Below are 72,089 nucleotides of genomic sequence, written 5' to 3' on the forward strand. Positions count from 1 at the left end.
ACTTTTTTAAAGAATAAATATAACACAAATATATAAATTTTTGTAGAGCTTATTATAAATGGATTGTAGGTAAGATTAAAAAATTTATATAAGTCAGATTGAATCAAAATTTTGATTTTTTCAAATTTGATTTGAGTATTAAATCTTTTCATCCTTTAATATGAGTTTAAAAAATAATTTACTTAACCTGGAATTTGATATGATTTTTAATATGAAAATCTTCATTTTAATTGATTTAATTGGACACGTATATATAATTTTCATTTTAATTAAGTAAAATATGATTTATTTTATAATTATTAAGAAGAGCTAAGGGTAAAACTGTCAATTGAAACCAAAGAAATTTAGGCAAGTTCCGAAATCCGAAAGAAGCCAGAAGGATAAAAGAAAATGACTAAAAAACAGAGAAGGAAAAACCCTTTCCAAAACAAGGGTTTGTTTATCATCTCTACCGTCCTCACACATAGTTTCTCTTCTCTTCGTGGCGCTCCCGCAGAAGAGAGAGAAGAAAAGAAACTTACTTCCATTTCACTTACTCTCTAAATATCAAACCTCCCTTTTGCTTTTCTTTCAGATTCAGCGTTTTACGTGTCGCTGAGTTGTTTGTTATTTGTTTTTTTTATTGAGCGGCCGGAAATTGAATCTAACGTGAGAAAATATTTAGTTATGCAGCAGGGTGATCAGACGGTGTTGAGCTTAAGACCTGGTGGTGGTCGAGGTGGCAGACTCCTCGGTTCTTCATCATCATCCTCTTCCTCTTTATCCTTTGGTTCCCTTTCTTCTGATCTTCCCCTTTTTCGTCCCCATGGCGGTGGTACTCCTTCGTTTTCCATTAAGGTTATATATTTTTATTATTCTTTAAAACTAACGTCTCAGTATTTTTGGATCTAGACTTCTTATTGATTTGGATTTATTATAGATGCTTTATCGTTGAATTTGGATCAGTTTTCTTTCAAATTGTTAGTGTAGCGGCTGTTCCTTGTTCTCTGATATTTGCTAATTTGGTGGGAGATTTGATTTTTTTCAATGTTATTGTTGATTTCATTATTTTTTTTAAGATATATTTTATTGTTGAGAGGCCGTAACTTCATAATTTGTGTTCTTTAGTGGCATACTTGTTATTTTCTCAATTCCCGTTGTTATTTACGAATGAGCGAATACACATTTTTTTGTTAGTTATATAATTTTAACATCCTCCTAATTGGTATAGAATAACTTATATAAGTGTATGTTGTTTTTTTTTTCGGGTAATAAGTAACTAAGTTGTTAATTGCTATACTGTTGTAGGCTGGAGACTCACGATTTGAGGGTCGTGATCGTGTACGGTACACTAGGGACCAGCTTCTACAGCTTAGGGAGGTAAGTGCACGACCTTATTCACTTTACTTCTAAAAACCAAATTGAAAAGAACAATTAGGCCTTTTATTTGCATGCAAGGAAGTTTTTCAATGTTAGCATTCTGTTTCAATCATATTGTGTTGGCCTTGCGAATACTTTGTTCAGCATTTTCCTATTTACTTTCAGTTCTACTGGGTTGAAATTAATGACACTTTGGCTTTTCTTGATGGAATATCTGATTATGTTGTTTGCCGTAATGCCATCTCTTTAGGCTATAGAAGTTTCTGATGAGATTCTTAAAATCAAACGAGAAATTGAAGTGGAACTCTTTGGTGAAGATCAGAACTGGAGTCGTGGAGAAAGCAATGTAAGCTCTAAGTGTACTTTTGCTTTTATATAGTCTTATTTTTGGTAGCAAATAACCGCCTTGATAAAATTCCTGTATTTCCAAATCTTACTGCCAAGGAATTGTTCTTTGATAACACTTGTTTATTTTCTGAACTTTTGCTAGCCACCGAACCAGATTCAGACTTGTTACTCTGAGCCAGACAATCGTGATTGGCGTAATCGTTCAGCTCAGTTTCCTTCAACTGATAGAGAATCGGGGAACCAATATGAATCTAATCGTCAAGATCAACTCAACTCTCAGTTCTCAAGGGCTCAAGTCTCTTCTAACCAAGGGGTAATTCTCTTTAAATGAGGGACTCTTTTTGTCTATATAAGATTTCCTTTGTTTTCATCTTCTTATTGTTTGCCTTGGCTGCTACCAGAATTATTAGCATGCTACTTTCGTGGAGTTGTTGGGTGGGTATTCACGGCATGTTGTGATATGTTCACAGCCAATAACATTCTATAGGTGAATTTACATTTGACGTTAGTGCTGGCTTTGGCAGTTCTGCCCTTTTAACATCTTGACCTCTATGTAATTTTAAAAATGGTTTATGTATAATAATTAGATGGGTCAACAATCTTAGTAACAATGCATTTAGGATTTTCTTTTATTTTGTTTATTAACTCATCTGCTCATTTTCATTGCATATTTTCAATTTTTCCATAGTGATAGCAATCTAGGAACTCTGCCACTTATGTATCTTCATGTTAGCTTCTTTTATTCATTCTGTTATTGTAAGAACCATGTTTACCCCTCTAGCAATCTATGTCTGCAATTCAAAGTTGGCATTAAGATTCTGTTTCCTTTGTTGAACCAGGGAGGACCAGCTCCAGCTTTGGTTAAGGCTGAGGTGCCATGGTCAGTGAGAAGGGGGGCACTTTCCGAGAAAGAGCGTGTTCTAAAGACTGTTAAAGGGTAAATATATTAAAAATATATTTCTTGCTTCTTGCAATTCTTTGATTTCTGTTACCGTGACCAAGATAAAACATAAAAGTAGGTTTCTTGCATCACATATTTATCTCTGATTCCTATTGATAAACCATAAAGTAGACCTTATTTTCAATAATCTTATTATTCACTGATCTGGTTTTAAGTTTAACATAATGGCAGCCTAATAATATTTGTAGCTAACACACATTGTAGGAACTAGTCTTATGTGTTCTATTTACTGAAACAAGGCGTTTCCATGAATGTCTTTGGAATCTGTTATGGTCTATCGAGATCTTGAATTCCAAGTTAAATAGTGTTTAGAGTGGCTGGTGTTAGAACTTTTAATTTTTGTTGCTGCTGAATATTAGATGCTTTCATTATGACAAAATTTGACAATAGTGTGAAATGCAAATATATCTTATGAATTACGATTACTCCAGTCCATGCTGCCATGGCTTCCATTAAAAAAAACTTAAGAGCTTGCTTAAGTGGTTTTGATTTTGTTGAGTGTAGTCCTTTGTCTGCAACAAATTCATGATTTTAGCAATTAATTACTGTTATTTCTGAATGGTTGTGTTATATGTGCAGAATACTGAACAAGTTGACTCCTGAGAAGTATGATCTTCTGAAGGGTCAACTTATTGATTCTGGTATCACGTCTGCTGATATCTTGAAGGTTATTGTTTTTTGCATCTCTTTTTTTTTATTACTTGTGTTTGTATACTTATATTTGTATAAATGTATTACTGATGATATCTCCCTCTCTTTATAGGGTGTTATTTCTCTGATTTTTGATAAGGCTGTTCTGGAGCCCACTTTTTGTCCTATGTATGCACTTTTGTGTTCTGATCTTAACGATAAGCTCCCTTCATTTCCATCCGACGAACCTGGTGGAAAAGAAATCACATTTAAGCGAGTCCTCTTGAATAACTGTCAGGAGGCATTTGAGGGGGCTGACAGGCTTAGGCAAGAAGTGGGGCAGTTGATTACCCCTGAACAAGAGATGGAACGTAGAGATAAAGAAAGGATAGTCAAGCTTCGAACCCTTGGTAACATTCGTTTAATTGGTGAGCTTCTGAAGCAGAAAATGGTACCTGAGAAGATTGTGCATCACATTGTACAGGTTGTTGATGATACTTCTTTTCTCATGGCCTTATGAATCAAACTTGGTTTTTAGTAATTTACTAATATACATGTGTGTGTATTTTGCTTATTATGGTGAACAGGAGCTCTTGGGTCCTGATACTAAAGTTTGTCCTGCTGAGGAGAATGTTGAAGCGATTTGTCAGTTTTTCAACATTATTGGTAAACAGCTTGACGAGAGACCAAAATCACGGCGCATAAATGATGTCTACTTCAACAGACTGAAGGAATTGACTACAAATCCTCAGCTTGCACCTAGATTGAGATTTATGGTTCGTGCTGTCCTTGATCTACGTGCAAACAACTGGGTCCCCAGACGTGAGGAGGTAATTTATGAAGACCATCAATATTTTTGTCTTAGATTTGATAGACGGTTGACATGCCCATTTTAATGGGTTTTGACATCTCTTTTTTGTATTGATTTTTGTAGGTGAAAGCAAAAACTATTACAGAAATCCATTCGGAGGCTGAAAAAAATCTTGGGCTGCGCCCAGGTGCCACTGCAAGTATTAGGAATAGTCGTGTTGTTTCTGTTGGTCCAGTGAGTCCTGGTCCCGGGGGTTTTCCTATCAATCGTCCTGGTACTGGGGGTATGATGCCTGGAATGCCGGGAACTAGGAGGATGCCTGGTATGCCTGGAATGGACGATGGTAATTGGGAGGTTCCCAAACCCGGTCAACACCAAGGGGTGAAGGATTTGGTTCACAGCCTGGAGGGCGTGTCCCCTCGCCATCAACCAATAAGTCGACATCTATGAATCCAAGGCTTTTACCTCAAGGTAGCAGTGGTCTGATGAGTGGTAGGACAAGTGCCCTGTTGCAGGGTAGTTCTACCCCTCCTGGTAGGCCATCCAACTCGATTTTAGGAGCTGAACCTGTTGCACAACCTTCTCTTTCTACCAAACCTGCTATAGTGACTGCTGTGTCTCCACTACCAACTCAGGCTGCCAGACTTAATCCAGATGATCTTCTGAGAAAAACACGTGCATTGTTGGAGGAATATTTCAGCATTAGGTTGCTGGATGAAGCATTGCAGTGCGTGGAGGAATTGAAATCTCCAGCATACCACCCCGAGGTCGTTAAAGAAGCAATCTCCATTGCCTTGGAGAAAAGCCCGCCTTGTGTAGAACCAGTTTCAAAGCTTCTGGAGTAATTATTTACAAAGAAAGTTCTCACAGCTAGAGACATTGGGACTGGATGTCTGCTCTATGGTGCTTTGTTAGATGATGTTGGCATCGACTTACCAAAAGCACCAAATAATTTTGGAGAAATAATCGGGAAACTTGTTTTGTCTGGGGGTTTAGATTTCAAGGTAGTGAAGGAAGTCCTCAAGAAAATGGAAGATGATTTCTACCAGAAAGCTGTGTTTGATGCAACCATGAGAATCGTTAGCTCAGATCCTTCTGGGAAAGCGCTGTTGGATGCACAGGCGACCGAGGTTGAGGCCTGTAAGAGTCTATTCTAGATTTTGCATTCTACTTTTAGTTACTACATCCATCCATCCGTGCACAAGGTCTATTACTTTCTATCACCACTTAAATATATCGTCCCCCACTAAAATTTCCCCGTTTTTGAGGCGAGCAACTTGGGAGTAATTTGATTGATAAAGTGCAGCTTCCTGTCAATGACAGGTAAATTTTTATTGAGTCATATTTTTCTCCGGGTTCATAGAGATGTGTTTTATTGAGGGAAAGAAAAAACAAAACGCAAATGCCATGTATTTTGCCCTTTGGCTAGTTACATGAAGCTCCCGGAAGGAAATGGTCACATTTCCTAAAAGGGGATCCAGTTGTTTTCCATTTATATGTTTTTGACTGAGCTATTATTTTATTTATTGTTGAACTTGGTCCCATAAATCTCAAGTTTTTATGTTTTTTTTTTCAGAATCAAAGTGAAAACCCATTATAAATTTGGTAGTGGCAGGCAATTAAAACGATCCGCATTATATTTTATATATGCATGGAAGTTGGATTTATAACAATTTCTTATATTTTATTTTATGTATATAGTGTGTGCCAGTTTTAGTTATCGGTTTGCACTTTACATTTACAAGGGAACTGAGATTGGAGGTCGGTTACTTAGCAAATGCTCCGTTTCTGAATTCAATATTAATATTTGAGATCTATGTTAAGAAAAAAAGAAGATATGCCATTTATCTCTTAATTTCATCAATAACAGCCAGGGGCGTAACTGGGATTCATCCTACGTCTTAGAAGGGATAAATTATTTATTTAGTTATCTGCTTATTATTTAGTTTTATCTTGATCAACCAATTAATGTTTATTTTAAATCGTATATGATGTTATGTTTGAATTTTTTTTGATTATTCGTTTCTAGAAAGTTAACAATGATGTTAACGTGTCGTCATAAGAAAATATTATATTATGATTACAAATATAATGTTAACATTATTGTTAATTTTTAATGGTAGATGATTAAAACAAAATTAAAATGTAAAGTTAAATATTATTATAAAAAATAATAGTTGAATGATCAAAATATAAATTAAGTAATAAGTGTGCGACTAAATAGACAGTTTAATATAAATTAAATAAAAATATATGTTTGAATTATTAAAAAAATTATGTTGGTCTAATTAATATTTTCTTCTAGATTTAATCTAAATATATATATATATATATATATATATATAATTATTATATTTTAAATTAAAAATATATATGAATTATTTAGATAATTTTTTTATTACACTTATATTAATTCAATTTATAAAATTTGTCTAGATTCGTCGTTGATAAGAGTGATATTAATTGTTGTAAGTATTAGGCTTAAATATACAGAAGGTGTCCATCCGCTTTTTTAGTTTAGTGTTTAACATTTATTTCGTTCTAGTTTGGTGTCTAATGTTTTATTTCGTTACTCAAAATAGGTCAAGCCATGATAGACCGTTAGTTTTTTTTTGTTAAGTGACATATGTTACAATCTAATAATTTTAAAAAAATTTATATAAAATTAAAAAAGAAAATTATATATTTTTTAAAAAAGAAACACATAAATTTTGAAATAACCACAAAATTTTGCAAACCTTCATTTCAACCCATAAAACCTCGTCGACCGCCGCTCTTTGCTATCGTCGAAGCTCCACCCGACCTCACATCCCCCGGTGATCAAAACCCTTATGAAATTGTGATTGATTAGCGGTCCATCGATGATGAATCGACGTTTTATACACCGCGAACCCTAGTATGAAAATCGCAATCTCAAGTGATTTCAACGACCAATCGACGACAACTACGGCTACTTATAACTAGGATGATGACAAATACTATATCGGTGGCGGTGGTCGTGCCCGGAAAGGATAGCGGCGGGTTAGTGTTAGGATTTAGAGGTTTTAGGGATTTTGAGTCTTTTTTGCAATTTAAAAGAAATAAAGGTTTTTTATATATATATAAATATAAATATAATAATATTTTTAATATTTAAAAATAAATAAATTTCAAAATTATGAGATTACGACACGTGTCACTTAACGGAGAAAACTACCGATCTGTCACGATTTGACCCATTTTAAATAACAGAATAAAACATTATACACCAAATTAGAACAAAATAAACGTTAGACATTAAACTAAAAAAATTAACATAGATTAAACAACTTTTGTATGTTTAAGCCTAAATATTACTTATCCACATTACTTTTGTAAACTTTGGAATCAGTTCCAACCTTTTTGAAATATGAGAAAAATCTACAGGGGAACTGTAAAAGAGATGGAGTGTGATAGTTAAAAAAAAGGAACAAGAATGAAATTAGAGAAGCAAAAGAGATAAAAGGAATGTCTTAATCTCAACCTCACATCAAACACATAGTTTTACATTGAAATGTAAGTCCCCTACTTGGGTAATAAATGTATATGCGCATGATTTGAGGATCCAATGGCTTAGAGCGTCGCTATGCTCTATAATAATAGCACTAAATCGGCGCTACTATCACTGCAAGAAAAATATACAAGGTGCAAATCTAACAATGGAGATGGAGCCAAAATAGAGTTATAAAATTCTAACAATAATGGATTCCTTTGCCATGTTTCCCGTACAAATCAATATTAAAAAAACACAGCAAATCACTGAAATCTCCATCAGAGCAGCTTCGGAATCGCTGAGCGGAATTTGGAAGTACAGCAAAAACCTAAATCATCATCTTCCCTTCCACTCTACCTTACCTACAAATCAAAGCAACCCTACTATTTTAATATTTAATATACTTTCCTTTTCTGAGTGTTGATTTTTCTAATATTAAGAGAAGGGAAAGAGGAAAAAGGAAACCCTTGCCTGCGAGAATCGAATTCATTCACCTACCGTCCCTGTTTTTTTTTCTATTATTTCCCCCTTCCATGTTAAGGGTTCTAAAATTTTCATTAATCTGTTGTTTTTATCGCTTATTTTCTTTGGATTCTTTAAAAGTTTTGGTTTTCTCTTACTCCCTCTTCTTGAAAATGGATTTTTTACGCGCCTGTTTGTTCAAAGTCGATTCTTTACTTCACAATCATTCTCAGTTTTCTTGAAACAAATGGAAAAACGGATTGAATAACCTTAGAACAAAGGCGTTTTATTTTTCTAGCAATTTTCTCTGTTTTTATTTTTTATTTTGTTATTTTTCAATTACGAGCAAGAAAGGAATGGCGTTGTTTGATGATAAGAGAGATGGGTTTTTCTCTATATGTGATTTGGGGTCTCAATGGTGTCCCGAGCCAAATAACACTTATCCAGGTGGCTTATTTGCAAGCGTTGGTCAAATGGGAATGGGATTTGGCGTTTCGGCAAACTCCCCAACTCCCCTTGACAATGGTGGGACCAAACCTCCATTTTCAGATTTGTTTGCGAAGTATTTACCAATTCGGGTTGTAGGATTGCTGGAAGGTGAAGCAGCGTCGAAAAAGAAGAAGAAAGGTGGCCTAAAACTGAAAATCAAGATTTCTGATCCTTCATTAAGAAGGTTAATAAGCGGTGGCATTGCTGGTGCGGTTTCAAGGACTTGCGTTGCGCCACTAGAGACAATAAGGACGCATTTGATGGTTGGGAGCAGTGGGAATTCTACAACTGAGGTGTTCCACAATATATTGCAGACTGATGGGTGGAAAGGTTTATTTAGGGGCAATCTTGTTAATGTGATTCGAGTTGCACCTAGCAAGGCCATAGAGGTAATAAATCCCTGAATTGCAAATGGTATTTTTATTAATGTTATCCAGTTTGTTTTCTAATTTTGTGGTACTGGATATTGCTATATGCTGGTTGCTTGATTTTGAGCTTTCTAATGTTCTTTATGCAGTATAAAGTAACATTGGTTCATTTATACGATAGTGTTTTCGTGTTTTAGCTTATGTTTCTTGATGTCAACCATTCCCATGTTTGTCCTTGAATTGGTTGCTAGTTTATATTTTACTTGAATTGGTTTCTTTATGATTTCATGTTTACAATACTAAATGTTCAAGCCAAAGTGTAGATTGTTAACTATATCAAACTGAGTGATCGGTTGGATAATTACTTTGGATAAACAATTTGATGCAAGTAATGGTAAATATACAGGTGTTGGTCGCCATGGTATTTCGTTAATCCCTTAAAATGGCTTAGAAAGTTTTTACTTTCTGTTCTATTTTCTGGACATGTAATCAATATGGTGGTTGGATATCATCAATTGAATATGTAATTGACTTAAGGATAGTCTTCTTTATGATTCTATTCTTCCTATAAGAACTTCCATCATAATGAACATTCTATGCATATACTGCTTCACCTTCTGCTCCATACAAAGCCAATTAATTCTCACTGAATGATGTTTCCATGTCTTAGTTAATTCCTTGGCCAACAATGTCTGTTGCTGTTGTTATATTTTGGCATCTTCTCATTCTTTTCCTCACAAGATTAAGTATACATATAAGATCTCGATAAACATCTACATGCTGCCACTTACTTCTATCTGGTTAAATATCATCAATCGAACACGATGCAATTGGTTTTGGTTTAAAATATAATAATATGTAATTGGCTAAGGAGATATGTGAAACCATTGAAGATGTAATTATTTTAGTACGTAGATCAATCGTGTTGGGCTGTTGCCATAAATTCCACTCTCAGATATCTATTATATTGTTATTGTTGATTATTAAATCTTCTTTTCGTATGACTAGATTGTAAACAAGACTTTCGATGCATTTCTCTTATTCTGCAACAGTGTTCTTTTTGGTTCTTATCTTCTCAATGATTAAACTTTGAAATGAAAGAAGTGGACAAAACAAGTACAGGCATTGTTTTTCATAGATCTCTTGTTGGCGAACATTGCTGCCATGAATTATATGCTTTTTTACTACTTTGTCATCTTTGCTTGTGCTTGTATAGTTCAATTCCTCGACTAAACATGGTAGAACGCATGAATCATAGGTTTAAGTAAGTTTTTCCAAGAGTGAACCTATGCTTGAGTTTCTCTTCATATTACCATCCACAGGGGTGTTTGGTTGTTGGCTTGTTGCAAAGAATAGTTTTGCAAGTTTTATCCCTGTAGGTATCACATGAATGCTAGTATCTCGTATTCTTCGCTAAAATTAAAGCAATAAATTGTCGCACTAATTGCTAATGAATTTTTTCTCTCATTTTAAACTGATAGGCCGAGCTGCATCTTTCTGATGTTATGATTATTGCACTACTTATATTGAAACATATTAGAACTGTTTAGTCAAAAGAGAGTTGCAGTTATTCCCGACATGTTCTTATACTATTTCCCATGTACTGCAGCTATTTGCTTTTGATACCGTGAATAAGCTATTGTCATCCAAACCTGGGGAAGAATCAAAGATTCCAATTCCTGCCTCGTTAGTTGCCGGGGCCTGTGCTGGAATCAGCTCAACTTTGGTGACCTATCCGCTTGAGTTAGTCAAGACTCGAATAACCATCGAGGTAATCTCTGTCTAGACCTTGCAATTCACAGAGTAAAAGTGTGTGTTCGCTTAAATACTTGTTAATTTTGCAGACGGACATGTATGATGGTATACTTGATGCTTTCTTAAAATACTGCGAAAGGAGGGCCCTTCTGAACTTTACAGAGGCCTTGCTCCTAGTCTCATTGGAGTAATTCCGTATGCCGCCACTAATTATTTTGCATATGTTACTTTACGGAGATTATACCGTAAAATTTCTAAAGAGGAGAAAATTGGGAACATCGAAACTCTTTTAATTGGATCACTAGCTGGGGCCATTTCGAGTAGTTCTACTTTCCCGCTGGAGGTTGCTCGTAAGCACATGCAGGTTGGAGCTCTAAGTGGAAGACGGGTCTACAAGAATGTGGTGCATGCACTCTCAAGCATTCTCGAACAAGAAGGGATTCATGGTCTGTATAAAGGTTTGGGTCCGAGTTGCATGAAGTTGGTTCCTGCTGCTGGGATTTCTTTCATGTGTTATGAAGCATGCAAAAGGATACTGGTTGACAAAAGAAGATGATGAATCAAAGAGTTTCTAGTCAAGATAGAATAACAATAACTCATCTTTTGGAACACAAGAATGAGATGACATATTGTTTTAGGTTCACTTTTTTTTAAGATTTTTCTCCTGCTGAATTATTTTTGTTGAGGGATTAGTTCAGGTTGCGGCATTTGCAAGGGAAGAAATAATGATGCAAGTCAAATTAGTTGGCAGACGGTTTTCTTTGGCCTTGAAATGATGAGACGGATAAGTTTATGTTTTATGAGCGGAGAAGAGTTGTTAACTTTTAGCAACTTGTTTAAGTGGGGTTGCTCTTTTTGATCCATTTTATTATTTCTGCGAGTGATTTAACCCGTTTCCAGTGTATTTCAGTGTTATGCAAGAAAAAAAATAGAAGCATCTTGAAAGCAGGACGTTAGAATCAACAAGGTGCTCACGGAGTCGTCTTTGAAAAATTTTAAATTCTCATATAATTTAAATATTTTTTTTATATTATCTATTAATATATTTGTCTCTTAAAATTTTATAAGACTCTCTTACCATAAAATCAAGTGTTCGTCTTGAAGTTGCTTGTTATAACTTGCATCCGAAAACTAGATGCCCAAGTCATGTAGGACTATAGAAGAAAGGAATTAACAACAAATTTGAATATTGAATAACAAACGGCCATAGTATTTTTACAAGAATTCCTAAAATCTCATAACAATGACTAAGCTTCACTCACGGACAAAACAAAGAAAAGAACTGTTAAAAATGCTCACTCATTATCTAAGGCTTCCTCAGCAGTAGCCGCCATCAACTTATCAAACTTCTCCGACTTTCCCCAGCAGTATTTCAATCTACAATATAATAAATTGCAATAAGAAGTTCAACCATGTTCATGAGAATTCACATTAAGTGTTAAAAAGTAGTACAGATGAATTTTACTATAAATTAATCCCTTCTAACTGACCAATTAATAGAAATTATGTCCCATAACTACACAATAACAAGAGGGCTCCCTATATATCTAATTGGTCTAACAGTCTTGCAAACAAAAGAACAGAGCTATTCCCAAAAGTAGTCAGTCTAATGTGAGCCATGTAATGTGATAAAGTAACTTTAAGAAAATTAATATGAATGTATTTTCAACTTACTTTTGCTTTTTGTACTGGTCGTCCGCCTGATTCCTCTCTCATGACAATGGTAGAAGTCATGATTTCTGACATATAATTCATATATCGCGATACTAAGTTTTTGAGTTCTCAACATGAAATGAAAGCTAAAAAGGTATCTTGCTAAGGGTAAGACTCACTTTTCTCAACGGCCAGCCCATTGTTCTTTAATATCTCAGCAATGGTGACAACAGTAGCAATAGCTGTGAGGAAGCATTTAAAGCGAGTTATGAAGAAAAGCAAATGGTCACACAATATATTATCACAACATTCAAAACCAAGAGAGAACCACATTGCAACACAATCATAAATCACATGCCATAAATGTACACAGCATGTTTGTATGGCTAGAAAATGTGTTGTAAAACAATTCGTTCACGTTGTTCCTTCAATTACATTGCAGCCATGGAAGGTAAAGAGAATAAAACATTTTGTGAGCTCCATGATATATTAGCCACACAGGTCGAAGCTATCAATTTATATGACAATTCTATCCCTCGAAAGCTAAACAGGTAATATGTAACAAGAAATCCAGAGAGCACCAAAGCAAACTGCCACTTCTCTACTGACAAGAACATACGAATAAAAGAGTTCTAAGAATGAGTAAACCTAGCGACATAGAATGAAAGTGCAAAGAAGAGCAATGAAAGAATACCCATTCCAAGAGCAGAGAGTTCCACCTCATTGTATTGCTGCATGTACCTCTGCCAAAAGGGAGCAAAATAACTGTTTAAACAACTAAGAAGATTTTCCTATTTTTTTGTCCATATATTCCCATTTGTCCAGTAATTTTTCACATCATGATCATAAACATCCCACAAGCCTAACGACATACAAATTCCGAAAAGAAAAACAAATGAAACCGAAACTCATAAATGAAGATTAACATCAATCATTAATCACCAAGAGAGAAATTGAGAAACAAAAAACTAAGTGAAGGAACCTTGGCGAGATTAACGTAGAAGAAGAGGGGTTTCTGGGTATTGGAGACTTGGATACGGTTCTTCTTGTTGTTGGAGGCTGATGAATCCACTGCCTCTGTTGTTCCCACCATTCTCGTCGTTCAGAGAGAAAACAAAACCCTAACTATTATATCACATCAATTCTCACCAACAAACCAGAGGGGAGAAGAGGGGCTCCAAAACCCTTGATTTCAATCCCCTCTCACCACTTCCCTTCCTCTTTTATCGGCGTTTTCCAGGCTTTTCGCTGGAATCGATTATTTGCATTTTCTTTTTGGAGTACAATCCAATGATTAGATAATATAATTCCCTTGGTTGCATTTGATGTTAAGTGTAACGGCCAAGATTAGAGAATTAAAAATAATCTTCAAAAAACTATCTCGAAACTTTAAAATTAATGATATAATAAAAATATGTTCTATTAAAAAAGTTATTCATGAAAATATTTTATATTGTTTATATCTTTTCAACTACCTATCTATATATCATAATAGGTATTCTTCTCTGATATTTTTTTAAGTATTATGTGATAAATTTAAAATATTAAATATTTAGTATTGAATTATAAAAATAGTTGATATAAATCAAAATTAATACTAATATAACTTTTAAATTTCATAAAATTAAATAAATATAATTCTTAAAATAAATTATTTTATAATTTTAATCTTATTAATATAATATTTTTAAACTATTTCAAATACTTTTAGATGAAAATCAATATAATGTTGAATTTTTAAAAAAAATAATAAAACAAATTTATTTTGATCAGATTTTATTAGTTAGAAGTATGAATAACTTCGTAAAAAATTATGAAATAATTGTTCTAAATACACATTATTAGAACTAATCCAAGGTAATTACTAATTAGGATGTAAGACTAACAATCCAAGGCAATTAGGTTCTCTTCTTCCCGATGTACACGTAATGATCAAAATTTAATTTTCTAAAAGAATATAGTTCTAGATTTACTACACGTATAGATTATACTGTTCAAACTCGAATTATTCAAGGAGAATAATTTTTTCTAAAAGAGGAAAATCAGGAATTCACAAGGATCAAACTAAAAAGAGCATCAGAAATTAGATTTCAGAACATCAAGAAATACCTTTGGAGTCGGTCTTTACTCTCGAATGAAGAAAAAAGAAGTCTCTTTCATAGCATTGGATGAATAAATATCTCTACATAATCGAAAACAAACTTTAAAATTACACAACATCACCAATAATACTTTGTAGAAGAATGGTAGTGAACAAAAAGATAAAGGGTTCTTGGTCTTAGGTCTCTCCATCTGGCATTTATGGTTTGTAACATCTCTCTTTTTGGTAGCCAACTTGAAGGAGAGAACACTTGCAGGAATAAAATTATCCCAAAACGAAACTAACAGTTGATGCCACACTGACCGTTTGCAGCAGCCTTTGTAGCATCCGATGTGAAGGGGTCGATACGCACCCACAGCAACGAGAAGATAGAAGCGAGAAGAATAGACCACACGATGACGATTGTAGGGGTGCGATTCTGACGGCCCAACAGACCTTTCAAGAAAGGATACAAATGGGCAATCACCCAGATGGCGAAGAAAAGCTTCCCGAAAAGTGGTCCCCAGGATTGATAACCACTGTTTATAGCATACGATACACCAGCAACGATGCCCACCAGGTTGATAATAAGTACCGTGGTTGGAGGAATGAGAAGTGATGTCCATTTGAAAACATAAAGCTCTGCAAACTCGCCATCTTCGTCAGATGCCTTTGAAGTGACAGTAAAGTTGGTATCTATTCCAGCAAGAACTTTCAGAAGACCCTGGAAAACAGCAAAGAGATGAGCCGATGTCCCACCAATGACCCAGAATTGTTCATTTCTCCACCAATCTTCAATACTGACACCACTCCACCTAAGCTCAAGTATTCCGGTGGCAAAAATGGAGACGAAAAGGAGAATGAACCACATGCTAGCATAGTTGCTTATCTGCATAAAAGTTGGAGGGAGAACATTAGTGTCAAAGGTCTTAGAGGACTGCATGCAGGGGTAAAAATCCACCTTAAAGCAAAAATTGAAGCCATAATAATCACTTACCTCGGGAATGATAAATTTTCCGGTCAGAAGGCAAAAGGCTGGAAGCATACAATAAGCAAGCAAAGGAATAGAGGTAAGGGGGTAAACAATAGTGTTAATGTACGCCAGTCTCTCCAGAAGCTTCAATCTTCCTTTGTAACCATACCAAATGGGGCAATGCCTGCTCAGCAAAATCTCAATAGAACCCAAGGCCCATCGAAGAACTTGGTTCAAACGATCAGAAAGATTGATAGGAGCAGATCCCTTAAATGCTGGACGAGGAGGCATGCAGTAGATTGATATCCACCCACGGGCATGCATCTTAAAACCAGTCAAAATATCTTCTGTAACAGAACCATAAATCCACCCAATCTGGTCACAGGAGAAAAAACAGAAGTGTTGGTGCATATAAAAAGGGAAACTGGGTTAGGCACTACTAAAAGGCCATGATACTTCACAAACTGACCTCCTTGCCCCATTCAGTCTTATCCTCGTATCCACAACTAATTACATGGATTGCTTCTTTTAAAAGAGTTGCAGGATTGGTTGATGGTGGAATGCCTCCTTGCTCCATGAAGGTAGCTGCAATAAATACTGGGGACTGACCAAACCGCTTCTCTAAGCTCTTCTGAGACATAAGAAGAGACCTTTCATCGTCATATCCTGCAGAAAACAATAAATGAAATTAAAACGACGTTGTAGATGAGCATTCCAAAACTACCATCGTCTTCATGCTCACTTAATCAAACGGAACCCGCTAATATACTTTTATACATACTGGGTGATCTTGAAACTATTGATGCTGAAAAAATACGATATAACGAAAAGAGTATGGCAGCCATGCAGAAGTGGGAGTCACCACACTTTCATGCGCAAAATAAAGCAATAGGATTTGAGCACCAGTGCAGAGAAAATCAAATCAATTGGAGATAAAATCACAAAGTAACAGAGTAGTTTTGACAAAAAGCCCACCTTCAACACCCTCCTCAATGTCTTCCATATTGAAAATGGGGATGGTCGATTCAGTTCTCTTAGCTGCCCTTTTCTTGTCAATGTACTTTTTATTCCCACTCTTTCCCTTCTTCCTTGAACCACAACAACTCTTGACGATAATATTTGGCTCCAAATCAGCTTCTGTTAGAACTGGATCATAACCATATAGAGCTTGCCTGTTGAAACAACAACCAGTTCCCACATAGACTGGACCTTGGATGCCATCTAATCCTTTCAAGTTAATCTGCAAAATACAAGTACAATTTGAGATACCATTCCACATTAACTAGAAACTGGAAATAAACACTATCTTGAAGACAAATTAAGTGGGTCTTACATCAAAGAACACAATATTTCTGTTGGCATATCGATCGTGCAAGTCAATACCATCAAAACGTTGAGGGAACTGTACATAGCATGTTTTTCTTCCGTATGCAGGATCCATCATGAAACACATTGCTTCTTTAAGAGCTTTGCTGTTATTGAAGTAGTGATCACAATCGACATTCAACAAATATGCCCCATTAGTAAGAACGGCTGAAACTCGAATCTGCGAAGCATAAGGCCAAATTAGAAAACGAAACTGATTGGTTGCAAGTGTTGAAGATCTCAAAGGACATATATTCCTAATGAAAAACTGCCTAAAACTCATTGCAAATGTATGTAACATAAATATAATGCTCCAAGACACTTTGGTTGCATGATGAATTTTTCTCATAGAGTGCTCCAAAAGAGCAAAGGACATATGTGATTGCTTAAGGGAAACATGCTGAAATAGGAAAAAAAGGGCTGAGAATGGCATACCAAAGCATTCATGGCACCAGCTTTCTTGTGGTGCTGGAAGCCAGGTCGCTTCTCACGAGAAACATAGATAAGGCGAGGTAGTTCATTTCCATCAGTATCAAGCCCTCCACTGTGACCCAAAAACACCTGTTGATCCACAGAAAATACATTAGAAAATGAAAAGAACCATGATAGTTGTACTCACAGAACCAACTTTACTGCCATACAACTCGGTTGAAGAGCGATACCTGTATCATTCCTGGATGATCTCTTGGGTTGTTTCCAGGCCATGGCGTACCATCCTGCATTGTCCAACCTTCTTCAGGCATTTTCTGAGCTTTGGCAACAAGGGCATTGATCCGAACCTTGAATTCTTCATATTCTCTCTGTTGAAAGAAGAATATACCTTTACCAATGTTAAAATATTGTGACACATCTTTTTTTATTGTTTAGTAGGAAGTGATGAGTAGAATAAAAATCTCTTTAGATATTATGGGTCTCATATTCTAAAAATCTGCCTTGTACTTGGTAGGAACCCCCTATTAAAACCTTCTGCAGATTTCTTTGGTTATTTATTTATATATGCAGTGTCTAAATGCAAACAAAATATATGAAAGTGTTGACTGTTTCAAGCAAAGCTTACAAGAAGGCACAAAACTATGTTTGAAAAGGCATATGCTTTACCAATCTATTTTCTTTCCTATATTATTACCTATTCATATAAACTACCATTTTACCTCTATTTCATGAATCTCAAGATATAACAACATTTTCATCATGTTAAAGAAAATTTAATTCTAGGCTAACACTCAAATCTAACCTCAATGTTTTGGTGATATCCAAACAAAATCATGAAAGTAAAGCAGCTTATTATAATTAGAGAACTGCTCTGAAATTCATTTAATGTATAAGCGAACAACATAACATGCACTAAACATAATTATGTACCCATACACTGACCTTCATTGCACGGCGCTCCTTGACAAAGGAAGGCTGTATCTTGTCCTTTAGATAATCAATCTTTTGAGCAAAGTAAAACTCAGGAGCTCTAGGCTCTATGTTGTGCTTCTTGCAGAAAGGCACCCACTTCCTTGCAAACTCTGCAGTTTCAGAGAGGGCTTCAAAAGTCAACATAGCTGAACCATCATCTGATACGTAGCAGGCTACTTTGTCCACAGGATAATCCACTGCAAGGATTGACAAGACGGTGTTCGCTGTGACAAGCGGAGGCTCTTTGAGTGGATCCACTGTACTGACAAAAACATCTACGGGGCTAGCTGTGATGGTTCCCCATCTCGGTCATATCTAGAAAATAGAGCCAACCACTATTAATTGTGTGATAACAGGCAACACACACACAGGCAGATAGAAAGCAAGGTACTCTGTCAGCCACATAAGAAATAACCCATCAATGAAGTAACAGGACTGACCTCAAAGCTAGCCTGTCAAGGTAGGTCTCACGATTTATGGGATACCATTTTGGAAACTGATCTAGAAGCCACGATAAGGCAAACCAAATCTCACAGATAACAGATGTTAGCCACAACGGATATGCATCTTTCACTGGATGTGTTGCACGGTATTGCAAGAAAATCCCAAAATGATGAGACGGAGAATGATGACAACACGATAAGGGGTCAGGTGAGACGAAGAAATAGGCACCACACGACTCAAAGGTTGACGAGTATCATCAGCCCTGCAGAACAAGAACTGTTAAACTTGAAAAAGAAATGCAAATGTGAAATGCAAAGATTACATCAACTGAGCAAAAATAACATATTAATTCTGTCTGTGAAGACATTAGGAATGTACACAATTTGCATCTAGAGATATAAATATGGCAAAATGACAATACTCCAAAATCAAATTTAACCAAAACAATTGAGAAGGGGAAAAAACAAAATTAAAGATGAAAAACATAAACTTAATGTAATTTATAAGGCCCTGAAGATATATAAATGCACTCAAGGTAACATAGTAAACTGATTTAAGTTTTATTCTAGACAAGATAAACTCACATTTGCAGTTCCTCCCCATTTGAACCAGGATCTCATATCTATTGTTCATATTTCAATGTTTCCTTTCAACATTCCCAAGGCCATAAGAATTCAAGTCCTTTGTTGGGTCCACAATTCTCACAGGGACTACAGGAACAGATGACATTAGCAATTCAGTTAATAAACCCTTCAAGGGGGGGGGGATCTTGTAAACAAACACAATAACGTAACTACCTGGTTGCCTTGGGTCAACATAAGGTGATGAACTAACATTCTTTTCAGAAGGACCCAAAGGACCTGAAGTTGTTCTCACAGATTGATTGTCTGGAGTAGCAATTTCTCCAGAAACCTGAAAATGTTGACCTATCAGTTAGAGAAAAAAATGACCATTTAACAAAAACATGTCGGGCTATAACATAAGATTTAAATAGCTAATGAGCAAACGAAATAGCAAGATTGCAATGCATATAACTGCTGGGAACATGTGAAAAGTTTTAAACGAAATATAGCAAGAGGAAAATAAAACCTACAAATCCAAGCAAACAGGAAATGGTTTTGTCAGTTAAATCTGATTAGGATAAAAAAAACGATGGATGAATTGATTTTTCCAACTTTGATACTAAACTCGGGAATTGAGCAGCACTGTTGGACCACCTAGTAGATAGATTAAAGGGTATTAATAGAAGAAACAAACAATCACATCATGGTGAGGTTCATTCAAACTTCCTAGCATGAATAGGGACAGAAGCACATAAAACGCCTACCGTACGGCCATTGGTTAGAAGGGGGATTGGTTGTTGAGATTCATGTCTTGAGGATGAAGAAAGATCCACATCTTCACCCTGCCACTGCGGCCTTGCCTTACCGTGCCCTTGAGGATAATCAAACTCATTTTCCAGATCATCAACATCTTCCTCATCATCATCTCCCTCCACCCGAGGGCTCCCTGAAATATTCAGATATTACTTACTTCGCACATGATATAAAATATTAGAGGCCAAATAATAAAATGGAATATAACGGCAAACAAACAAAGAAATGGACAGACCTTTATGCCTCTTGTATCTAGTCTTGCACTGGGGACAACACTGAGTCCCGTCTTTACGTTCATACTCATAACAAGGCCGGCAAACAGGGAAGGCACTCATTGCAAGCAACAAACACATCACCGGTAGCACCAACTCCAACATTATCACCACAGATCTGACATGTCTGTCCATTCAAGTTCTTCAACGGTTTTGGCTGCATTTAGAAATGAGAATTATCGCTGTTAGAAATCTTCTAAATTTTGCAGTTGAACCAATCGTCTTAATTATAAAATCAAGTAGCCGCAGAAAATTATTGATCTTGAATAGAACAAAGTATTAAATGAGGAACTTCAAAAGATCAGATTCTAGAGATGAGCTTCTAGGATAAAAACCAGACCCGAATCTCAAAGATCCGATTGTGCTCAGTACCCAGTCATTCAGTTCCCGAGTCAACAAATCCCCTACTAACATTAGATCCTAACAAGACTACTCGATATCAAGATCAACGATAATGGTCTAAGCTGAAAAGTCATTTTCCATGATAACAAACTCAAATCTTAACGCTACAATGCAAATCAAATATATCCACAAAAGAATAATAATAAAATGAGAAATGGGCAAGCTTAAAAGACAAACCTCGCTGTCAGAATCATGGCGAATCCGAACCAATTCGTTCCTCCGGTGAGAACCAGCCACCATTCCTGCACTTGCTTCCATGGTTATCTTTCTCTTTTACGGATCGAGAGAGAAGAGTTAGAGATGAAAAATGTAAATATTGGGAAGGCTGAGAAAAGACTGTCGGTAATCTTCTCCAGTTCAACACGCCATCTCCATTTTCTCTTTACTCATTCCAGCTATAATCTTTGTGAATTGTTCACTCGATCTTGGGCTCAAATGCATCGTCTTTTTTAACACTTATTGTTCCATTTTTAATTCATTTATCGTCTTTATTCTTTTTCTGTGATGCAACGATTTTCACCGGCTGAACCAGTTGCTATCTATTGCCCAATTGTTCTCGACTTTGATCATTACACGTACTGAGCTAACCGTTAGTCAGTATCTTTCATACAAAATAGACAATCAACACATGATACAATTTTTTTCTTTGCTGGTAACAGCCTGTTCTTAAATTTACCGGCTATTGCCAGTCACTATGCATCTGCCGCTCTTGTCGGTGGACTCAATTTCTCTCAACAACTCATTATACTAAACTAATTAGAAATTTACGATTATATCCTCATTATGGTGTCATAGTTGTCATTTGATTCGATGTGCGGGAAGGGTTTATTGACTATTACATTATACTTTTTATTTATTTGATTGATTAAATTAAATACTAAAAAAAATTCTTAATTGACGAAAGCATTTGAGTAGTTTAATAGATTAAACAAATTGATTATATTTTAAATAATTTTATCAATAAACTAATATTATATCTTATTTTTTTATAAATAAATATAATTATTTAACAAATATTTAAATAGCAAATTGAGAAATTATAAGAAGATATCAACATAAATAAAAAATGAACTATGTCTTAAATTGCATTTTAATCCCTCTAATTAAGAAATTGACAAGTACCATTCCTATGTATTTCAAATAAAATCAAAATGGCACCCTCTAAATTTCACATCCACTTCTACCATTAACAAATTATTTAGTATTAAACTATTTAGTATTATTTAAAAATGAAATACATAATAATTACTTACCGATAGTACAAATACCTAAACAAGGTTGTGACTACAAGGGAATTCGTTGTTGTTGCCGACAGTGCGACACCGTAACTAATTCAATAAAAAAAAAGTCCAACCACAACCCTTTTAAAAATCGTAGATACTGTAGTGTAAAGCCATGGACCGAAATGTGGGCAGTTAAATTACGATTTTTCAGCCTCAATGGACCCATTTTGGTGTTTTCATTCAATCTTCCTATTTTTTTTTAAAAAAATGTACATTTAAAAAGAATAATGAAAAAAATCTCAAAATGCTATGGTGGGTGAGGTTGGTTTCTTGAACCTTGCAAATTATTATATTGTCTAATGTCATAATTAGATACACTAGTACCGATGATATCATAATTATATTAGTCGATAATAGTATTGGGTATAAAAAGAAAAGGTATTATGGTGTTCAATGATCATTCAGTTCAGTTGGTAGAACACAAGGTTATTAGCTTTAGAGTCGTAGGATCGAGTCTCACGAAAGGTATTTCATAATTCGGAGGTCTCCTACGTAAGTTACTCTCAACCTGGCGTTGAAGGCAACCTATTATCTTACCTCCCCTTATATATGGGAATAAGGGTCGGTTAATTTTAATTTTTATGGTGTTAGTTTGAGGGGATAGTGCAGGATTTGAAGGGCCATTTATGGTGTGTAAAGACCAAGACCAATGAAAGGTCAGTCACCTACCCAGAGAAAACCTGGGCTCGGCCTTGGACCAAACACATCTCATATGTTGTGAAGGAAAAATTTAGCATACTAAAATTAGCCCTCAATGTTTATTGAAATGATCATTTTGCCCTCTATTCTGTTTTTTTTAATATTTTTTGCTCCAACATTTCATTTTAAGGGGAAAATGCCCTTAAAATTTGATAGAATAATCACTTTATCCCTTATTCTTTTTTCTAGGGTATTTTAGTCCTTAACTTTTCATTTTTAGGTTAAAAAGTCTCATATTTTGGAGCGTTAATTATGTATTAACTAATGGGTTTCACTATAGAGGGAGATTTTTGCCCCAAAATGAAACGTTGTAGGCCAAAATGTTCCCCAAAAAATAGGGGCAAAAATGACAATTTTAATAAATATTGGGGGTTATTTTTGGCATTATGCCTAAAAATACTTTTAATATTTTGATTATTATTTTTCAAATATTTTGACCCGAAACGTTTCAGTTTAGTCCTTATATTTGAAACATTTTGGCCCCTCTCAATATTTTATTTTAGAAAAAAAATTATTTTTTAGAGCATTAACTAATTATTAACTAATGGTTTCATTCATAGATAACACTTTTTATCATGAAATAAAACGTTTAAGAACAAAAATATTAAAAGAATAAAAAAAAGAATAATGAACTAAAATAACTATTTAATCAAATATAAGAATATTTTGTCATTAAAATTCAGAGGCATCATTTAAAGCAATCCCACTGAAATTTGCATGAGAAAAACGCACCACTCATCAAGCTTTTGCAAAACAGTGCAGTTGCCAACTGTAAAAATGGTTTTTTTAAAAGGATTAAAAAGTCATAAACTTTAACCAGATTCAACATGCTTGGTTTCCAAAAGCTATTACTTTAAATAAATAAAAGAAAACAAAAAAACAAAACTTTAAAAAGTTCTTCATATTTCCATGCTTTGAATTCGGATTTATTTTTAAGGCTTTGATTTTTCGTATTTGTTTTTAATATTGACCATCACAGTGTTGAATTTTTTAAATCATTTATCAGCTCAAAGTGAACCAAATTTCTTCAGTTTTGAAGGGGCCCTAAAGGACGTTTTAAAATCATGATTGTGCTCTTCTTTCATCTACCAATTTACCCCATCAATTGCCTTTTTCTTTTCTTTGTTGCTTTTTGGCTATTCGATATCCTTAATCTTATTAGGTTTAACACTAACTGAAGAGAATGTAATTTCAGCTTAATATTGTAGATTGATAGATGATCGATATTTTTAAACAAGGTGTTGATTTTATTTTGTTAATGGCCCCATCTTGGGATGATTGGTACACCAATCATGGATGCCTCCACCACTGAATAGACCCAACAAACATCTCTCGTATTCCCTTCATTGTTGAACAATGATTGCAACAAGTGTACTGAAAATGTGGGCAAACCCACCATGTAGCTCCACAGGATTTTAATTGTAATTTGGTTGGATTTCAATCTAATTGATATACTAATCATATATATCATTCGATAATCAACGGATGAGAATACAATGATTTATATAATAAGAGGATAATTTGTTATTTCTCCTTATTTAAATGTAAAGTCATCCGTAGTTAAGAGATTCTAACTCAAGTGTTGGTCCAATATTTATTTTTGTTTCTTTTATTAATAATTATAATTAAATGGCTTCTGATGTTAACGAGTGAAGAAAATATGATAAGATTGTGAGATGGGAAGTACTTTCACTTCACTGACATCAACAAAAGCAAATGGGGATTGAGAAGTGAAGTAACGTACAGCTATGCTTTAAGTGAAACAAAGAAACTTGCTAAAAGCTAAATCATGGATTGTAGTAGCATACACACACTAATGAATTGCAGGCTTACTTTTTGACCACTACATTTCTTTAACTTAATTAATGGGTGGGTGTACACATACATTCAAGGTTTTTTTTTTAATGGTAATAGAGGACAGCCTAACTAATGTTTAGACTTTAAATATGGAGGTCCAAGGACATCTATTTCCAATAAAGGAAGCACGGCAGTGGGGATATCATGAAAAACAATAGTGACAATTGGAGAATGATCAGTAAGCTTAGCAAGCATATCAGCTGGTTTGTTGGCTTCCGGCGGCACCCATTTGAAGCTTATTGGCCAAACATTCTTCTGCATATTATCAATATAACGAACTAGGGGGATCGTGCGCAAATACACCAAAGGAGTTTGAGTGAGTTTCAGAGCCTCCATACTATCGGATTGGATTTGTAAATTGGTCATACCGTTCTCCCAAGCAAGTCGTAAACCAATTAACAGTTTTGTTAAACCCCATAATCTAGTTGCCTTGCTTGTCGCGAAGAAGACCGCCTATTGTAGCAATTCCAGTGGATGGAGAAACTCCCCCATCAACGTTCAAGCAATAGTCGTGCAAAGTTGGAGGAGATCATTGAATTGGCAACACAGAAACAAGGGAAGGAGGGGTATTTGGAGAAGCATGGTAATACCGAGCCCAAGCCAAGCTTCGATGCAAAAGGGTTTCTGATTGCTCATAGCGAGCGACATTCAAGGTTATTTAGTTGTGGTCTTGACTTAATAATAAGGAGAAAAATACTCGAATTTGTAATTTTTAGATATAACAATCATTTATTTATTTAACTTTTTTTTAATTTTAATTATAGTTATATCAACTTCATTTTCATTAAAATTATATTTAATTTATTAAAATAAAAAATATTATATTTAATATATGTAACTACAAACTTTTCAATCCCTAGACTACAATGATCAGCTCTTTGGTATTAAAAGTGAATTCGTCCCTTTTTATATTTATACCCCAGCCCAAAGATATAAAGATGGAACCATGAAAGTTTACCTTTAAAAGCTTTGGAATCCTATGTGAATTATTCATTAAAAAAAGCTTACGTATACAAGCTGAAGTTGGATTGCTCAAAGTAAACCCCATCCAATAATCAATAATTAATTTGGTTGCAAATTAGTCTGACTATAACCTTTTCATTGTTTTGCAAAGTACAACATACATGGAAGATAAGTATCTCTTCCTTTTACTAGTCAATGTAAGACAATATTAATTATTAGAAGATGATTAATTAATTAACTATGAAACTCGTTGGCAGGACATGCATTTCCGTTGGTTCCATGATTTTGAAACCCAATTTAGGTTGTTGAATCATTCATAATTTCCTAATTTCTAAATAGAATATTAATATGTGTTTAAGATTGTTTAAACTCAACCTTTTAAATGGCAAATTAATACTGTCGGTTGAACTAAAACTCATTTAATATTTTATAATGTGTGTTATTCCTATATCATGCTGTTATTTTTGTGATCATAATATATATGCATGTATATGTAATTCATTAATGATTTGGTATAAAAATCCATTGATAACCACATGTTCATGTAATCACCTTTTAAAAAAGTGACACGCGTCAAACAGTCTCAATAGTAAAAGAGAATGTTATTATCTTTAACGGTTTTGAGTTTGAACAGTTACGTCTGCAAGATATGTGTGGATTATTAATAAATTAAGATAGTTTTGAACAAATACTACATTGTAATCACTATCTTAATTTTTTTTGTTGAAGATTTGAGATGCATGACATTTTCTGGTACGTTTTACAATATAAGGGATGAAGATGGCAATATTAGGATTTCAGTCTTGGTTTTTAGGTGCCAATAAAAGGCTCAATCACTACAGATATTATTTTTTCTTGCATAGGTTTTAACAAAAGATCCCTATTGTGGTCCAAGAATAACCCTCTTTAACTTTGCTTTGCCTTTGCAGAAGTGAGCAATATGCTGATTTTTGAAGTCACAATGATCAAATGTTCCTTGGACCATTTTCAAACACACAAAAAGCAGTCTTATCAAAGAGAAAGGGAAGATAAAAGACACTGATATAAATACCATCACATCAATTACATGCATGCTCTATATACTTTGATTTTAGCTTAAGTACTTCAACCCAAGTCTTTCAAACATGATTGATCTAAACATCTAACATAAACAAACAAACAAACTAAACGAAGAAAGACAGACAGAAAGCAACATCTGGGATGGCCTTGTCTCATCGATCTCTCTCCTGGGACTGCACCAGTACCTGAAACCAGACTCATTTATTTAGAGACAATGTCTTAATTATCACAAACTTGTCTGTAAAAATAAAAGAAGAAAAAAAAGAGTATACCCAAAAATGAAGATTTCATTTTATTAATCACTAGCTAGTATGAAGATTTGTGGGTGGAGTCCCTTGGTGCATTGCATCTGAAACATTCCATCCTGCTGGCAAAGTTGTGCTCGTTGCAGCCCGACCTTATGTTCAAGCATATCAACAAATGTTCATCAATTCTAACGTTTAATTTAATGTAATGCGGTAGACGTGTGTATATATATATTGGGTCAATCAATCAATGAAATGAACCTGGTGCAAATCCAGTCTCCAGATTTCCAGTTAGAGCGACTAGAGCTGCCACTGCCAAAGCCATAACCCCTCGTACGTGGGATGTCACCTTCAAATCCACCAGACGATTCATCTTTGGCTGCACCACATTTGAAGCAGTTTGATCTGCTAGCGAAGTTGTGAGCCCCGCAGTTGCCCACAGTGCAATACCAGTCACCAGGCCTAACATCGGGTCCAGTGAACCCGAACGATGAGCCGCTCCTGCTACCACCGAAACTTCCATATTCGCCTCTGTCGCCACTGGGTCTCGGTTCTCCACAGCGCTGGCAGGAATCCCTCCTTTGGAAGTTGAGGTGTTGGCACGACCTGCAATTCCAGTCTCCTGGCCTGTTCATATTTCCTCCTCTACAACATAGTTAAAACAAAACATAATCAGCCATGCATGCATTAACTCCATAATGAAGCATGGAAAATAGTACCCCAAACTAAAAATGCAGAGAGTTGCAGACCCTGAGAAAGCAGGAGAAAATGGGATGCTGTAAGCAAAGTTGTGGGTTTAATTTAATAAGGGGGTTTGGGTATTTATATAGAGGATCAGACTTTGAGAACCGGGCGGATTGAGGAAGTAGGAAGGGCTTAGGGTTTTCTTTTTTATGTCACTTTAATTTCCTTGAACAATGGAATCACAAATAACTAAAATTGGAAAAAGAGATGAAAGGAAATTTGAAATTAGATTCCAAAGGGGGAAGAAAAAGTTGCAATTTCAACTCCTTTTTAGAGCTTCTAGTTGCATGTAAATGAGTGGCGAGTACATGAGCACATGCAATTTCATAATCTCATCTTTATTTACTTCCTTATTTACCCTTCTCTCTGCATGTTTTCCCCTTTCTACTCCCAACTTATAAAATTTCTCACTCCCTCATAAATTAAGATTGAATTTCTCCTTTCATTTTATTTCTCTTACCAGTACAACCAGTGCGGATACAAATTTTATATATACAATTATATTAATCTTTATATTAGGACAAATATATTAAAGTCTATATAACATCAAATATTAATTTACATTTGATTAACAAACAAAAAATATATATTAATTATGAATTGATCTAATATAATGGGATGTTAGATTTGTTAAATAATATTTAAATTTCAAATCTTAGAGTTTTGAATGAAATAAGTTAGAATAAAAATGTTATTTTCATAATAAAATTTTTGTATTCAATTTAGATTACTCAACCGAATCAAATACCCAAATATATATATATACACACACAAATGGTGAGTTATAATGCCTAAACTGCTATTTTCGACATAACCCACGCACCGCAAAATTTGGTTCCAAATCTTGGGCAGCGCTTGTTAAATCCAATTATTATATTTTATAATAGATTATTCAAATTTTAAAAAAAAATTAATCAAAGACACGTACAATGATGCAATAACGTCCGTTATGTCTACAATCTTAATAAACATAACACGATAAAAAATACAAGCACAATCACCATTTAAATCTTAGGCCACAAGATGATATTAAAGGAGAACGCATTGGTTGAAGATTAAAGAGAAGATAGAAAATGGTAGGGTTTGGACAAAGAGAGATGGAAGCTGAACGATGGGAAAGAAGTCTTGGAGGTTCAAATTTTGACCATCTTTTCTCTTCATTTCATACGGCTTTTTTCACCTTTATTGCCCTTTTCCCCCATAAACACAAATTAATTCCCACAATTATAAATAAAAATAAAAACAGGAAGAGAGAGATGAACTAATTCCCACAATTTATTGGGGAATGAGTAAAGAAAGTTTTAAAAAGCAAAAATAAATGCTTTGGGAAATGCTTCCATGCATCATCAACCCATCCTCCAAGCCATATTAATAATAAGTGTAGATTATACCATAGTAACTAATCTATTAGTTCTTTTATACTTTGGTCGCTAAACTATTTATTTTAACAAAATTTTTATTGTTGTTTCTTTTAATTTTTATTTTGATCACCGATCGTTAAAAGATTAATAATGATGTTGACATTAATTTTTTTACATGGTTTTTTTACTCTGCATCAACAATTTATATGTTTTTTTAAAAAATAATTTTATTTAGTCTAATAAGATGATTACACATGTTATAACTTTTCTAGAGATTGAATAAATATGATATTAATCCCTATTTTATAACTTCCATAAATGTTGAAATATGTCATAATTTAATCCATATGTATATTATGATTTAATCTGTCCATTAAACTGCTCGTTTTTGTTTTCTTATATTACCTTAGGTTATGATTATAGACTCACTAGAAGTACTCTCGTTCTTTTTCTTAGAGTCTCCCTTTTTATCTCCTCTAGATAGGATCATGATTAGATTTAATTAAAAAAAAACCCTCAAAAGTTACGGTGCCGTAAATATAGAAATATGTCATAATTTAAGAAATAAATAATCGGGTGCAAATATATTAGAAATATGAATAGAGTCGTTTTGTTGACTAATTTGATGTTTTGAATTCGGGGGTGTCATATTCTTATTGTGAATGATTTAATTATAAAGAATTATACTTAAATTGTAGATTAGAAATATCATCAAATATGCAAATGGTGAGGTTTTGTAGTAAAAGAAATAGTGATAAAAGTTCAACAAAAATTATAGAATTAAGCCTCGGCTAATTTCATTATTGTTATTACCATTAGAATAACATGTGGCTTCCGTCAGTACTGTAGGAATCCAAATTAGCCTCCGTCGTCGTCTTCTTCAGCAAAAGAGAAGCCTTCTCTCGAGCTCTCGCGGATCCTCTGACAGAGATATCAGCTAACACTGTTAAGAACTCCGGAAGCTTCAAAGCATCGACAATGCAGGCCTCGCTTTCCTCAAACAGTCGAACAAGTATTTCAAAGCTTCAAATCATGCTCCTTCCTTTCATCACCTCCACCATCGAACTAACAACATGGTCCGTTTTTTTTCAAAGCATTCAACTCTTCATCGAACCTAGAAAGAAGTTCCAGAACAGCTAGGGAAGACCCGGAAAGGTCTTCTCCGTCAGTGTTTTTCACCACTTTGATCAACACCGGGACGGTTCTGGCACGAACATCTAGGGGGCAGTTACCATGGAACTGCACCAGCTCGGCTAAAGAACTAAGCAGAAAATGCTGCCGGATTACGTGGGTCTGAAACTGCATGGACCAACAACGGGATAGTCCCGGCGATCCCGAATATGGCCTTGTTTTTGTCAAGCATGGTGAGGCTGCAGACGAGGGAAGAGGCTAACTTGGTGGCCTCAGGTGGGGAGGCTGAGGAGAAGATTATGGAGTTGTGATGATTGATGGTTTCCAGGTCTGCAAGAGATTGTTTAAGATTTGGGTTTAAAGAGAGGTTAAAGAGTTTGGATGAGAGGAGAGGAGGATTTGCTGAGGGTAAGGAGGACATAGATTGCTCCACTTGTTTGAGCTACTAAAGTCCTGTTTTATGGACTGACTCTGGTAATAGAAGCTAGGGTTTGTAGTGCTTCTTACCGGAGCTCCTGAGAATCTGATTGTGCTTCAAACAGACATTCAAGAATGGTATCACGAAGCTTAACCGTAGACATGGTTTGAATTAAGTTCTGGAAATGGTAACAGATGTTTCTAAACAGGCCATCTACAAGATGAATGTTCAACATGTTGTAGAAGAAAGGACGATAAGTAGATGAGAACAATGCGAACAACATTGGAAAAACCTCTGGGCTTGAGTTTTTTAAGAATTGTTTCGACAATTTCTTAGTTCATAATAGTAAAATGTCAAACATATAATGTTAAATACACTCACCCACTTTAGTTCAATACACTATTAATGGCACCAAAAGTAAATTAATAAACGCATCACTAATTTCCGATCAATTACCAGTCTCATTTCACAGTTTTTAAGAAAAAGTTTCGGATATATTAAACGCAACTATATTAAAACTATCGAGGATGATGGCACCAACAATGTAACAAGAATCCAACACCTAAATATCATAATCCGGAGACTAATTATTCATAAAATATCCAAAACGCAAGCCAAGTGAGTGAAAAATGCTAAAATCGGATATTTAGTTACTGAACACAACCTCTGGCAAAGACGCAACAAACTAGAAACAACAGTTTGGTAAAACTACATAGTGCAGTGCAGGAAGAGAAGAACAGCTCATCAAAGACTGAAATAAAAACCCCTTTTCACCTTCCTGAGTCAGGCGAGCCATCATCATAAGAAACCAGGCCCTTTTTACCATCTGGACTTCCAGAAGATGACCTCGACCTTGCTTTGCTTCCCTGCTTCGGAGACTGAGAGTCCAATGAGGACCTTGATTCAGATCGGCTCCTGCTCTGAGAAGGGGACCTTCGCCTCCCAGCCCTTGGAGAGGCACGAGATCTGGTTGCATCAACTGGAGAGCGGCTGCGAACAGGGCTTCGACTGCGATTAGGGCTACGGCTATATCGACGATTACGATACCGAGGGCTAGGTGGTACAGATGGACTTCGTGTCCTGCTTCTTCTGCCTCTGAACCTGCAAAGCATGTTTTTAAAAGGAAGGCGAATAAGCAAACCATTAATGACTTCCAGAAAAATAATGGCCTATCAGACCTTGAAGGAACTCCTCTTGGAGGGCTTCTATAACGCCAAGGTGAATACCTCCTGTAACTTGAGTACCTAGAATATAATGAAGTTGTTGGTGAATACCTCTTGGAGCAAAACCCCGTTGTTAAAATATACTATAGTTGTAGGTGAAAAAAAGGGTAAGAAAATTTAAAAGAGGCAGCATGAGTACCTCTCATGCTCAAATCTACCACTGTAACGATAGGACCTCACAGGGGAACGATCTGGGGAGGGGGTTCTGTATCTCCGTGCATAGGAGAAGCGCTCACTGAAACCCCGGCCCCTTCTGATGCGCTTAGGTGATGCATCGGGTGAAACACTTCTTGATAAACTTTGACCTCGTTCAGCAGGAGGGGACCTTACCCTTCGTACCGGGGTGGGACTCCTTGAATAGTTACGGCGATACTCCCTACTGGTTTCCCTCAACGGACTTCTGTTTGGGCTTCTCCTAGGAGGAGCCCTGCCTGAGCTCCTACTTTTGCTTCTATGAAAGGATCTTAAAGGACTTCTGCTGATGCTTCGCCTCAAAGATCTTACAGGACTTCTGCTGATGGTTCTCCTCGAAGATCTTACAGGACTTCTGCTGACGCTTCTCTGAGAGCGTGCTCCTGCTGATGATCTGGGAGGGCTCCTACTTGGGCTTCTTTGGGACCGGGACCTTTTAGGGCTCCTACTAATACTTCTTTGAGAATGTGCTCTCACTGGACTCCTACTGATGCTTCTACTCTTTCTAACCCTCAAAGGGCTTTTGCTGAGGCTTCTAACAGCATTTCCACTTCCATTTCTTTCTGGAAAACGTGGGGGACTCCTGCTCACACTTCGCTTTGGGCTAGGACTTGGGCTGCAGCTTGGTCTCCTGGGACTAACACTCATACTCTTACTAATGGTCCTCTTAGGACTCATGCTTCGGCTCCTGCTCATCAACTATTAATGAAATACCAGATTGGGAAGAACCGGTAAGTATAAAGAATAACTGAGAATGGAAACTAGACCTAGATTTGCTTGGATGATCATCTACAACATCAGGTTGCCTCCCTGCACTTCTGTCAGATTTAGCATCTTTTTCATTGCCATTACTCCGTCGCTCCCCATTTTCCTTGGGAGCTTCATGCTCCTTTACATGCAAATCAGCCTCTTCCCTATTTCCCTGTCGAATTTCTTTCTCTACAGCTGAGGGGGATCGAGTCCCAGCTGCATATTGAAGATAACCCCATTAATAGTATGGTAACAGACGAAAAACCTTAAATAACACAAACAAATTATGAAAACATGAACTCAATAAAAGCAGTCACTCCACACACACACACACACACATAAAAAAAGAAAAAAGAGAAAATGAAATAACTCCAACCCTTACCACTTTTCTTATAAAGGTCTTTATCCTTCTGAACTTTTCCTCGAGTATCAGCATTATTATCAGTGCTACTATCAGTTTTACTCTCACTGTCATTATCAGTAAGACTATCCGTAGCCCTATACCAAAGAGAATAAAATAATTCAAGTTATATAAGAAATTTAACAAAGCTAATTAGCTCTTCCATGGCTCTGAAGCATTATCTCATAGTTTTTCCCACACTGAAAAACGTTTCAGGACAATCGCAGAAAGATAGATTTAAAGAAAACCCTGTCAACTATTACAAGTGAGAAAATGATACTTTCACCAAATATGCAAGAAAAACACACATGGGGGGACTACTTCAATGAGGACAACTGATTTAACCAGCTGAACTCAGAATTGGAAATATGCACATGTCAAATCACTTGTGTATCATACTCATCATTATTATGCATGTACGTCATTGACTTGCATATGCAACTGGTATTATTAGTGAAGAAATATTCCAGTATTTTAAAAACTCCTTAGGTAATGAATGGGAGGCAACAGAAACAGTATAAGAACCAGGGGGCAAAAAAGTTTCAATTACATTTACAAAAGATATGATCCTTTAGACAGATGAAAAAGCACAAAGCTCCGCTAAGCATGCGCAGAATTAACTGGTAATTTGCTAGATGACAAGACATGTATAAGAAGGATAAAAGGATAACCATAAAACCTTTTTGATCTGCGTTTTGATATCTTATCATGCCTTTTCCTCTTTTTGTCACGTCGTCTATCTCTTCTTTTTCCATGCCTATATTTTTCTCGTTTATAAGATCTCTTCCTCTTTTTGCGTCTGTCATCACTAGAAGAATTAATGTTAGACTCAGAGGATGATGACAGATATGAGTCAGAATCACTATCAGAATCTGATGATTCTGACTCAGAATCTGAAGAACTCTCTGAATCAGATGAATAATATCTTCTCCTCCTCTTCCGTCTGTCTCTTGAAGATTTCTTATGCTTCCCTTTCCTTCTTGCTTCATAATTGACAACATCAGAAGCATCTTTTCCGGTTTTCACCTTATTTTTCCTTTTCTCTGCAAATAACAAAAAAGATGGGAAGGCAAATTAGCAACTGACAAGGGTCAAGCCTCATGCATCATCCCATGCAAAATTGGTAAGTGTAGCCTAAATTAAATCATAATATCCCATCTTAAGAAAGCCAATTCTCCAAGGGAGGCAAAACAACCTTTACCTTCACTGACTTCACCACAATTAACTATTTTCACTGTTACTGTTGGCATTCCTTCTTCATCACCAACATTTTCAATTTTCTTCAGCACTTCATTTCCTTGAACAAGCTTTCCAAAAACTACATACTTTCTGACACATGCCACAAGTAAGACAAACTCACGATCCAAAACTGAATCACACTTGGACTGAACAAATCACATATTCGGAAGGGTGGACAGAATAAATATACAAAACTACCTGTCAATATTATGGTTAGCCTTGAAGGTAATAGCAAATTGTGAACCAACAGTGTCACGATCAGAAATTGCCATAGATAGAAGACCAGGGCCATCATGCTTTAGCCGGGGTGGTTCATCTGCACAAGTGTTCAAATCAACGCTTGTCACCAATCAATTATTAACAATTAAAAAGTAGAGACCTTCCGCCAAATTCTAAATGAATTGTTTGTAGAACAGAATAATTCTTTTTTTTTTGTATTTAATACAATCCTTAAAAGACGTAGCTATCATGTCCTAGAAATCTCAGGGAAGAACTCCAGATAATCAAGAAAAATACAATGGAACTGGCATAATGGCATTGATACTGAAAAACAAAACTTGAGCAGAGATTAAAAATGCATGTGCTCTATCAAAAAGAACCAAAAAATACAATCTCAATATAAAAGAAAGCTTGTGCAGAAATTAGGAAAATGCATATTGCACTCTGGTAACAATATAGGCAATAATTACATCCAATTCTAGAGCTAAGGAATGTACCTACTCTGCATATTGTTTTTCAAAGTACAAAGAACGCATACCACCATACTTCAACTTAACTCCACAAGAAATGGATGAATTCCATATTAGATAGCAACAACATTCTAAATTGGAAATAAGGGTTTGAGATTTATAGGTGAAATGCAGATGCATTAGCAGTATAATATTATAATTTTATGTGAAAATAAAAATTGGCTATTTTACTACTATTTTAGAGTACAAGACTACATGCATTAGCACGTCTAAGCACTTTCATAGTGTCCACAAATGAGAATATACTTAGTTTACATGATCACACAGTATTATGAACAATAGCATGCGCATAACACAAAAAGCATGAGGCCACTCACCTGGAAACTTCCCATCATATATGCTTTCTCCGCTAGTTCCTGAAAAATGTACATTTGAAAACTCAGGTGTATTTCAAAAGCAACTTCAACGGGTAGTAATTTAGAGGGTAACCCTCAAAGTGATCATATGTAAAGCCAATTAACATCTATAAAAAAAAAGTAAAAAATGAGTCTTCAAGGAATACATACCATCTCTTCTAACGAAATCACCTCCCTGCACAAAACATAAAATGTCAGTCAGCAACTACGGTAAAAGATATTAATGAGTAAAAACCTGGGCTCGACACAACATATTTTAGTAAAATTTTGATGATCAACAACTTGGTACGTACAACCTTAAAACTACATCACATGAAAAGAAGATGTGACCATCAGCCCAATTTCCTACAGCATAAACAATAGTAACTGACAAAAAGACATACCACTTCTAAGCCACGTTCAACAAGAAAACAACTAGAGAAAACCCAGTTTAGATTAAGATACGAAAACAAACCTGAGCCATGGAACCTTTAATGACACGATGGAAAAAGGAGCCCTTGTAGTGCAACGGTTTTCCAGTTTTGGATCCAATACCCTTTTCCCCTGTAAGTCAAGACAAACTAGATAAATAAGCCATAAAAAAAATAAAAATATATGAGCAAATATACAGTAAATAATTACAACCAAGGAACTCTCTAGACCCTAACCACCAAATGCTTCTTGAAAAAAGAAAGAAGGGGGAGATAAATAAAAAACAACAAAGATTACAATGATGAATTATTCTTAATAAAATTTACAGATGAAAAAGCTATTCATGAAGTGTCATAAAAGAATGTAAATGTGGGGGAATGGAATTTTTTTTACTTAATCACCTGTACAAAGGGCACGGAAATTTTCTGCAGTCTTGGGAGCAATATCAGGAAAGAGCTGAAAATCAAAGAAAACTGATTAGTACGTGAAAATGATAATTTAAAAGGAAAAATAAAACAAAACGCACTACTATTCAAGATAAAACAAAAGTGGCGAACAACAAAATATATTAAAAAATGTGAACTCTTGATTGCTTGCATTGGTTGTTTCACAATACCTCAAAAGTCATCCTTTCAAAAGGATCACCATCTATTGACACATCCATAAAAACTAAAGGATTCTTCTTCTTCGCCATCTTTGTTCACTAGAATCACAATTCACACTAGCATAACCTACAACCTGATCAAACAATGAGCAGTTAGAATCAGTAGATTAAATTTCAATTTCATCTCATGTTAAATTAAGTAGAACGACAGTAATCAATGAAGCATTCCTAAACTCTTCAGTCTCCACTAAATAATTTCTCACGTGTCAATATACGGTTACAAACGTTAGTCACATGGAATGCATCATAACTAATGTTCGCTTACGTATTCTTCCGCGAGGTTGTGAAAGTGCATGGAAATGCAGAGATACCTAGGAATTAGGATAATTGGTAAATATTCATCTAGAACTATATCATCCTTGTAGCATTTCAAAACCTACTGACCTCAAAAAGACATAAACGAATGATTAAGACCAGGTTGAAAATCTAAGCAATTGAACTTAAACCCTAGACTTAAAAGCAAAACAAAATTAATATCAGAATCCCGGATCAGGACAGATAATTGACCGGCACCCTTTCGAGGATAAAAGAGAACAAACGCAATTGAGGAGAGCGAGCAAAATAATATCATAATAGCGTCAAGCAGAAAACCTGACACCCAGCAGAATTAGCAGAAACACTTAAAATACAAGCTTTAGGCAAACATTATCTTAACCTTGAACTCGAAAAATATGGAAATCATATGAAAACTAAAGATGCACAAACATGAAGGGGAAAAAAGTAAAAAATTGAAGAGACACTTAAGGTGAACAAAAAGGTTTAAGATCCAACGCACGTCTAGTGAAATTAAAGCTAAAAGGGATAAACATTGTTTTTTTTTTAAGGAAAAGGGGGGAACAAGGGGGAAGGCAGAAACCCTAGAAAGTTCACCTGGGAAAACAAGCAGGGCCGCAGGAAGGAAAATAAGAGTAAAGATTATAACAGAAAGAAAGAAGAAAGGATTAGTGCAGTCTGAGATTTTAGTGAAAAATCGACAGCTTATTGGGCTTTTAGGGCTCTAAAAGATGCTCTTCTACTGGGCTATTCTGAGTTCTGATTTTGAGCCAAGACTGTGATTCTTTTTTGAGTGAGTATGTTTGTTTTCTATTTTTTATTTCAAAATTAATTTATCAACATTACATAGTTTTATTATCTTTAACATACTAGCGCAAACTAAATGTGTTTGGCATATAATATAACTCAATTAGATTTGATGGCATTCTTTTTCATTGAAGTTAGGAAGTGTACAAAGTTTAATCAATCATAGTGGATTCATTTGAATATCGGAGATCATCACCTCTGTTAACTGAATTATCTTATATAAACTCAATGTAAATTCACAATCGTTTTTAATTAGTCTATATGTAATTACATTGTTCTCTCAAGAGATATATTTTATTTTAACTATCCATTCCTTTGCCAGCAGGTTATCAATATGGTGTAGCAACGTTGGATGCCTCCCTTCGCTTAAATCTATTTCTAGTAGGTTCATTGTTTCTCTGCTATTTGTCTCTAAACACCGTTATTTTAGCTCCAATCTCTCACACCTTTCGAAGAGCCTCATAAACTCCTCAATAGTAAATTTTGATAAATATCAATAAAATTAAGTAATTAAGTTTTAATTTTAAAGAATTTATACATCTCTCTTGGATATTTTATTATTTTAAAATTGACATTAATTTGATTTTATTTTAAAAAACACCTTAGAATTATATTTTAATTTAATATGTAATATGTAAATGCTAGTTTCATACAGTTATGAACATGTAAGTTTAATTTTTAAAAAAAGTAAACGCATTAAAGAACAAATTGAAATATACAGGGGTCTTATTTCCCTGTAGCATTCTCTGAACTTGGGCAGTTAAGTATTAATTAAATAAATTAACGAGAGAGAAAAATGATGGAAAAATGAAAATTTTATAGAATTAAACAATTTAGGAGTCTCAATTACAAAAGTAAAAAATGGGATTAAAAAAATTAAGAGCTTTAATTATAAAAGTAAAAAGTGATATTAAAGAATTAAAAATCTCAATTATAAAAGTAAAAAAATACGATTGAAAAGATTATAGATTCAATAAAAAATAAAGTTCCTGAGCAATCGCTCGAGGTGATCTCTCTATTAACCGATTATGAGGAACCGGTATTTATTAACTGGTTTGCAGTAAATATATATATATGGAAAGATAACATTGCAAGAGACATGGCGTAATCAATGTAACCAGAAACGATGGGTACAAGTTATTTTCATTGTAGCTTTTCCGATGAAGTCTCGCTGGAAGGTGGAAATGTAAATGTTATTATGGGGACAGTAATGTGTAATTCAATATTATTGAGGAGACCTTGGCTTTGGTGTTCCCGCTTAAATCATGCCATGAAATATTTGGTTTTTCAGTAGGTATTTCTTTTTAGTAAAATTATATTATTATTATTTTGTAAAATCAATACAAAATCGTAAATCTTTTATTTTTTATTTCTGATATCAATAAATTTTTCTTATACTTCAATTAGATTTTTTCAGGAAAAAAAATTGTTTTATTTCTTAGTTATTTACCATCGTTTCTATTGTCGTATTAACATATATTATTAATGGTTTATAAATTGAAGTTTGAGAATGAGATTGCTAAATGCACATTGCCAAGTGGTCACGTATCTCTTGAGATAATTGGTTGTTGGACCATTCTAGAAATCTCATGTAAACAAATTAGCAACACAAAAGACGCTGAAATTCTTATCCAAAGGTAATTCCCATCTCTCAAACTGTCCTCATGGCTGGCAAGAAAGTGTTAAATTTTTTTCTATAAAAAAATTTCAAGTTTTCTGTATGGTGATTCACTAGCTATACTAAAGGCAACAAATCAGCAACCTTCATAATCGCAGGCTCAAGTTACACTAAAAACTAATCCTTCTTCTGTTGAGCTCTGCTTGTTCTCCTTCTTGAACCTGAAAACCACGGCCATGGCTATGTTCAAGCACAAGGATTAATAAACACATAATCTGGAACACAATACAACATCACAAACCCAAGATTTGCAGGGAGATTTTATATATATACCTGATATACCCTTTCTTCCTTTAGACTTTTACTTCTATGTTTCAACTCTCCTCTGTTGGTTGTTATCCCATCTAATATCTCAGCATCATAATAGTCATCTTCAGATCCTTCATGGCGTGAGTTAGATGATTCTTTTTCCTGTTCGCGGGAGTTGTTGCCGGATGTCAGTATGGTTCCGACTCATGCATGTTTGATTTTCATATATTTGAAAAAAAAAAGTACCTTGATTAAATCGAAGCTTCACCGTGGTGTACCAGAAATCTCTTCATACTCGGCAGCGTCGAGTTCCTGAAGATGTTCAGGATGGAAAAGCTTTGGAAAGATGTGCTCTCTGATGGCGATGAGAAGGAAGAATGGCAGCGGAAATAATATTCCAGCTATGGGTATCCATGTTACCCCAAAACATATTATAAGATACCCAAATTGGATCGCTGTAAAAATCAAGATGGATTTGAAAGGCACGGACTCCATAAATGATGCATGATCACCTTCAAAAACTCTGTTCAAACATATAAAACCATAAACAAAATCAACCTTAAAATTCAATTTATATACGGGTCTATCATCTTATAAACACAGTTAAGATATTTCTAGGTTGCATTTGACTTACTAGTAGCGCCTGCTAGGGGTGACAAAAAGTAGTAACAACCTTTCCCAGAATTGGTTCCCTGGGAGGCTATCAATGGCCATGTACGCAAAGTAACCCCATAATACCGACGTAGGTACCATTTTTATTACAGGTAGAGCACACATCGAAATTCCGACGAGGAGTGACTGCAACAGGTTGCTCACTCTTTGCTCATTAACTCTAACTGTCAAATAAGGAGCAATGTCTTTCTCAGGATCAAAATTTTCTTTTGCATCGTCTGCACCATCACTTTTCATTACTGCCTCTTTCAGGTTCCTCAACTCATTATCAACTGCACGCTGCAATAAGATTCATATAATGATGTTGCACTCAATCAAATATGCCTGCTTGATGCATAATACATAGGAAATGGTATAACCAGTACAAAAACCAATAATACTTAACAGGAGAAGACCGGTCCATTTCTAAGAATATGGCTTGCATTCTCCCAAAGATCTCCGAGTTGCTTGCATGTTGCAACATGCTTTCCTTGGCACGTTTTACCATTTTTTTTCGAATCATCTGCAATAGATTGTGGATTATATAATCTAAGAATCCCTGCTAATGAAAATCATATAATGATTTTAGGGAATAGTTTCTAAAAGTACTGCACAGTACACCCCACCTGCGTCTTGAGAACTGAAAGGCTCTTGGTGTGCATAGGAGATTGTGGAAGGATCCCATTCGAAGGAGGGAGTCCCAGCAACCCACAAATCAATGTCTGAAACCATGATTGAAAGGAATTATTTAAGCCTGGAATTTGCTGGAAATATAATTTTGAAAGCATTAACTTACTAAAAGAAAAAGGAAAAGAGGATAAAGAGAGAGAGAGTATAGGTCGGAAGCGTCAATTAAAGTACCATAACTCCTAGCAATAAGACATCATAATGATAAGCAGAGGGATTTTTAAGGTTGAACTCTTTCTGCTGCGTCAACTGTGAAGCAACATTATGATCGAAGAAGTATAGACCAGCTATCATCAATGCTGGTATAATGGCAGCAAAGATGTACACTATTGGAACCTTTCCCATATCCTATAATAAGAGATTTGATAAAGTTTAAGGTTATGGATTTTAAAGACAATTCAATCGTATATGAAAAAGATTCATAACTTACCTTTATCACAGTCCAATGAGGCAATGATTCGGGTTCCCAAAGAAGTGGACAGAAAAGCCTCCTGGGAATTCCAGAGTTAACTTTGCTTGGTATCGTGTAAGACAAAGCTGTCCAACACAGAACCATTAAGGGAACTCCATATTCTGCAATAAAACTTCGAAACCAACCTGAAAAACAGTTTTTGTTTTTTAGAGAAACTACCAAATAATCAGTCTGACACAGTTAGTGTGTTGATATACCTGTTCCATAACGCCACGATCTTGCCTTCCTCGTCTTTAGAGAAGTCAAGAAAAGCCCAAATGAGAAAATGACTGCCAACAAGCCATTTGTATATAGCCAGTGGAACTGATATTTCTCCAGATTAGGATTTTCACCTTTGGGAATTTTGAACTCACCACTCCCTATGATCCAAACAGTTATCATTATACATGAGGGTCAAACCTAAGGATTCTATCATCATAAACCTCACTTTATTTGATGCCTAAGTCGTTCAATACCTTAATAGCCTCTTGAATGAAAAGAACAGTTATCAACATGCCAAAAAGCTCTCCAGCGATTCTTGTAAATCTACTGATTATGGTGCATGCATTGAATATAGCAAGAATAATGAGCAGAAAAGCTGTCCACATACAGACCCTGGGAAAGAAAAACAAAAGAAAATAAATTAAACAATCAATAACATTTCTGATGCACTAAAAAGTTTGGAAAACATTAAACAAACTCATAAAATTATAAGAAACAGAAAAGGTGGTTATATCCATTACCATGCTGCCCAAGCCAAATAGAGTTTCTTGCCCAACTCCGGCCTCTTTTTGCAGAAATTGTACAAATAAGTGTACATTATTATCGTTGGCTCTGCAACTACAAATATCAACAAAGGCTGCCCACCTAAAATGGAGTGAATGATTCCACAAATAGCTGTAGAAGCCAATGATTCCACTGGGCTGAGGGAGCCATCTAAGAAAACAAGAAACACAACCTCAACTTTTAATGCTTATTCATGAAAATACCCAGCTTTAATATTCTTTGAAATAAAATGGCTATCATTACAGTAACTTCTTCCTAGATCATATTGTCTATTAAACATTCTGACTGGAGTACCTGTGTCTCGGCTCAGTTGCTCCCCAAAGGCAATAACAGGAAGAGCAGAGGCAAAGAAGATATATGTAGTTGGAGCTAATATCCTGATCGATATATATCGAAATGTGAATCAAAATGGAATAAATGTTAATCAAAAGAACACAAAAGTGGTGCCAAAATTTGAAAACAATAACATACCGATATCCTGAGTGAAATCCATTGACCCAATCCTGCTTGTAGCAAGCACTTCTTCCCTTGAGGTCTTCGATTATCCCCCTGAATGGACTTCTTATTTTCTCCATAACTGGTTCAAAGAAGGGGAAACAAGAATTCATTAATCATATAATTAAACTACATTCTGTTAACGACAGTAGCACCTGGTCACCTGTATCCCAATATCCTCTTGATTACGTTAGACTAGACGGCGCTAGGTGTAAAATGACTCAATGAAGTTAGGCAAAACGAGTAGTAGCATTTAAGGAGAACATCATGCATGCATGCAGGGATGCATATATGTGGCTTTTGAGAAAACCAATAGAAATGCAAGAAGCGAGGGAGTTGTATGATTCAACTGCATGACCAACGAGATAAGGAACAGAAATAAAATATTGAGGAAAACATTTCTATAAAAGTTACAATAAATATACCTAAAAACTAAAATTATTAACAGCTTACAATAATTTTATTAAAATCAATGACAATTGATGACGTATTTCAAAATAATATTTCGATTTCATGCTTAATTTTCTTCATGATAATTATTAGTCGACCAATAATTTATTTTAAATAATATTTTCTGTATGGAAACTTTGTATATAAAAATAGTATAAAATCGTAACTTTTTATATTTTGTAATGTTCTGGGGTGAGTGTTCTATCGAGTCGAATCGAGTTGAGTTGAATTGAGTTAAAAAAAAATTAGTTATTCAAGTTGACAAGTTTTATTTTGTAACTCAAATTTGATTTGAAATATTTTCAAGTCGAGTCGATTTTATAAAATTATAGTCAAACCAAGTGTTCGAGTTTTTATTTGAATTTAATTGTAAATATTTATAATATTATAATATTATTTACTTTCAACTATAACCATATACAATACATATTTGTTTCACATGTGATATACATATATCATTTAGAGTCGAGGAACTCACTCAAACTTTAAAACCAATTCACCAACTGCTAAAAAATTGAGTTATTCAAATTATTATTTGAGTTGAATTTTATAACTAGACTCGAATTTAAGTTTTTTTAGTTGAGTTGAGCTTTTCGAGTTAAAATCGAGTTGAAAAGATCGATTTTCAAATCATATTGAATTTTACTCACCCATGTCTAGATTTACACACACTTTTGATATGTTCAAACATACATAGCAATGTATAAAAAAAACATTCATATCAATAACGTTTTTACTTTTTGTGTTAGATAACGGTTGTAGAAAAAAAGGTAACAAATGCAAAAAAAAAATAACATGACCATGCTTATTTATAAGGATTCCATACGCCTACTACTTGTGCTTCTTTAGAAATCCAAGGGAATTAATTAGAAATTTGCTGGAGAAATGTTGGGGCAGCAGTATCCATGGCTCTTCACCATCTTCCTGTTAGTAACAACGTTCTTCCATCCTTCTTTCGCCGATGTTGGCACCGCTGCCCATTACAGCCCCCCATATCTTCGTAAGCGATCATCACACATATGTTGAGAGTTTTGGATTTAGGGTTTAAGGTTTACATGCACATATACATGATTTTTTGTTGTCTTGGGTGCAGCCACCGCCTGCTCCGGGAACGATGACTCCCATTATCTGAAGAACAACTTATTTGCGGCGGCTGGGGATAGAATATGGGACAACGGTGCCTCATGTGGACGGCAGTTCTTGGTAAGGTGCATCAGTGCGGCTACCCCTGGAACTTGCAATCCAAGCCAAACTATACAAAATAGCATTGTTGATCGAGTGGAGACATCGGTATCTAGGCCTTCTACTAATGGTGCTACAATTATTCTGTCCACTGCTGCATTCGGCGCCATTACAAACCCCTCCGCTGATTCCGTTGACATTGAATTCCTTACTATCAATAATTGCTTTATACTTTTATGTGTCAAGGTCTGAAGTTTTGAAGATTGCCGATCGCACCTACCCACTACTTGTTTCATGGATCATTTTTGTTTTGTTTCCAGAGAGCACCATTAATCCACTAAAGTCCAAAGGTTCATTTTCGGCTTGGTTTTCACTTACTATCATTTGAATTATATCGATGGAACTAATGGTATTTATTTGACATCATTTCTCTATAATTTTTTAAAAGATTAATTTACTGCTTAGAAGGGCTTAAATAAATAATTGACAGGACCAAAACTATTATTACTCTATTTAATTAAGTGGAGGCAAGACTGATATTCTGTATGAATTTAGAAATATTTTTTAAGGTAAATACATGTGTATTAATAAAAAAATCATATGAGATGGATACAAATAAAATTTGAAGATGTGCAACTTCAATAAAATGAACAACTAACGCAAAAAAAAATCGAATTTCAATGTACACCCTAAATTATATATGAATCTGTGCTGCCTGCGCCATTAGTTGCGCTCCATACTTTAAATATTCATGATGAGTTTACGACAATTTTGAGATTTCATGTTTTTAATATTATCTCATGTAAATTCTATATATGAATTTTATTTTATTTTATTTTATTAATTTACTATTAATATTTAATTAATCCCAATATTTCCAACTTTTCTTCTATTTGTTTTTCTCGAATCTATCATTTTCGGTGCAATTAAAAGAGGTAATGTAGTGCTTAGCCGAAATAGTATTTTATCACAGTGTTAAATAGTATATATATATATATATATAACAGCCGTTTCATAATTATTATTTTAATATTTTTAAAATATTATCATAATTTATATTTGTTCAATCTAATCATTGTATTTAATTATTTGCATACATAATTTGTATTGAATTTCAAGTACATTTAATTATTTGGAACACAAAGATTGTTTGAACAATATTAGATAGGAAAAGCAATATTCTTCAAAAAGCATTAATGTGCGTTGACATATAAAATTATCTTTTGAGTAATACCGGGACGGACGTAAGATTTTTTTTTAAAAGGGGTAAATTTTAAAAAAATTAAATTAAAAAAAATTTAACGGAGAGATGAACTTTTAAAATTTTAAAGAGACAAAAATATATTTTTAACAGAAAATACAAAAAAAAAACTAAATTATATAAAAATTTAAAATTTTGCTCCAAATCCATAGTAATAATAAAAAAAGATAGGACGTGGTTTAGGTTAATTTAGGTTATGAATTGTGTCTTAATCCTACCAAAACCAATCTCCTTTCCTCTTGACCTCTTCGAAGCTTCCAAAAAGCCGTCGCTTCATCCACACCCCCTTTTTCTGATATGTCGTCAGGGTGATCAAAGAGAATTGGATTGTATGAATGTAGAACAAAACACGTTGTGAAGAGTTGACACGTGTCACCTACCTTCAGAATTAAAAATTCAAAAGTCACCGATTTCATTATTCAAAATTCTATCTAATTTGCATCTAAAATTCAACCCTCTCGTGGTCAACAGATGTTAAGAGTTGATAGCTCATGGATTTGTTTTCCTTTTAATTTAATCAAGGTACCAACAACATTTTAATATAACGTCATAGTTCATTCAAACATTTAGTTTACCAACAATCAAGGCATTTGCATAAGCACGGAATTTAAACAATGGAAGAGTAAGACTAATCACATCCAATGAATACTTGCTCATCTATATTCCATCAACCCCATTCTTCGCTTCCTGTCTTTCAGAGGTAACGGCAGTTGCCATAACCTACACAAGATACATATAATCAAGAATATCAAAGTTATATAAAATATTCATACAAGGTTTAAGTATTCAATAATTGTATTTGGCTTACTAGGTTCGACAGTTGTGATTTGACCGTTGCCGGCAAAATAGCAGCTGAGACCCTTAGTTCGATAGTAAGCATTCATCGCGAATGCCGCATGAGACCGGAGAGTGTTGGGTTCATAACATGCTCCTCCGGGCTGAATTGGTGTGCAATCGACGCCTCCTTGCCCACATGCATAATCCAGGTTTGATTGCAGCTGAGCATTGCTAACATCAACTTTCGGAACACAGAAGTTCTTGCCCGATGGTGCTGGAGTTGTCGGTGTTGGCGTCGACTTATATATCAGATATACAAATCAAACACAGCCATTAAACATCTTCCACAAGCCTATTAGAAACAATCAAGCAAAAAAAACTATGGTTAAAAATAAGCTTACCTGCCCGTTGCGTAGAACCCCGACATCATAAATAGGGGTCAAGTCGGGATTAATCATTCCCCAATACTTCTCAACAAGTGGACCCGGCTTTTGGTTCTCGTTAAACAATGCAAACATATATGTCTCGAATGTGCGGTTTGGCATCAAAGGTGTTCCTTTGCCCAAAACAATTTCCTTAACAACATGTCCATTGTAAGAAATTGCATTTTCCAAGGTGGCAAAAGGGCTGGTGGCATCACCTTGTGTTGGCCAACCAGTCTCACCGATGGCAATCTCCACATTTCCGTAGCCAAGGGCTTTCATGGCCGTATAAGTGGAGTCCATGAGAGCATCAAACATATTAGTGTATGTTTTTCGGGTATATTTGTCATAGACTCCACTGTTCGGCTTGAAAAGTGCATAGTTCAATCTTTTTGACAAGTCAGGACTGAAGTAGGGATACGGGTTGACCATGAAAGGTGACTTGGTCCGTTGGTGGAATTGGAGAATGGGAGCAAAGAAGCTTTGGTCATATCCCACCATGAAACGCATCAAACTTGGTATTGTTTCCCGTCGGAATATGTTAAGTGCATGAGCGGTCGTGACCTACTCAAATACAACACAGAAATTAGAATCATATTCATGTAAAATCAGTTATTCCTTTATACTTCTAAGCAGAGAAATCGAACGGGAAGACTGAAATTAAAAGATTTGCTTGTAGAAGCAATGTAGTGTTGAGATTTATAATCATCGATTTACAATCATCGGTTGTGTGTGTGCGCGCGCGTGTTCCCTCAAGTTTGAATAGCAAATTGGGTCAAGGCAAGTAAGGAAATTTCATTGCTCTAACATATAAATAAAGAATAAAAGTAAAGAATATTTGTTGTTCCCATCTTTTCTGAAATATTTAAGAAAAAACATTACTATCTAAGCGTGAAGCATGAAATGCAGAATATTTTCCATGCAATCTTAAAATATTATAACGGTCAAATTGGTCATCAATGATTACTTAATCTATCAGGAAATGACCAACTATATATTATACTTTAGTTCCAACATGCCCCCTAACACACAAACCGGACATATGGCCAATGGGCTTGAACATGAACTCAAGTGTAGAATAAAGGTGCGACCAAAGATGGATTAAGCTCATCGGAATAATCAATCATCGAAATTTAACGACTTTAATCTAGTTGTCATAGAGGAGAGAAGAGTAGATAATAAAAAGAAAAACAACATATGTAAAAGATACGTACTATTTCAAAATATAAATGAAGCGTTCATCTCACCTTGATTTCTGGAAGTCCAGCTTTGACCAATGCATAATGCACACTCCTCATTGCCGGCACAAGGTTATTAGTCCAATCATCATTTTTCCAGAACAAGACTTCGGTACCAACAAATACATATTTGATCTTTGTCTGAGGATGAAACGGGCTTATGTGTTGCTCAACCCATCTTCGTGCTGTGACGGTGTTGGTGAGACCAGGGATATCCCCATTGCCAATGGTGACGGAAACAGAAATACCAGTGTTTGTAAAAGCTCGTAGGACATCGGGATTAGCGTCAAACAGTTTGACGCTGTCGAAAATAGTTTGGGTTTTAAGGAAGTTTGCAACCACAGAGGGGCTAGGAAGGTTGTCTGCAGTCATGCCATAGTTCACTCCAATGCCGGTGATGGTCGTGAAGAGTTGGAGGAGGATGCCGACGAGGAGAAATATGGCAGCCATGGTTATGGAAGGTATTGAAATGAAAGATGATTGTAAAAGAGAGAGCTTATGGGAAATCGGTTAACGTTCAACAAATATATAGCTAAGGATTGACCAAGTAATAAGAAGCTAGATTCTTAGGAAGACTTGTTGGTAAGAAAAGCAGATTCTTAAGATGTTTGAAGTGATCCCCTTGCGGCACAAAGCAAGAATCTCGGTTAAGTAAAACAAATTATAGTTATCCAACTTATGTGTTAATATGCTCGACCGTCGGAATTTGATCTCAAATTGCAACCTGTTGAGAAAAGACCCTCGACTTGTAACTCCCCCGCATACTAGAAACAAATTGCAATATAGTTTAAGAATATGATAAACATAGCAACCATTCGTGTTCTAAGGGAAAGATGCATATGCAATGCCGGTGCTTTGAAATTATTCATACACGTTATGTTAGAGCACAGATCTCTCAAATAAACTTAACAACTAAACTTAATTAGAATGTCATAATCAAACTTAGGTGTGCGAACCGTATAACTAGCTCAACAGCTAAATCAACTCGTCTAAAACAAACTAGAGATCCCACGTACTCGAAGCAAGTGAAAGAAATAAAAGAAGGAATAAATCTTAGAGTTATTAGCTAAACGTAGAACAGATTAGTACTTCCCAAAACAGAAACCCAGTGAAAAGAAGAATGAAGCGAAGAAGCAGGCAGCAAATCAAGCAAACTAACAAAGGGAAAACAAATAAAGAGGAACGAAGGGATTAAACTTATTAAAATTACACTAAAATCGTATACAGTAATCACTGTGATGGAGTGAATCTAGTGTTTTTCCTTAAAAGAAAAAATGGACGAAAGCTGTGAGTAACTTACAAGAAGCAGGTGCTGCAGAAAATGGCAAAAGCAAAGTGAGAAATGGATCTGATAGCGAGAGAAGTGAAAGGAAATGGCTTAATCTTGATCTGGATGAAGAATAAGGAGGAGGAAATGGAAAGGTTACGCTTTTAATCTTCGAACAAAGTGAAGAAGAGAAGTGAGAGATAAAGGTGGTGTTTGTTTTTATTTAAAAATAAAAAAAATTTTTAATCTTGTATTAATTGAGATAAAGGTTACCTTTAATTTGAAACAACTGTATCGCTCCTTTATTCACGTTGAGAATACAACACAAAAAGAAAAAGCAAAGGCGAACTCGGGGAAGCAGTGTGTTATTGTCCGTTCTGCAAAGGGCGGTGAACTGAAACAACGCTGGATATTAGTACACTGTGCACAACTCATTTGTTCTCTTCCACTGCCCATCATAATACTGACCAAATATTTGTTTAATAGATAAAATAATCATTCTATATTTATCATACTTATGTTTTTAAATATAGATGGGTAAATTATATCATTGACCACCTAACTATTCAAATACATTCAATTAAACACCTAACTGTTAATATTTACGGATGAGGTGACGTGACAGGTAATTAAAATGATATAATTATATATTTAGTCTTTAATATTTATATTTTTATCAATTTAGTCTTAATTTTAATTTAATTTAATTAATTTAATTTAATAAATTTAATTATTTAATCGACATGTGTCACCATTTTATTGGAATTTTTTTAAATTTTAATTTATTAATATATTTTCGTCCAACCAACTTGTAACACATATCACAATCTAGTAAAAGAAAAACAAGTTTCAAAGAATTAAGGAGGGGGAATCAAACCTACAACCCGGAGGTTGGAAGGAAGCTAAACGCTCAAATGCCTTTAGTGATTTGGTTTATAAAATCACGTATAAAGCCCATATTGAAGTTACAAAGCAAAATTTATTCGTTGGTTCAAATTTTTTTTTTTTTTTTTAAATTAAATTTAATATTTTTTCTATGATTATAATTAAATGATTTTAACTTTTACATTTGAGTCGAAAAATATTTTTCAAGCGCGTTTTTTATCTCATAGTTATAAATTTATAAATCATAAAATAAGCACAACATATGATAAACAAATAAATGTTATAAATATAATTTAGACTCCAAAAAATAATATTCAAATACACAAGTTAAAAATTTTAACGTTTACTTTTGAATCAAAGAAATGGATATAAAACGTATTTTTTCCCTTTAAATATTATTGTTCGTACATTCTATTCGAATAATTTTGCATTCACCAAGATTAATAATCGAACCCTAAAATTTATGATAAATTGATATGTATTTCGTATAAAGATAAAATATTAAATTTAATATTAAAAATCTTCAATTTATTTTATTTGTAATATTGTGCTAACTTAAATTTAAAGTATATATAAAATTTATCCATATTTGAACCAATGAACAAATTTTGCTTTGTAACCTGAATATAGGTTATATACATAATTGCATAAACTAGATCACAAGGGTCTAGCTCGGCGGTAATTGACCGCTCGACTTCCTCCGGGCCCCAAGTTGCAGGTTTGATTCTCCCTATATTCTCCCCAAATACCTGGATATTTGTAATTTATTTTTTCTTTATTAAATTATCATACGTGTTATTATCTGATTGGATAAAAAATATTATATTAAATAAATTAAAATTATAAAAAAAACTCTACAATAAAACAGTAACACATGTCACCATATGATTAGAAAATTAAATTTATTGAATTAAACAAAATTATGACTTAATGAACCATCGATTTGCACCTAAAGACCTGCATTCTAGAAAAAAATAATTCCCGTTTAGTAAGTGCCTAAACAATGGTCAAAATGAAGACAAATTAATTTAAGGTCCTTGTTAGGAAATCATAGTTTTAAATGGAACGAGTCGCCGCCGCGTATGTTACAGTTGAATTGAAACTCACATCTCTCCGTACCTAAAAGTGCTATGGAACATAGAGCCACCATCTTAGTTTGCCACACTATCCAAGAAGCTTTGCAACTCCATTAAGCCCTCAGCAGAAAAGCTCCTCCGCACTCTTGCACGAGAGACGACCAAGTTCGGGGGTGGATTGGATTGAAAGCATACCACAACTACAGTCAAGTTATCCCCACTTTTCCTCTTCAAAGCTTCATTCACCAGATCCTTACTGCACATGCCAGGATCATTATGCTGCTGAAGCCTCCTCCTAGCAAAATCGACTGCATTTTGGCTCCGGAAAACATCCCAAACCCCATCACATCCTATGATCAGAAATTCATCCTCCTCGGTTAGATCTGCAGTCATAAGCTCAGGCTCTGCACTTAGTGGTCCACCATCTGCACCTTTCATTCCTTCCATGTGCCAATCCCCTAATGCACGAGTCACATTAAGTTGCCCATTAAGGTAACCATCATAAACAGAACCTCCAGATGCCTCAATACGCCTTCTCTCCCTACTGCACATGGGCTTGTGATCTCTTGACATTTCAATTGCTTTGCCACGACGACATAAAACTGCTCGACAATCTCCAGCATTTGCCACAACCAACATTCTGCAATCGGAAAGTAAATCAAGAACAAACTGTCGAGATCATATCATCATTAGTTAACCTGGATGATAAAATTAAACTCTGACAAAAGACTTATACCACGGGAGAAAGGATCAAAAACAAAACAAAAAATAACAAATAAAATAAATTCATATCCACTTTATCTTTAATCTACCTAGATTAATAAGCAATGTCTTGCAACAGAATTTAAAGCGCTCTTTTTCTTATTGTTTAAGCAGAGTCATATGAACACAATAATCTTAGCCAACAAATTCTGAAGCGCACTAAACACTATAGATCATCACAGAAACAATGCACTAGTTTTATTACTTTAAGCTCATCGGTATCTTAATTGTCACTCTAATAAAAAAACAAGTGCAAAAAATATGGAAAAAGTAACTCAGAATACAACATGCAACCTTCAACTGAAACCATGGTTGTTGGCTTCATTTGAATACTAAAATAGTTTACTGCATGACCAAATAGACATCATTTTTATCGCCGGAAAACAGATGAGGGGAAAAGAAGTAAGGAAAATTAGCCAACAAAAGAGAGTTTCTTGTAGTAATTAGTCTGTTCAAGAAAACAAGTCCATGCAATAGATCAGGTCACCAATATGGCTTGGACTGCCATCCATAGTTTTATCAGTTAAGACGCATCAGCAAACCATGTAATTATTTGACAATGCTTACAGAATGAAGGTATGATGGGAAGCTATTGCATTACAAATCAAGCTAAATAAAAGAATAAATCAAACAAAAATACTTTCAATTAGCATAAAATTCTAACCTCCCAAAAACAAGAGCTACCAAAGCAGTGGCACCAGAAGCAAGGTCTGAATCCAATGAACAAGCTTCTGCAAAAGCAGTATCAGTTTGAAGAAATGCTGAAGCAACAACCCGCTCAACCTCTTCAGGAAAGTCTTCATCCTCAACAATGAACCTTGGCAAATGATAGCAAGCAAAATCAGCAGCATGCTTCCCACCATGTCCATCGAACACCTGGCCACCAAATAAGTTGAAAATGGGAACGTTAATCTTCTACCAAATCATAAACATATGCAAGAAATCTATCATCCGTTCCAATCAAAATTGGTCATATCCCTATGGTTTAAATAACTTTATACAATCCTAGGTCATCGCCCGGGTATTTTTCTTTCTTCCGCAGGTAAGGTCATGTAAGGAAGCACCAACCTTCTGAGAAACTAATAGAAAAGTAGCTTTAAATGCTTCGTGAATGAAGTAACAGTTAAGATCTAAAAGAACATCATAGTTCAAAACTACTGATTAGAAAAAGTACTAGAAGAGGAAAACAAAACAAACACACAAGAGGACTAAAGGTATATACCCCATAAAAGGCACGGGGCCCATCAGCGAAATTCTTGAGACCGTAATCATGCATAAAATCATCAACACACAGATATACATCTTCCATGCTTGTTCTAAACCCTATGTCGGCCCATGCTCCAGAACGGACAACAGGGATGAACTCAGCACTATGGTTTTCCACCACATGTCCATTTCCAACAGCAATATCCAATGCTTTTGACTTCGCCTGCTAAAATTAGAACCAAAAAAAATCCAATCTTCATAAAAGAAAACACGTGTAGACATTTCATCAGACGAAAATAAAGTAACAAACTTCTAGAATTCTAAAAACAACTCGCAGCAAATATGATCCCTACAAGGCAATATTATTAAGAAAGAAAGAAAATAAGAAAGAAAATTGCCAAGCACGGAGAAATCTCAAAATTATTAACAATCTACCATTTTTGCTTCCAATGAAAGGCCCTTCCATTTATTTCTATTCAAGAGGGACACCTTGGAGAATCACCTATATGGTCATTCTATGCAATACTACAAGTAAACCAAATTAAATAAACATAAAATCCGGTACTTTAACAGAGTGCACAAACTCCTTCACAGGTAAAATCACCGCCGATTAAAATGTCGCCTACCAGGCTACCAACATAAAAATAAATAGGAGAAAGGAAAACTCACAAGAGAGGGGTGTCGAACGAGGGACTTCTTACAAGGCTTCAAAACGGCATCACTGTTAGGACATTGCAGCCCATACGACGGCGTACGAGGATGCGGTGGCTTACCCTCGCTCGTGCTCGCATTATCTAGACGACCAAATCCGATGTTTCCTCCATCATCACATTCTCCAAATTCAACACAGAATAACTTCAAACAAAATCTTTCAACCTTACTTCGATCCCAAGTCAACTCTGCTCAAATTTCTTAAAACAACCAAGCCAATGCAATAACAAGTAGGTGAATCCCGTCAATGAGTGTTTAGTTCGCCCCCAAATCCCAATTACGAAAAAATAAATAACAATCGATTTCTCGAGATTTAAAGTTTTTCAATTGTAAGGTTTAGAGAAGGGATGAAAACAAAATTATACGATTCTTTTTCCCCCTATGCACACAGACAAAGAGAGAAGCTTTGGGCGAATCGGCCGAGAGCATCAATAGGGGACTCCTTTCCAGCTGGATGGTCGGTTCTTACAGCCAAGCGGTGGGACCTCCTAAACAATGTAGGTTTAGCGATTTTGTGATTCGGATTTGCAAGTATCGATTTTTATATTTCCTCCCTTTTCCATGAGAGGAAATTTTATAACTTTGCCCATTAATAGCAGCCACTAGATTTTACATCATGTTGTTTATATAATTGATTAATTATCTGAATTCATTAAGTAATTTTAATGACTAAAATCATCTATTTCATCTCAATGGTCTAAGCTCAAATAATGATTTTTTTGTAGATAATAGAACAAATATAGAAATTTGAGATGTTTATAAAATAATAACTAATTATTTAATTATAAAACATCTCATGAATTCTAAATATTCCAATTAATTCCAAATACAGCCTGCAATATATTATTACGAAAAATAATTATTTAATTATTTCTCTATCTTTTATGTCGTTTTCCACTTTTGAAATGTTGACAAATATTAGTTTTGTTAATTGTCAATAATTCATTTTTATTTTATTTTTATCTTTTCTTATAATTTGAGTGTTATTTTTGTATTTATTTAATTTTCTTGACATAAAATTGTGGATGATTTTTTGTTCTGTTCTTATAATACACTTTTTTTTGTTTATCTTTGTAATACTTTTTTAGGATTAATTTTAATGACTTTTTTTTAATTATTTATTTATTTATTTTTGATACACAAAAGTTTAGATCAGGGGTGACTCCTCCAATATAAGGTCAGGGTATACCTAAGATCCAATTAGGATTTACATAAGACTTTACAGATTATCCATCAAGAGTGGCGGTAGTAGTATTCGAATTTGACCTTACAAGTTGAAATTCCTAAATCTCAACCACTTGTCTCAACACTCATTGGCTAATGACTTATCTTTATAATTAAAGAGTGTTTATATTTATTATGTTAACAATCTATCTTTATTAATCTCTCAGTAATATATTAATAGATATTTGTAATCGTACAAAATAAATAGAATTAAATTATCACCGTTTGTCAATAAATCATTATTATTTGTATGTCTTATTTAATTGTAACAATATCATTCTTCATAAATCATAATTATTGTATGTATTATTTAATGGTAACAATATCATTCTTCACTGCTAGTAATTATGTTGTATGCATGCATTTATATCCTATCATTTATTTGAGTTGACTTATTAGACTTTTATCGTTGCTTATATTATTCTTTTTATTCTCGATCAATCTGTGTGTTTCAGTAATTTAAAAAATATTTAATTTATAGAATCAATTTATTATTATTATTATTATTTTATAGACTCTTTATATAAATTTAAATATTTTTAATAAAATTATTAATTTAAAATTATTTAATTATGTTTCAATTAATTTCAGATATATTGGTTAGATAACTCTTACATTAAATATATCAGAAAAAAAGATTTTCTTGTTATATCTAAAAAAATCTAACAATATACATATATATATATATATATATATATATTATTGTCCTCCTGGTTCAAAGATTATGCATTAGCTAATCCGGACCGACTCGAGATTAACCATAATTCAAGTTCTATTAATATCATCAATTTTCTTCGAGATTGAGATACTTGCAAATGAAAAATGCAAGAGTTCCAGCTTGATCTGCATGTGTTACCACATGTATGTTGTCAAATTTTTTTAACAATATATATATATATATGGTCTCTAAATTTGCATCGTTCTGTCTACAGTTAATTTTTAATTTAAAATTTAATTTTATATGATATTTTAAACAGTTATTAACTTAACATATTTTACCATAGTTTATTTGGATAAAAATGAATTAATCTTGAAATCAAAGTCTTTTGTTATTGGGCCGATATTACAAGTCTGATTCAACATAAGGTTGACCAGCCCAAGTCATCATTTCCTTCTTCTTCTACTGCTTCGGCTAGTGCAGTCATTATTACGGTTCCAGTGATGCGTGTTCTTTTGTTTCGTTTCTCCGCGTCTCTGTTATTATTCCACCGTGTCAGACACCCGTACCTGGTCATCAGTGCTCTAAATGCTAGGGTTTTCCAGTGATATCTCCGATTAGGATTTGATTTATTTTTGGCTAAACTACTCAAATGACCATCTAATTATGGAGGTGGTTTTGATATAACCATAAATTTTAAATTTTAACAAAATCATCACATAACTATTTAAGTTGTAGCAATCAAGTCACCCTCTATTAGTGACGCGGCAGTTAACAAAATTTTATATAATTTCACATTTATTTCTTAATACTTATATGTTCAATTAATTTGATCTTAATTTTAATTTAATATAATAAATTAATCCTTAATTTAATTTAATAAATTAACCACTAAACCAAATGCTTCATTTGGTTAAATAATTACAACAATTTTTATTTAGCTCATAATATTATTAAAGATAGAAAAAATTAAGATAAAACACCCCAAATGAGGTTTCGAATCTAGGTCAGTTATAAAATATAAGAGCACCTATATTGATTAAACAAATATAATTTTTTATAATTAAATATTGTATATATATATTAAACCATATTTAATGCAAGATTTAAAATTAAGAAAAAGTTTAATATTTTAATATTTTTAAATTAAATCTAATATCTTTTATATTTAAAAAATTAAAGATAAAAAATATTACATTTATTTTAATTTTATTTCTTCCACTAAATACGGTTTAAAATATAAATATCTATTTAATTATAAAATATTATTATATTTTTAACTATTTTAAGTTCTCTTATATTTATTTTTATAATTAAAAAAATTAAAGGTATAAAAATATTAATTTTTTTTATTTTAAAACTTACATTAAACACGGTTTAAAATATATATGATTTATTTAATTATAAAATAATATTATACTTGTTTAACTAATTTAGATTTTCTTATATTTTATAATTGACTTAAGTTTGAAATCTCATTTCAATAATTTTATTTTAATTTTTCTATCTTTAACAATATTATAAACCTAATAGAGTTGGTTATAATTTTTAAAACAAATGAAACATTTGGATAAAGGTTTGGGTGCCCCACATTCAACCTAGAGATCCAAGTTAAATCTTCAACAATGCCATGTTATTTCCAATTAGACCGTGAAAGTACAGTTAAATTGAATGTACAAATATTAAAGATCAAATGTGTAATTATATAAAATTTTGTTAACTACCATATCACTCTTCCGTTACACTTGAATAGTTATATGATCATATTGACAAAACTAAAAAAAATTGTGATCAACACTACCCTGTAGTTAGATGATAATTGGAGTAGTTTACTCTCTTTTTTTATTTATTTCATTGTGTACTTAAGTAGATTGGAATGGAAAACCAAGAGCTTGACTATTTCAGTTCTAATGTTATCTTAAAAATGAACCGTAGATGCATTTTACTAAGTAAGCATAATATTAAATTACGGTTGTAATATAGTGTAACGATTTAAGGTCATCGTAACATCATAAATCACATTCATAATATAAAATCATAATTACATTTAAAAAATTAAACACATAGTAACATTCGTAACTACGATACCACAATCATAACTGTAACCGCAGTTTAATGCTACGTGAACAAGGAATAGACAGAGAAGCTCGGGGACGCTGTCAAGTCTTACTTTATCCTGGCGGGAAACGCCTACTTTTTTCTGGACAGCTGCCTTCACTCGACATTCTCAAGGTTTTCCCTTACTCAAGGCGATTATTACATGCATGCAACTGTGACATAACTTTGGTACGTGAGATTTTTCTTTTATCATTTTCTTAACAAATATGTACTTCTACATTATAATTATGCATTTACCCCTGTATAACTGTTCTCCTTAATTTGAGATGAGATCTTATCAAGAAATGATTTTTCTTTGTTATTTTTTTTACAAGAAGCTAAAGAGCACTGGCAACACTTGATTGTAAGATTGCAGGGAAACACAAAGCAGCAAAGACTTTAATCTCTCAGTTTCCTGTGTTTGCTTTCGGGACAAAACTGGAATCTTTCTCCTCTTTAACAAAGGGCTGGAATTAGATTCCATCTCTGAGAATTGTGCTTTTGTTATTGTTAATATTCTAAAATTAATTTGTTTTTTGGAGAACCATTAGCATCAATCCAACCCCATATGAACTTTGCCATTTGGATTTTACAATTCTAAAGTGGGCCTTTATTTCTCAATCTAGCGCCCTTTTTTTATCATGCAAGTAAAGTTATGTTTTGTAGGAAATATTTTCTATTGATGTGGCGGAAGATGCGATCGTACAAACCATTTTCTATTGATGTGGTAGAAGACACTTTTGTTAGGAAACGCGTTTTATTGATATATGTAAAGTTGATCGGGTTGGATTGAAGTGTAAAAAATAAATAAAAAGGACAAAAATATGAATATATATATAAATTTTATCGAAAACAAACAAAAACACACTATGCATGTCGAAGACACGTAACTACATGAGCAAGGGTCGGGCAGCAACGTTACACGTGTATTAGCCCTATGTCCAATTCCAAGTATGTTTAAAATGCAATATCTAAACACTTGAAAGTTCACATATATAAATAATGGAAGATTTAAGAAGTTTATCGGGGTCTTTAAATATTACATTATTTAAATATTTGAGTTTTTAAATATTTAAATATAACATTCTAAACATATGTTTACAAAATGATTAAACATAAGATTAATACATGTGTGTTGTCGCTTGTTTCTACTCGTGTTATTATATGTTTTCGACGTGTGACACTTGCAATTGTTCTATTTGAACAAAATATATATGTTTTTTTTCATATTTTTATATTAATTTTCATTTGATTTGATTTAATTTAATATGTATTCGTGTTGCCGTAACATAGACAAAATATACGTATTACAGAACATGCTTTTAAAGGAGCATTCAATAATGTACGTTTTTGTCCGTCGCGACAAAAAAAATAGATTGAAAAACAATATTAAAAATGTGTTAAAAGATATATAGTTGAGTAAAAAAAAAGCTATTTCTTTAACTAATTTCAGATCAGTACTTGTTTTCAAAAAAAAAATGTGTAATTAACAAAGCCCGATGCTAATCGTCAGCAATGAGGAAAGAAAAACTAATCAAATGGTACTTCACCGTCATCTTGCGTCTATCCACAACCGTCATATTAACTTGGGTGTTGTGTGATGTCACTCAATCTTTTAATCCTACGACTCTCTTCAAATCATAAACACCAAATCCTATGCTGTTAAAAACCTGCAATCAATTTTTTTTCCAAACGGGGAAAGAACTAACGGAAACGGTAAGGTCGACACGTGTCTGACCTTTTGAATACCAAAAAATGTCCTCCAACGTCAAATCAAAGTGTCCTAATCCTCGTGGCCATCATTTCAAGGGCGTCAAAACGTGTTTCCCGGTTTTACAATAATACGGGCAATGCCAATCACAGTGAAAACGTCTCAGGTTTATACAGTCATTTCACGCTCGTAAGCCACACCTCCACATTTCATTGGCTGACGGAAGCTGAAAGACAGTTGTACAGCGTGACTGGCAGTAGTGACGTGGGTTTATGTCACATGACATCACCATAGACATCCCGGAGAGGAACTGTCTCATGACGTAATCGTATTCTGTGTTCTATGCACCAAGGAGAAATCGTACGTGCGTTTTCCCTATTTTATTGGTTCATTTGTCCGTATAAACATATTTTCTTCGATTCGAATAAGAAATTTCACCGAACGTCATTGCGAATTTGCCAACCCATGTAAGGAGAATTTGTGGTCATAGAGAAAATTTGTAAGGAAACTACACACATTCTTATATAGTATACTGGTCGAATCAATGCTCGAATGATAGCTTCTTTCTTCAAGGAAACTGATCTTTGCTTATTTGCTTGAAGATCCGATGCGTGACACACAATTCAAGTTAATACTTAATACATATATGTAAAACGAAAAGAAAGGGGGGAAAGTACGGGCGCTATTGAGTGGATTGTGCTAGGTTTAGGTCGGTCCAATATTTGATTTTAGGCATGCAACACAACAACTCGGCTTCTATGAAAAAGAAATAAGGGAAGAAGGCAGACCAACTCAATCTAAAAGTTAAATAATCAAAAAAATATATAATTTAAAGGTGTTCATACGGTTTGATGATACCTTAAACACCTATATTCAACCCAGACCTATGATAGTTAAATATATATTATCAAACATTTTAATTGTAAACCTTAAAATTTAAATAAAAATAAAAGGTTCATTTTCCATTTATACATTTAGAGTTAGTTTACAATTGGAGTTTCACATTAAGTCTGGAAATACTTCTTAATTTATGTAAGTGTGATTTAAATTTAGTCGTTTGTTAAGTTTCATTGATAATGTTTAAATCTCGAATTTTGAATTATACTTTACAAATGTTAAATTATTTTTAGTTTTAAAATTGTTTATTTATTTTTAATTAATTTTTTTAATATATGAATTAACAATAAACTAACCTTATTTAACCTTATTTTTTAATGACCACCCAGCTCAGTTGGTAGAGCACAAGGCTCTTAACCTTAGGGTCGTGGAATCGAGTCTCACGGAGGGCATTTCATAATTTGGAGGTCTCTACGGAAGCTGCTCTCAATTTGGTGTTGGGGGCAGTCTACTATCCTACCTCCCCTTACCCTATTAGATATGAAAATAATGATCAGCTAATTTTTTGTTAACCATATTTAATGTTTTTAACCACTAACATGATATATAAAATCATTTTTGGCTCATTAAAGTTATGACATGTAGTCAAGTCATATTGCCTTCATAATTGATTTAGACATTACTCTTTTTTTATAGCTAGCTGTGGAAATAAAAGGTCATTGAGGATCAAAGCCGTATACGGTAAATAGCACAGCAGTAACGTGGCCTCCAACTCTGTGTGTGTGTGTATATATATCTCTTCAATATCTTAGCAAAGCTCCTTTAGATCACTTCGTATCCAAACATCATTCATTGATGTTGTTCCATATTCATTTCTACACCCACCAGATTACTAATATATAATAACGTAGAAGAATAGTTAAAATATACCCACGTATTAGGAAAAAAATAACATAAAATATAGAGGGTTTAAATTATATATATTTTTTTTATTTAAGTGTCTATTTTTTTTTATTTAAGTGTCTATTTTTTTTTATAAATGTATAAAATTTTCAATATTATCATTTAGGTATCATCGACTATAACAAACATTAGAAAATTTCGTCTATTACTTAGAATGTGATACATGTCAACTTTATAATTTTTTAAAGTTTTATTCTTAAAAAACTTAACATTATTATTCATTTTCAAAAAAAAAAATCAAAATTAATTCTAAAATATCGAGAAAAAAATCTCAAAATCTTTAATCCTAAAGCATGCACCTCATTCGCTGGCCGTCAATCGTGACTTCAAACCCACAAATTTTTTAAAACTAAATCACTAAATTTCAATACTCATCCATCTCAATAGGCGGGTGAGTGGTCAGCGGGTGGTTGGTGGGTTGTTGGTCGACGGGTGCGTCGATGATCGTCGACGGTGGCAGTGATCAGCTTTGAAATTGAAATCTTTTTATGAAAAATAGGAAAAGTCGAGGCTTTTTGAAAATTTATGAATTTTATTTTTGAAAATTATGAAAAAATAATAAAAATATATTTCATGTGTCAAATGTTGTTTGATTGACTTATTTTTAACGGTCGTTACAGTGTAGACAACTAAATGATAATATTGTAAACATTAGGCACTTGAATTGAAAAAAAAAATAGACACGTAAATGGAAAAATATGTAATGTTTGAACTCTTATTTTTATATTAAGTCTAAAATGTAACACAAACAATTTATATAACATGGATTATTGATATTTGAATATAATAAAAATATGAATATATTATTAAACACACATTATTTGTTTCGAAATCTTCCATTGTCTCTTATTTGTCTCTTTAGCTTTCGACAACTTCATGCTATATAGTTTCTTCCATACATATATTTTATTCTTTTAGTATAATTGTTTATTGTTTATTCGTTTAATTTATATTTAAATATAAATTAAATTAATTATATTGTATAAGATAAAAATACTTTTATTAAATATCTAGCGTTATTGTATTTGAAAATTATTTACAGTAAAAGAAGAAGACAACAAAATCAAATACTATTATGATTTCATTCTCATGTTTAATTCAGCCATGCATTATTATAACCAAGAAGGGTTTGGGATATTAAATGATAAAGGAGCAATGTCAAGTAGCTAGGTTATTCACGCATCCTCACTCACCATCCACGAAGCCACTATGCATGTTCTTCACCTTGTTAGCAAGGTCGGAACTAGAATGAAATTATGGGAGGGGCTAAGTTACCTATCTTTGAAACTAATAAGGTTTTAAAAGGTAATTAAACCATAAAAAAGAGGATTAGGGTTTAATTTCACTAATTTCAAAATTGTCATATCCTATAAAGTAATTCAAAAAAAAGTTAGAGTCAAGACTTAATTTTATTTAATTTTAAAACTGATAATGTCATTAAAAAAACAATTAAACAAAAAAAATTAAGAGGGTCATGACTTAATTTTAATGGTTACAAAACTTTTAAGGTCTTAAAATACAATTAAACAATAAAAGTTATGATGGGTCATATCCCCTTCCGTCCCTAGGAGGTTCCGCCACTGCTTGGTAGATAATAGGGAAAATTTCCTATGGAACTCATTTAATAGTTTATTTGGTGACTAATTTAATATAACATATTTTTATGTCTCCAAATAACTAAATTTTATTGTTTAATGATGTAATATATAATTTAAAGAATGGTTTAAGGTGATAAAAAATAATATTTAATTATAATTTTTGTTAATTGCTGACAAAATATATATAATCCATAAATATAGTTACTCGAATCTAAAAATTTTAAAAAACTAACATTTTCTTTAATCACCAAAATCACTTAAAAAAATCCAATATCGTAACATACATACCTGAGAATAAACCTAATTAAATTCTTCTTTTTATGTATAATAACTAGTGATAATGATAATCGATTTTACGCCAAACTTTTTGATGTATGATTAAAATTATATGCATAATTTCAAAAGTAGATTATAGGCTGATTTTACAATCGTTCGCTGGGCTTTGAAACGCGTGAGTCGAATTAGGAATAAATAAAACTAGATTTGATTCAAAAATAAATTGAATTGATTTTAAATTATAATTTCATTAATTTGATTTGTCTCAAAAAAATTATTTTTAAATTGAGTTGTAAAATACAACTCAAATATTATCTCGAAATTTTTAGTAGTTAATATATTGATTTTTTTAAGTTTAAATAAAATCCTTTGATTCTATATTATATATGTATGATATATGAAAAATTATGAAGAAATATATATATATTGTATATTATTATAAAAATCAATTTAACTCGATTAGACACTCACTCGCAGCACCAATACAATTCACAGCAGAATTCCACGTGGCAGTATGCCCTAAATCCATCTTGCCAACAGCTCCTCTCTACTTCTTAGCCCCTTTTGCCCGACGTTTCCATGCGCGCGTGCAATACAGTGTTCACTAACAAGTGTTATATTGCAACTCTTATTTATATATTGACATATCAAATTATTTAAAAGAGCGGAAAATAAAATTGGGTAATATAAAATTCAGTAATCAGTACGTATCAATCAAGATTTGACTTTTTCTTTATCAAAATATCATTTAAAACATAATATTTAGAACACTATTTTTTCTATTTATTTTCAGAGTAACACTTTTTTATGTCATATAGAAAAATGCATTTGTCCATGTTAGATTTTTGTGTCAAAATAGAATAAAGGAGGACAGTAGAATATTTTAAAAAAATTATACGAAGTTTATATATATAAAAGCAACACACGTTATATGTGTTGAAAACATATTTATACAAGTATGAGATGACTGATAGTGATAATATTCGTGTATAAATTTTATTTTCAATTTATTCCTTAAATATAAATATAAAAAATTAAATTTAAATATCTTAAAAGATTAATATCTAAATAATACTAGAGTTGAAAAAGTATCTTAATGACATAAATATAATTAATTTTATGATATGTCTTTAACATCTCAAAATCAATATGTTTAATAGTGAGATTCTCAAATTTTGTATTGTTTAGATATGAAAATTTTAAAATATTTGAACATATACCTCTAAGTATATAATTACTGAGCAGTTAAAAGATATAATTTACAAACGTATATTATCGCTGTTTGACTCGAATCATGTTTGTGCTATTGTAAATACACCCAACGGCTGCGTTTCTTACTTTTGAACATGGTTTTTAGAACCGGACCGGTTAGAGAATCGGTCATGCTACCGGTTGAACTGGTCTGACCGGTCGGAAGAACCGGACGACGTTATAATTATTTGAAAAATTAAATAAAAATACCAAAAATATTTAATAAAAAATGATTTTTTATATCACAAGTCATATTCAAAGCAAGTCATAACATATATAAGTTAAAAACCATAAGATCAAGTGAAACAAAATGATTCAAATTAACTACAATATAATATTTAAGGTAAAACATATTAAATAATAAATATAATTATATAACTATAATTAAAAAATAAATTTGGGGTTAAAAAAATCATAACAAAATTATATAACTATAATTATATAACTATTCTTTCACTTCAATCAAACTCGAATTTTAGGCTTCAATCGAGCTTCTAATTTTTTTTTGAGTTCAAGTTTCAATATTATATTTCGAGTTTGAGTTGAACTTAATAATTTTTAGCTTGTGAGTTTGAGTTGAGTTGAGCTTACTTTTAAAGTTTTCAAGTTCGAGTCGAGCTCAGCAATACTCGAGTTCGACTTGGCTAGTTTAACAAACGACGTTGTTTGGTTTATTAAAAAAAAAAAACAAAAATCCCGGTTTTTCCCGGTTTTTTCTGGTTTTTTCCGGTTTTTGGACGGTCCAGTTCGAACGGTTCAGCGGTTCTGACCGGTTCACTAATAGCGGTTAAACCGATTTAGATTGAATCGGACTAAGCAACGGTTTCCGGTTGAACCGACCGGTCTGGTCCAGTTTTCAAAACAGAACTTTTGAATAAAATTCACATGTACATATATATATATATATATATATATTATATATATATATATATATATATATATATAATTTCATCAGTTTTTTCATCATGATTTAATTTTTATAGGCTCATTGATTTCTGTCACATAAGTAAATATGTTTAATAAAATAATATGTTTTTAAAATATATATTTATATAACATAAAAGGTAAAAAATATTAATTCAAAAAACAATATAAAAGTATTAACCTTTTTGTAATATTTGAATTAAAAAACCGAAGATTTGAATTAATATTTCAATGGATTAATAGGCGCAAAAAAAGAATCAGAATGTATCGAGTAATATTATAGTTGTTTAAATATGAAAAAGAAAACATAAAGTCGAAAAAGTAATAAATTTCAGATTCACATGAACAAGCAACTAACAAGTGGATTATTTCTCAGTTTGCTTCACTTTGAATTACAACAAAAGAAGTAAAAAATAAAATCTGCAGGAAGAACTCAGAAGCAGAGAAAAATCAACCTTGAGAAACATAACAAATCCATTTCCTTAACCTTCACGCCTCCGCTAATACCTATGACCTTCTATTGCTCACTGCTAAAATTAATTACTCCCTACTTACAATCATAAAGAGAAATTCCCTGTTATCTCTCTTTTGTTTGCTTTTCTATGTTTTTGCCTGCATTAATAATCCTCAATTATGATCCCTTCCCTCCGTTGACTCTTCAGTTTCTCTCTTGAGTGCTTTTAAAATCCCACCTCGTCTACATGGAACTTTTATGAATTGAGGAAACAGAGCTTTACAGAGTGAAAATAACAGGGGAAGTAAAATATAGATAACTGCTAAGGTTTTTCTTTTTTTCTTCAAGCTTCCTTTCACCGTCGTCCTTTTCTCTCTTTACTACATGGGTTCTTTTAAAGACGAAGAACAACGACAGCATTGTCCCAACGATGCTACCTGTGTTTTGGTTAAGGGGCCTATTATTGTAGGCGCAGGACCCTCTGGGCTAGCAACCTCGGCTTGCCTTAAACAACAAGGTGTACCCTCTCTTATCCTTGAGAAAGTGACTGCATTGCTTCTTTATGGCAACATCGGACCTATGATCGTCTCAAACTCCATCTTCCCAAGCAGTTTTGTCAACTCCCACTTCTTGGGTTCCCTCAAAATTTCCCAAAGTATCCAACCAAACACCAGTTCATCTCTTACATGGAGGCCTACGCCTCACGTTTCTCAATCCAACCTAGGTTCAACCAAGCGGTGACAAGCGCCGAGTTCGATCATGCTACAGCGTTTTGGCGGGTTAAAACTCAAGACTCCGAATACATTTCAAGGTGGCTCATTGTTGCCACTGGTGAAAATGCCGAGCCTGTAATACCGGACATTTCGGGTATCAATATGTTTAAGGGTCACGTCGTTCATACGAGTTTATACAAGTCTGGCTCCGAGTTTAAAAACCAAAGGGTTTTGGTTATCGGATGCGGTAACTCTGGCATGGAAGTATGTTTGGACCTTTGTCGATACAATGCAATTCCTTTTATGGTTGTTCGAAACACAGTAAGTTCATTTCATATTCGAACTTGTACATTTCGGATTGTTTTTGATGTTCTCATGTTATTATCCGTTCGATTTTTGTTCCATAGGTGCATGTATTGCCGAGGGAGATGTTCGACTTCTCGACATTTGGTATAGCGATGACACTTCTGAAATGGTTACCTGTAAAGCTAGTGGATAAATTGCTTTTGCTGGTATCCAACTTCATCTTAGGCAACACAGACAGAACGGGTCTTCGGCGGCCGAAAACAGGTCCAATTGAGCTCAAGAATGTCACTGGAAAGTCTCCGGTGCTCGATGTCGGTGCATTGTCACAAATAAAGTCTGGTAAAATTAAGGTAAAACAGACCTTCGCGTATTAATCACTTTCTTATTGGGTTTTCAGGTGCTTTAGTTGATGTTGTTAGATATTTCAGGTGATGGAAGGTGTGAAGGAGATAACACGAAATGGAGCTAAGTTCATGGATGGACAAGAAAAGGAGATTGATTCAATAATATTGGCAACAGGATACAAAAGCAATGTGCCTACGTGGCTCAAAGTACGATATTAACGACTTTTTTTTTATTACATTTTTTTGTTATTTTTTTAGTTATTTCTTATTTAGAATGCATATTCGAAAACTTTTACTTTTCACTGGCAGTAACTTTTTTCTCTCTAACGGAAATATAGGGATGTGATTATTTCACAAAAGATGGCATGCCGAAAACGCCGTTTCCCGACGGATGGAAAGCGGAGAAGGGATTGTACACAGTCGGGTTTACAAGAAGAGGCCTTCTAGGAACGGCTTCTGACGCCGTTAAGATTGCTAGAGACATTGGTGAACAATGGAAGAGAATCAACGACTGTAATAAACAAGATAGTAAAATGTAATACATATATATATTTACCGACGGTGACTTTGTTTTTTGTTTATAGTCCCTTTTGTTGAACAATGTAAATGCACCAATTTTGTTGGGAGTGGGAGTTTGCATCCATCTCTTAACCTCTTGTGAGGTCAATATGGTGACGTAAGTTTGTGCAGAATAATTTCATAATAAAATAGAATGTATTTTAATTTCAATTTTTATTTAAAAGTTGCGTATAAATATGTATATATATATATTTAAATAGAAATATTAGTAAATTGTATAAAGAAAAAGAGATGTTTATATATATATATATATATATATATATAGAAATAGACGATACATTATATAAATCCAAGTAGAAATACAAAACTATAGAGGTTTTTATAGAAATAGACAAATGAGGGCAGAGAAGCACTGAGAATGCAATTGGTGACACTGAACACTTCAGCGCTGTGGCATTCCTCAGCAGCGACAGTAAGTACCGACGACGCCAAGTAAACAGTATATCGCAACGCACAACTTTTTTTGCATCTAAAATCTACAGTCTCTTCAGAAATTTGCATTTACGTTTGTATATTGTTTGCTTTCTTGTTTTCCCTTTCTCCTTATGCTGATAATTGAGATAATGATGGGGCGATCTGACGCCTTCCCTTCCCTACCCTTCCATTGACGACATTGTAGGACTTAACTTTTCTTCAAAAAATCGGATTGACAGCTCTGCTTTGTTCATTTCATTGCTCTCCACGTAACAGTCTATTCGCTGATTGCGGATGCTAACAAATCCCTTTTTCTCTATGCCGCTATAATACAAATGTACAGTGATAGAGAAGTGAACGGTTGAGTTTAAATGAAATGTGGGCATTTGGATTCTGGGAAGAGCATTGAATTCGAATATCACTATCACACAATTCCAAAAGGCATGCGTTACAGTATTCAGTCTCTCATGTCTCTTTCTCTCACTGACCTTTTCCTGTTTGCACTGAGAAGAGGCAGATTGCATTGTTAAATGATCAAACAAACAGAGGTTTTCTCGATATTTTCGCTTTCGATATCCATCTTTTGCATGCTCCCAACTTGCTCGACGTATTGCATACCATCTTTTTACTTCAACATCGGGTAATTGGCATGTTATTGGTCATCTTTGAAAATGGATTTCAGACGTGGGTTTCGATTGGAGAGAGCTGGTGGTTTGAAATCAACAGGGTGCAGCGTGTATTAGACGCAATGCCGGTGGATGCGGGTACTCGGGGATCGATGCAGGGGCGTATCTATGCGATACAAGTAAAAAAAAAAAGCTGTTTCTGGGTGGTTTACCATAAATTTCTTCTGATCTCCGAGACGAAACCTTTTCCATGACAAGGGAACTTTAAAATCTCCCATTGGAGGAAGAGGGAAAACGTTAACACAAAGCCTTCGCATGGCAACTACGAACCAAGCGTCGACTTTCTTATTTTCTATGAGAGCTTCAGACTCGAAGATGCCTCTAATTGCACCTCCGTTAACCAAACGTTACCATAAGCTTCGCCCGACTTATGCAGATTCTTGACCAGCATCGCTTCTGGTAATTAAATCAAACACTTCCCTCCTCTTCAATATGATAAAACAAAAACTTAGCATGATATAATCTGAATTTCCATTTAATAGCCCAAAGATTAACAGTTTGATGAAGGAAATGAAGGAGCTGCGCCGTATGATTTGTTTGATGATCATTGTGGTTACGGTTTGGAAGAGAAATATGGGTCGTTGATGAAAGATTACCGATTGCTGTGAGTGATGAAAATATTCAGCCCCTCCGTCGGGAAAGTACACGAACGTGGCTTCGCCTCATACGGACAAATTTAGCAGTGGTGTGCTCTGCAACAATGGGATTTCAAGGATTGAAATCGAAACCAAAGGTGGAAAGTGGGTCAAATGGTGTATGCCCCCGGTTCCTTCGTCTTCATGGTTGGAGATCTTTTTACGGTAATAACACCGACCGCTACTTATTTTTCAATTTCTTTTTACGGTATGTAATTGAACCAACATTGAATTTCGGAATAAAAATTGAAGTCATGGAGTAACTGAAGAATGCATGCGGCGAATTATAGGGTGATGTTGAGCGGAGACAAAGATAGATATTCTTTGGGAGCATTTGAAGTTCGGATGGAGGGTACAATCATTACTAGGAACATCCTCGACTTTTCAAGGATTTCAATTTGATGGACGTCGTCGGTTACGCAAACACAGAGGGTTCGTTGCTAATTGACTCAGCTAAGAAGCTGTTCTTATATGCTGCTCTACCAGGAAAATAAGTTAAAAATTCGACATGTTTACAGCATCAATGACAGACATGAAATAGATAGCTCTTCCTACTAAGTAGGGATAGCAGCAAGTCGGTATCTGCAATTTCTGTAATATCCAGACTCAAACTATGCTTAAACTTTATACCTCTCTTTTATCTTCAGTGCCAGGTTCTGCTGCTTGAACCAGATTTCTTCCATCCATCGACATAACTGTGCTTTGAGGAACGCCTACAATTTTATACATGAATGAACCCCATGAACATATTAAAACTGAACCCTTTCTTATCAATTGCATAATTCATATTCATATTTTTGGCAACCAAAATGGATACTGAATTAGAAGGGTCACCTGTTTGTATCGGGATTCGATCGCTGGAACCGGTTGCTTGACTTACATTACCAGCAAGGGCTGTCTTTCCCCGAAGTTCCCTTGTGAATGCGATGCTACCAACTGCTTCAGGTTCCCCATTGGGTACATAGTTTTCACCAACTGTCTTCACAGCAGATTTAGGAGAGTATGTTGTTGACCAAGATCCTCCGTTCGATCCAGCCAATGCCATTATCACATCTGCCTGAAAAAACCATGCAGCATATATTACCATAAATGTATATTAAGAAACAAAATACCTGACATGATATTCACATGAAAAAGAAGCCCTCGAATGACATCTTTTAAGATTATGCAGCCATTATATATCATGTTTGTAGAAGCAACCCTCTTCAAGCTTCAGAAAACTTGAATCATAAAAGATTCCCGAAGCTGAAATGTTGCACCAACTGGAGCTAAAATCAGTGATTAACAGACATGAGGCAGCCTAATAGCGAAAGCCGATATGAAGAAACAAGATATAACAGGTAACATAACAGCCAGGTAAACTCTAATCACCAGAATTATAAATTTGCATATGCCATTACAAGTTATGACAAAACTGATGTAGCCAGGTCTTCACTTTAAACCAAATTTCCTCAGAAAACAAAGCGAAAATGGTAGAACTTCGTAAAATATCAGAAGCAATCAGATTTCCATGTCTAACAATCTTCGGTCTCTCAATGATCTAAGGTAACTGCTTATTAATAGGTGGAGTGGCAAAGAGCTTGTGCTTGAGTAAGAACTTTTATTTGGAATCTGTTAGTCCTCCTATGTTGGTGAAGAATAGCATTCTGTTATCTTAACAAGTAGAGCACAATCTGTCTGTCCCACTAAACCAAGTGCATGAATCGACAACATTATTGAAAGGAACATATCACAGGTTCATTCCTCCTATACTCCAAGCCATCAGGGAGACCAAAAGAATCAGCAGATCTATCTCATCTGATATTTCAGAAAACATGATGGCATATCAAATCTTACGTGAACTTCTATGTCCGATACACACAGACACGGATGAAGGTCTGATCTCGGGTTATACCATATATGGAGTTAAGCTCAACAGTCCTCTTCTGCATGACATTGATTCAACCGGCAATAAAGAAATTTGAAACCTAGTTGCATTAACAATTCATGGATTATATAATGTAACTATGATTTCAACTTACCCCAGCCGACGTAGGCCTGAATGTTCAATTAGATGAAATACTTGAATCATATAGAAGTTTACAAGCAAGCATGACGGAAAACAATTGAACCTAATGAACTTGAAGTCCATTAGCAGATAATAAGAAACTGACCTTGTTTGGATGCACATCATCAAAGACATGAGCCTGGCCAGCATAAAATATAGTCATTTGTCTGCTGGCAGTTGTTAATCCCAGTTGACTGTAGCACAACAAAAAGCATTCCATTTATTATCTCTACATTTCTTTTCATTGCAGATCAAGACAATCAAAAGCAAGAAACAGACTAATATATTCACCTCGGAGGAACTAAAGACTCTGTTTCCGAAATATGAGCCCCAGACTTTGGCCTTTCTCCACTTGGCACTATCCCGAATGAACCCTTTTCAGTGGGAACACTACTAGCATTAATAGAAGTCAAAATTCCAGGGCCTTTAATTCCAGTTCTAGATCCTTCATCAGCTGCAGCCTGAGAGATAACAGATGGACCAACATTTGTATCCTTGAACCTGTTTGAAGATACTTGGTGCACAAAAGGCGCAAAGTGACCACCACGGGAACCATACTGAACAGCGGAGGGGACAGACAGCTCCCATTTGGTAGCATTAGCTTCAAGTCTGCTACCAGTGGGAGGCTGCAATATACGAGATGTAGAAGAA

The 72,089-nt window shown here is 34.2% G+C and overlaps 5 protein-coding genes and 6 pseudogenes across 9 annotated transcripts in view; 4 read left to right on the forward strand and 7 right to left on the reverse strand.

Annotated features, from left to right (window-relative positions):
* Positions 1-434: 434 nt before the first annotated feature.
* LOC120157042 lies at positions 435-5,443 on the forward strand (annotated as a pseudogene).
* A 2,404-nt stretch (positions 5,444-7,847) lies between these two features.
* LOC120157043 lies at positions 7,848-11,587 on the forward strand (annotated as a pseudogene).
* A 274-nt stretch (positions 11,588-11,861) lies between these two features.
* Positions 11,862-13,636, reverse strand: LOC120157045 (annotated as a pseudogene).
* Positions 13,637-14,482: 846 nt separating this feature from the next.
* LOC120157041 lies at positions 14,483-20,921 on the reverse strand (annotated as a pseudogene).
* Positions 20,922-26,483: 5,562 nt separating this feature from the next.
* On the reverse strand, positions 26,484-27,613 carry LOC120156840 (TATA-binding protein-associated factor 2N-like). The gene is made up of 4 exons (XM_039168094.1): positions 27,519-27,613; positions 27,031-27,414; positions 26,797-26,921; positions 26,484-26,709 (listed from the first exon to the last, which is right to left on the reverse strand). The coding sequence occupies exons 2-3, from the start codon at positions 27,402-27,404 to the stop codon at positions 26,831-26,833; spliced, it is 465 nt and encodes a 154-aa protein (XP_039024025.1). The 5' UTR covers positions 27,405-27,414; positions 27,519-27,613; the 3' UTR covers positions 26,484-26,709; positions 26,797-26,830.
* A 3,377-nt stretch (positions 27,614-30,990) lies between these two features.
* Positions 30,991-42,564, reverse strand: LOC120157046 (annotated as a pseudogene).
* A 1,255-nt stretch (positions 42,565-43,819) lies between these two features.
* Positions 43,820-44,368, forward strand: LOC120157261 (EG45-like domain containing protein). The gene is made up of 2 exons (XM_039168454.1): positions 43,820-43,934; positions 44,028-44,368. The coding sequence occupies exons 1-2, from the start codon at positions 43,820-43,822 to the stop codon at positions 44,366-44,368; spliced, it is 456 nt and encodes a 151-aa protein (XP_039024385.1).
* A 1,651-nt stretch (positions 44,369-46,019) lies between these two features.
* LOC120157107 (glucan endo-1,3-beta-glucosidase-like) lies at positions 46,020-48,492 on the reverse strand. Of its 2 annotated transcripts, none has more exons than XM_039168357.1 (5): positions 48,383-48,485; positions 47,824-48,294; positions 46,556-47,140; positions 46,186-46,453; positions 46,020-46,097 (listed from the first exon to the last, which is right to left on the reverse strand). In XM_039168357.1, the coding sequence occupies exons 2-5, from the start codon at positions 48,262-48,264 to the stop codon at positions 46,072-46,074; spliced, it is 1,320 nt and encodes a 439-aa protein (XP_039024288.1). In that variant the 5' UTR covers positions 48,265-48,294; positions 48,383-48,485; the 3' UTR covers positions 46,020-46,071. The 2 variants fall into 2 exon arrangements, with proteins under 2 accessions (XP_039024288.1, XP_039024287.1); XM_039168356.1 differs by having other exon boundaries at positions 46,022-46,097; positions 47,824-48,309; positions 48,383-48,492.
* Positions 48,493-51,017: 2,525 nt separating this feature from the next.
* On the reverse strand, positions 51,018-54,033 carry LOC120156926 (probable protein phosphatase 2C 22). Of its 3 annotated transcripts, none has more exons than XM_039168193.1 (4): positions 53,680-54,033; positions 53,027-53,227; positions 52,469-52,680; positions 51,018-51,682 (listed from the first exon to the last, which is right to left on the reverse strand). In XM_039168193.1, exons 2-4 carry the CDS (start codon positions 53,111-53,113, stop codon positions 51,118-51,120), a joined length of 864 nt encoding a protein of 287 aa, XP_039024124.1. In that variant the 5' UTR covers positions 53,114-53,227; positions 53,680-54,033; the 3' UTR covers positions 51,018-51,117. The 3 variants fall into 3 exon arrangements, with proteins under 3 accessions (XP_039024124.1, XP_039024123.1, XP_039024122.1); XM_039168192.1 differs by having other exon boundaries at positions 51,019-51,682; positions 53,027-53,233; XM_039168191.1 differs by having other exon boundaries at positions 51,019-51,682; positions 53,027-53,236.
* Positions 54,034-66,098: 12,065 nt separating this feature from the next.
* LOC120157262 lies at positions 66,099-67,616 on the forward strand (annotated as a pseudogene).
* A 2,212-nt stretch (positions 67,617-69,828) lies between these two features.
* The window catches only part of LOC120156904 (protein TIFY 8-like), a 3,915-nt gene continuing 1,654 nt past the window's right edge, over positions 69,829-72,089 (reverse strand). For both annotated transcript variants that reach the window (XM_039168174.1, XM_039168173.1), the window contains exons 3-6: positions 71,730-72,089; positions 71,545-71,632; positions 70,226-70,448; positions 69,829-70,104 (exon numbers count right to left, since the gene is read on the reverse strand). The exon at positions 71,730-72,089 is cut by the window's right edge and continues 83 nt beyond it. In XM_039168174.1, coding sequence (XP_039024105.1) covers positions 70,016-70,104; positions 70,226-70,448; positions 71,545-71,632; positions 71,730-72,089 — 760 coding nt within the window. In that variant the 3' untranslated portion in view covers positions 69,829-70,015. The remainder of the gene's footprint in view (positions 70,105-70,225; positions 70,449-71,544; positions 71,633-71,729) is intronic.

Source organism: Hibiscus syriacus, unplaced genomic scaffold (assembly GCF_006381635.1).
Source record: "Hibiscus syriacus cultivar Baekdansim isolate YM2019G1 unplaced genomic scaffold, ASM638163v2 tig00111238_pilon, whole genome shotgun sequence".
Taxonomy (NCBI): Eukaryota; Viridiplantae; Streptophyta; class Magnoliopsida; order Malvales; family Malvaceae; genus Hibiscus; species Hibiscus syriacus.

Excerpts from the sequence above, each read along its gene's own strand:
- LOC120156840 (XM_039168094.1), bottom strand. The coding sequence starts at position 27,404 with ATGAACAGGCCAGGAGACTGGAATTGCAGGTCGTGCCAACACCTCAAC. Across the intron at positions 26,922-27,030 it reads GGAGACTGGATTTGCACCAG|GTCGGGCTGCAACGAGCACA; the intron begins GTTCATTTCATT and ends CTTGAACATAAG.
- LOC120156926 (XM_039168193.1), bottom strand. The coding sequence starts at position 53,113 with ATGGAAGATGTATATCTGTGTGTTGATGATTTTATGCATGATTACGGT. Across the intron at positions 52,681-53,026 it reads GGCCCCGTGCCTTTTATGGG|GTGTTCGATGGACATGGTGG; the intron begins GTATATACCTTT and ends TTTGGTGGCCAG. Across the intron at positions 51,683-52,468 it reads GTAGCTCTTGTTTTTGGGAG|AATGTTGGTTGTGGCAAATG; the intron begins GTTAGAATTTTA and ends TTCCGATTGCAG.
- LOC120157261 (XM_039168454.1), top strand. The coding sequence starts at position 43,820 with ATGTTGGGGCAGCAGTATCCATGGCTCTTCACCATCTTCCTGTTAGTA. Across the intron at positions 43,935-44,027 it reads TTACAGCCCCCCATATCTTC|CCACCGCCTGCTCCGGGAAC; the intron begins GTAAGCGATCAT and ends TCTTGGGTGCAG.
- LOC120157107 (XM_039168357.1), bottom strand. The coding sequence starts at position 48,264 with ATGGCTGCCATATTTCTCCTCGTCGGCATCCTCCTCCAACTCTTCACG. Across the intron at positions 47,141-47,823 it reads CTGGACTTCCAGAAATCAAG|GTCACGACCGCTCATGCACT; the intron begins GTGAGATGAACG and ends GTATTTGAGTAG. Across the intron at positions 46,454-46,555 it reads GGGTTCTACGCAACGGGCAG|TCGACGCCAACACCGACAAC; the intron begins GTAAGCTTATTT and ends CTGATATATAAG.